Genomic DNA, 72,089 nt, shown 5'->3' on the forward strand with positions numbered 1-72,089 from the left:
TTTTTTAAAAAAGGTGGTGCAATTAAGAAATATTCATACAAATTAAAAGAGGAAATGAATTGTGGTGTTGAGTTAAATGGCAAAGCATTAATACATTCCTCACAGCAGAATGTCCTTGCATCTTTAGTACACTCAGGTCATAAGTATGCAGCTTAGGCCACCACTGAGCCATGATTCACCTCAGTGGATGAAGTGAATAGTGCCCTAAAACTGGCAAAGAATTCACTAACTCTAAATCAAACATGCAGTGTAAAATGATCACAATCGCTTAATCATAATAATAAAAATCAAGAAATTTTGCCTAGCTTGTGTCACCTACATACCTGTTACTGAAGGATTCTTTTGCATGATGCATCCAATGCAATAATAGGCTTACAGGAAATAATTCTTTTCCTCCCATGGATATTTTCAAGGATTCATGATTTTTCCCTGTTCAAGGTAACTGACAAAACTAAAAATGCCAAAATCTCAAAAATGCCTAAGAAAATACACTGCCCTTACTACAGCTACAGTAAAATTAGTAAAATTAATCAGTTCGTGTCAGTCAGTTATTCTAAATCCTTTCCTATCAGTATCTCATGCTTCTGTTCTCATGCTTATTCTGTGTTGTTTACCTCTGAGATAATGCCTAATCAATCTCTAGTGAGGATATACAGATTTTACAATCCTTAGGAATCCCTTAGCATGGAAATCACCACACTACACCAATAATTATTAGCTTGTAGGATTTATGTGCGTGCAACATCTTACAGTAAACTGTGTGAAGGAGGTGTCTTGCAGATGAAAGGACAAAGAGAAAACTGACACCCCAGGGAGACATTACACACAGAGTATGGGGGTCCTGTGGGCAGATTTCTCCTCATTGACAATAGGTCTTGAAACTCACTTAACAGTGTGTACCTTCAGTCTCAGAATTATTTCATGTTTGGCACAATGCCCAACCCCTTTACCAACTATTATGAACTTATCTATGCCTTTCTTGGTTCATGTCAGACTAAATGTTACAGGTGTGGTAGCTGAATGATCCTGAAGAGCTTTGAAGATGTATCTCCTCAGATCTCTCTGATATACACAGCACAGATGGTTATGCTGATTTATTTATTTATTCCCCTTCAAAATATGAATTAGCTTTTTTGTACTCAGATCAGCATATATTTTAGGCCACATCTAACGAATTGTTCACAGAGCAGTAATTGTGCTTTCATAGCTTCTACTTCCATCTTATTCTTATTGGTCATACAGGCATCGTTTCCACAAGGTTAATTGCTGAGACCAAACTCAGAAATAAGGGATCAGAAGCACGATGACTCCGTGAGATTTATGAACAACAAAAGATTATTATAATCAGTTCTGAGATGATGAATGTAAAATAGTATTTAATATTTTGGAGGGGGTGGGGTGGGTGGGGAGACCAGGGGCTAAATCATGAGAACTTTTTATAAACTCCATAGAAATTGCTGGGCTTTTACAGCACCCTGTATGTAGGTTTGCATGCAACGGATGTGCCTGTAAGCAGGGACTGCACAGTTTGTGTTTGGGGACTTCATCAGAACAATAGGATTGAAAGAAATAAATAAAGTCCCCGTTAATTGGGCATCGTTTAGATTTCAGTACTGCTGTTGTCTTCCTTTTTTTTTTTTTCCCTAGGAATATTTTGAATAAAGGACAGGAATATCCATATGATATTGGGAAGGGGTCCCGTATTTTAATCTGAGATTTATGCATCAGCCAGACACTTTAAGAAGTTTGCGAGGTCCAACCTACTGCATGGATGCCATGGAATTGTACTCCGACAAGCAATTGGGATATGTTGGCTGTAAGGCACATGCAGAACCTGACAGCACAATGAGTGTACAAAGAATCAAGAGCTTCCAGGATACATCACATTCCCTGTGTATGTGCTGCACAGTTGATAAATGGATTGGCAGAAAGCTTGACACATCTGGAAAGCCTTTGGACTTACAGCACCTGTGCACGCAATCTTGTAGCGTTTGTGTACTGAAGATAGGTGCCTTCAAGGTGCATCTGCATTGTGCAAGCTTCATAAAATTGATTAGGGTGTCCACAGTGATGTTTTGGCCAGCACTCCAGGTACCAAATAGCCTGTTCCAAACAATTACTCTGTCAGAACAAAGTCTTCATTTTTAGTCTGTTTGGTTTTTTGCTTCCTTGTTTCTTTCTTTCCCCCCCCGGAAATATGTCTGGGAAATTCAGTCAAATGGTAGCCCTACTTCAGGGGAATCTGACACCAAAGTCTGAATTTGCCATTGCTATAAAGATCTTGTATGACCTTGACTAAGTCACTACTTCTCTTTGTTCCTCAGCTTCTCTCTGTAAAATGGAGATAAATGCATTTCCATACCTCATGGGGGCCTGCTAAAATGCATTCATTACCAAGAAGTACATTTTATCTCCAATTTACACATTTTTTTTTCTGTTATCCTTGCTAGAAATCTGATTGTCCAACCAGTCCCAATATAAACCCTCTTGCTTCTGAGTGGGAGCCAGCATCCACCTATTAAACTTTTTAGAACTGCCTATTGCATATTTTTCCTGCCTGAAACCACTAATACTGTTCTTTTTATGTACAAAATTCTGGACTGAACATGATGCTTTTCTGACCTAGTCTGACTGTTCCTGTATTGCTCATTTTGTGTTGTGTACAGTTCAGGGAATAGTGTCAGTGTTTAAGAACAACTTCCCCTAAGTCATCAAAATGTATCCATTTACAGAGGAACTGGTGTTAATTAAATCAGAGAGACACAGATTGGAGCATTTATGGAGATCATCTGGTCTTATATTTTCAGATCACTAAAAAGACATGAAACAACTTCTGGACCAATACCCAACTGCATCAAAACCATCTTTTTATGATGTAATCACTTCTGGGAAACATTACCCTACTGCATTCTTCTAGATCACTGAATCTATCCTGAGTCTATTAAATGTAATCTAACATTTTGTATATAAATATATTTACACACATACTATATGTACATAAATATATATATGCATATATATACACACACACATAATTATAAAGCTAGAGGAAGAAGTGCTGGTGAAGCACTGTAAATGGATTATAAATTGTTTTGTTGAAAAAAAATGAAAATGTTAAGAGACGTCAAGCTGTCTTCAACTTCTACTCAGAGTGTTTTTATTTCTAATTTTTTCCTCTGGGCAAACAACTTTTTTCCCCTGAGTCCTTGTAGATTTTACAGCTGTATTATATGGAACAAGTCACTTGGCTGTTATTTCCAGCTTGGTTAATGGGGACTACATAAAAAACACATGTATAGTTGTGTCACAGATTCTGATAGATTCTACTGTCAAATTTCAGGTGAACTGATATTTTCAAAGGGAAAAAAAAACCAAACCAGATATAACTGAGTGGTCCAAAAAGCATTTGTATTTCTGCAGAGCAGTAGCTGGGACAAGAGGTTTTGATGCTTTGTAGTAAAAGGCCACCTTTGCCTTCAGCAGTAAGGTCAAATAGATCTGAGCAAAGTAAGGATCAAAACAAAATAACCTTTGCTGAGGAATCTGTGGCGAACATGCAGCTGGGATCTTGTCTGCTACTGAGCTCCTCTAAAAAAAGCTGAAAGGTAGCAAATGTTATTTTGAGCAGGGGTGAAGAGCTGAAGGGTAGAAGAGACACCAGGAGGAGGAGGAAGGCAATGGGGACAGTGTGCGGAGAACCTCTGAGAACCTGTTTTACACAGATTTATTTTACCAAGAGTAGCTGTATAGGCAAAGGAACAAACTGTAGATCACTACTGTCATCACTTCATTTGGACACCCTTTATGGTGAAGAAACTGACCTGTCCCAAAGGCGAACTGCCTACAGTTTGGATAGAGAACTGTTAGTAAAGTATAAATAACAAGGGAAATGGTAAGGTCAATTTTCTCATTTATGACTAAAAACCAAAGCAGGACTGGGTTTGAGACTGTGGTCCATAAACAGGCAGACAAAACATCACTTACAGTTTACTTATTGATCAGGTTTTCCTGAGCTGCTTGTTCATTCACTTTCATTTTTTATCCTTCAACTTGGTTCTGCCAGTTTAGTCCCTGTTTCATACTACTTACAACCGGGTAGCATTTTAGTTCATGATGAATGTTCATACAATGCAAATGAGTTTTACATTTTTAAGGGTGAAAGGATTTATACTACAAATTTTCACATTTTATTTTCTTTCTAATAAGAAACTACATATGACAAAACTTGGCTTCTTTTTAACTGCCACACAGTACCCAGTAACAAGTAAATTTCATGAAGTCCATATGATGTGTTTGTCCTGTTTTAGTCATCTACATACCATTTAAGGTACACAGCTTTGAGCCAGCACTTATTCAATTAAAAATGTGGAAATTTCAGTTGAGCAGAACCTCAAAACTATTAACTATATGAAAAATTATAATATAAAAGTCAAACATTTTAACACCATCTCAGTGTTTTAGTCTCAAAAACTCTGCCACACGTGGGATACTGTTTATTCATACCACTGAACTTGTCTACTAGTTAAGATAAATTGCAGTGGTAGTCAAAGCCTTACCATTGACAGAGTTCTGCAGCAATATATTGTGGCAAATACAGTATTATTTTAAGGCTCATGCCCATTGTATGGCAGTGTGTGTCTGCTGTTTTCTGTAACAATGAAATTATAGGGATCTGACTTATGGGGTCTGCAGCACTGTTTTTTATTCATTGATCATTCATTCTCAGTTTTGCAGGATCTTCAGTCTCATGAGTTTAAGTGGTCTTGGTCAGCAGATGCCAACTGTGGTTGGTTTGAATACATTGCACACAAACCTACAGAGCAGCCAAGAACTTTACATTGCACAGATGTTAAGCTTGAATAACATGGTGAAGTACTGGCCTAGCAATTAAAGAATTACATCAACACACTGTACAGAACTTGATATAGAAAACGCACTTGTATATTAAGCTTGTATGAAGACCTGGATAAATTCCGCCTAACTTTTTGGTGCACAACTCAGGCACTCAAGCTGGGAGGCTAGTGACCCTGTGTCTCTACAGCCACCTCCAAGGAAAGCTGCAGTTCATCCAGGATCTGAAAAACCTTCAGACACCATCAGTTCTCTCAGTTTTCTTGAAAAGGTAGCACTAGAATAGAATAGAATAGAATAGAATAGAATAGAATAGAATAGAATATTTAATTTGGAAGGGACCTACAGTTTAGTCTTTCTGCTTGGATATCTGGATATGTTAAAATGAAATGAGATGAGCCTAGACTGGAAAGTCACATCTGTCACAGTGTCACCCTCTATGATTCTGAGAGGCTTAAAGTCTGAAGCTTCAACCGTGTGTTTCCTGAAATGCCTTATTGGCCAGCAGTTTGTCAGTGCTTTAATAGAGACGTAAGATTTTATTAACATTTTTGCTTCATGGAAAATGGCTTTTTGCCAATAACACTATCTCATGAACTCCCAGTTGCAGGAATCCCACACTTACACTGTGGATATAGCATAGACAATTCTATAGGAAAGTCACAAACTTTGTATATGCAAACCTGAAGATTACTTTCCAAGGTCAAAACTTCTCTCCACTCCTTGAGGTTGCAAGGCCACTGTTCAAATATTCAGCCAAGCATCTGTTTCAAAACATATCTCCATCATGTTCCAGACAGAGAGCAACTTTGAATTGACTTGACTTTTATGAGACAACACTTGCCTTCAGCTCTGCCCTTTTGATGTATCATGGGTTCCTCTGTATTGTAGGCCTTCAGGTTCAAAGCCTGTCTCCACATGAGAAATTCACACTGTATCCCTTTTTCATGCAGTCAGAGAAGTGAAACTGCACGTCAGATGCTGATTAAACCATCTGTTCTGGGGCAGGTGCTTTCAAATCAGCACAAATATTTACTATTTTGTACAGTCCACTGTACTTGTCACCTGAGGAAGTCGTAGCATAATCTTAAAGACTTGGACCATATTTCTGTTGGATGTAGAAGAGAGAGGAAACAGAGAAAGTGGTACCAAATCTCAAAACGCAGGGCTGAATTGTTCCATGGCATCTTCTGAGCAAGGGCCACTCACTCATAGCTGCACCTCTGAAGTGAATGTGGCTAGAGGAAATAGGGAGTTTCTGGACTATGTAAGCAAAAATTACTTTTCATTGTCTTAGGTCTCCTAGCTACCCCTTTGGTAGCTCTCTCATTTTCAGCCACTTGCTGAATAGCTGTGACATATTTTTTTTTTACATAATGTTAGGACTCAGAACTGTACTTGAAAGCTGAACTTCCCGCATCAAGACAATTATTAATCTCTACAAAAGTACAGTTTGTACATGATTATCACTAGTAGGAATCCTCTTGATAGTAAAATAGTATAATCTATTAAAAAAAAGGTAATGTAACATACCATACTTTCATTTAAAAATGGTTGGCTGCTTAGTCAGGTTGGCTTTGTTATTATTTTGCTTTGGTTTCTAATTGGAACACTTCAAAAAGGGAAAGAGAGGATTTTTATGGGGAGGGAGCTTGTACAAGCATATAAGGAGAATAAAAGGATAATCTGGGAAAAATTTAAGTAACTTTTTTTCTTTATTTTCTGTTCTAAGAAAAACAAACAATATATTTCTCAAGCCATTAATAAAACTCCTCACAGTGTTAAAAGAAACATGCGCAAATATGCTGACAATTTGAGAAGGAAGAGGATAAAGTAGAGAGAGTCATGTTCTTTCTCTGAGCAGAGTCACAATCTCTGGGACATTATGCATTAAAACCTAAGGAAGACCTATTCAGCTGGTTACGTTCACGCTCAGCAGTTTTTATTCTCTATTATCTTACCTGACTTTTAACCCTCTAGTCTGCTATGAATAAGATACATTGAGGGATGATGAGATACAATGAGGGTGATGGGCAAGAGAGGAGACAATGGAAAAGCATGTTGTTTATTGCATAGTATAATGATTCCAGCTAGCCAACTGTTGCATCATTTTCCATTCAATGAGCACTTGAGTGTTAGCAGATTGCCTCCAGGTTGAGTGCACAAAATGCTGTAGGTGCTTTTTGTGGCTCACTGAAGGGAATGTAACTGACACTGACACTATCTGGAGCTGAGACGACATTAATACAATGAGACAGAAACAGAGTCAGGCCATGGAAAAAGTTTGGCCTGAATGCTAGCTACAGATTCCTCCCCTCTTTTTCTTTCAGGAGCTGGCTATGTTTTACCTCAGAGCTGACTGCAGTCCTCTGTTATCCTCAGCTCTAGTAGATTAGCTTCTGTTCTCAAATGTATCTACAGAATTTCCAGGGACTTAAAGGGGATTTTACTCTAGGAATAGCATTTTATTCTTGCTTGGTAAATGGCTTCAGAAGCATCTAGGGTGAAAGGCATATAGCAGCATGAGGCATCTGTATATCACACTGTAATAGTAAATCTATATTTTTATCAAGGATCCTGCAGCAATATCTGTACAAATAAATTGAACTTGTTTAGTGCCAGGGAATGTATCTGGACACAGGAACTTGATCAGCTACAGCTTATATATTTAGACCTTCCTGAGACAAATTTTTGACCTAAGCAATCTAGAACTCTTTGAATCACTTCTCAGACATGGATAAGGAATTAGCTTAATCCAGAGATTATTTCTAATGAGCAGTTCATATGCAATTACTTTGTTTCAGAGGATAAGTGAGTTAAGCCAATATAGGTCAGGGTCATTCTGCTGCTTTCAGTGCCAGAGAAGAATCCCAGGTGCTTTTAATTTATGAGGATAGATCTAGCCACCAGTGTCACAGAGACTTCGCACAGAGGTCTCACTGCACTATTGTAATGTCAGAAAAGGGCTTGGTCACTTCTGAATATTTCTTTTCCTTGGATGAAAATACTGAATGGCACACACAAGACCATGCCACATTTTCTCGTGTGTTTCTCCTGGCTGAGGGTCTGTTTGGGGGTTGGTGGTTTTTTTTCGGGGGGGGAAAGATGACGGCCATTATTGCACTGGAGTGATGTGGACTTCTTGCAAGGACATAACATTGTCCTGAGTGACAAAGTAGTGAATTGAAAGGCTTGTGCTGACAAAAAAGAACGGAAATAAATAAATAAATAAATAAATAAATAGATAGATAGATAGATAAATAAAAGAAAACAAACACAGAATGATCCTCCTGAAGACAGAAGCATAACAGCAAGACATCGTCTGAGACTTGGTTACAAAGATTAAGAGAAATGTAATCTATTAAACTTTAAGCTCCCTTTTTAGTAAAGGATACATATACATAATATTTAAGCAGCTCAAGACCCAAGATGAAGCCCAATAAAAGCTTTTAAAAGACATCTGAAATGAACCAAAAAGAGAGTCACATCATAAAATGATGTGGGTAAGAGACTGAGACTTGTGAAATGTCTGTCTCCATTACCCTGACAAAGGAACCACTGTTGTGGTAAAAAAGAAGAGAAACAAAGCATAGTTTTTACATAATTCTGCATTAACCAGTCGGAAGTGAAACTGGGCTTATCCTGTTGAACTATCAAAGCAGAAAAATACTAAAGACAAAAAAAAAAAAGTGCAGTAATATAATCATAAGCAGTAAAGCATCATACTTTTAAACTTCTCAAGGTCATGAAGTTCGCTTAAAACACTACGGGTGAGTTTAAGTAGTAAATATAAACATTAAATGTTCAATCAATTTGACCAGATTGAAACCTATAATTATATAGTATATAATAATTATATAGTGTAGAATCATTTTGGTCTGGACTCACTTGTTCCTGTTTCATGATCTACCATTGCACTTCCTAGGAGCCGTAGCATTTAGTCTCACATAACCTCCACGTTCTCCTTCTCAGGAGACATTCAGATTCATCATGACTGTGAGCTTCTTTGATACCTTCTAGAGTGCAAGACCCAGCAGAACAGTTTTGTGAAGTATTAAAACAAAGTGAAACAAAAAGTCTATTTTATTCCAGAGAAGTCAAAAAGGAAACAAGAAATATAAATAAAACTAACATTTCCAGAATTTTTAGAACCGTTAGAATTTTTAGCATTTGAATTTCCATTTCAGACTGACTTTAAAATTCGTTATTACCTTTCATATAAAAATTGCAAAATCTAATTAAAAAAAGAATACAGCATGATATATTTTGATTTTAGTAAAATGTTTCAGTTGATGACAAATATTCAATATTTTATTTCAAGCCAATGCCAAATTGTGTGTGCATGTGTTAGCTTGTTTTGTAGTTATTTTGGTTCAAATGTCATAGAAAAATATTTAAATAATGCAATCTAATGTAATTCCTTGTTAAGGGCCCCCCCAACAAACCACTAATTATCTGTCTAGAAAATGTTGTGTTACTTAGGTCCGACTGCACTGGACTATTGAGTTTTCAGCCGAAGAGATGATTTCTCAATTTGCAAGGACATATTAATTAAAATACATCTGAAAACTCTATGTTCAGTAATATTGATTTTCTAAATGAACACAGTGCAACAAGTTTTTTATGAAGCATTTATATATAAGTGGAATGGGTCATGTTACATTGTCACAAAGTTAAATTCTTTTCTGTACCATACCCAATGTTTTCAACCTCATTTCACACCTATATATTTTATTCTTTGTGGCTGCTGAGAGAAATAAAATGAAATAGCATCAAATAATTCGACACTAAGAACTGCTTCTGTTTTAATAGCAAGAATAACAATATCTTTAAAAGAATGCTTATAAGCAGGCAGGGTGGAAAAGTTAGAGTGAGAGAACCTGAAATTGGAAAACCAGGAGTGTTAAGAATGAAATGAAAATTTTAAGAAAAAATCTCCTTCTGACCTTATTTATTTTCTAGTGGAACTGATTTGTGATCACTAGAGTGTCATTGTGGTGTGATTTGTTTCACCTATATCTGTTTTAGTTTCATTATAACCATATATTCCCTTAAAATAATTTATATGGAAACTACAATATGATCAGTGTCATTCCACATATCTTTAACTCTTTATTTCCTATTAATGATTCTTTGTCCCATGAGTATATGTCTATATAGCTCTATCTGGAGTAAAAAAAAGAGTTAATTCTGAAATGCAAAATTTACGCAAAAATAGGAAATATTGGAATCGAGGTTATCTAAGCAATATGACTATAACTGCCTCATGTCCACACAGGGAAATATGTGGTCACAAGCTATTTGATTTCCACACTAACTAAAGTTGTGTGAGTAACCATAGTGTCTCAGCAGTCATAGTTCCAGTTCTTTCATGATCTTTTTCTGAGTCCTGACCTTAATCTGCCGGCATCAGGTGCGGTGCATTGATGTCTCTGTCTGTAGCTCTGGGACAGAACTCCTACAGCAAAACATTTCTGGTCTTCTGTCCTCTCCAAATCACTGCCCCAGATCCTCCCTCCCCTTCTGATTGTTCCTTCTCATAAGAGGTGCTGCAGGATTGCACATGTAAAGGGCTGGTGGAAGGCACCAAACAGTTTGTACAATTGTTTTGCTAAAGTCAGAACACTTATTGTTATTCTCAACAAATGAGCTAGAACATGTAATTTCTAAACACAGGTATTAGTATCTTAGAGACCAGAAAGGCCGACTCATGTTTTCCTTCAAATGACTTTGAGTATGATATCCCTAAGGGGCTTTAGGATGCCTTTTTTCATTGCCAGGACAGAGCAAATACCCATGGTGTTTCATGACAATGGAAGCCCTCTATGATAAGGCAAGTTTCTCCTTTTTTTGGTTTGAAATTTTTGAGTGGCAGGATTTTTCATCCATTAGATTTATGAAGGCCTGTTTCCTCTGTCATGGCAATAAGCTTTTCATGTGATAAGACTCTGTGTTAATATTATGTAGACCTAGGAAAAACGGCCAGTAAAGAATGGTCAACAAGACACCTCTGCAGGCTACATCTCTCTTTCATCAGAAAGGAAGCATCACTGGGGACATGAACAACTAGATTTCTCTGGTGACATTCCATACTCATTTATATAATTTAAGGAAAGAACTCTGATATTTCAAACTTAGTTTCTGTTGGGATAATTGTCCATATGAATCCTGAGCAACCCATATTGTAAATAATATGGATGATATATTTCTATAATTTTTGTTTTAATCCAAAAGTGGTAACATGTATTTTTATTAAAATTTATTTATTAAGTGTTTTTATGCTCTTAAATACGCAGTGTTAAAGCATTTGGAGGATAAAAACTGCATGAAGTAACAGTTTCAAACCTAACATTTGTTGTTAACTTTTCTGGTGGTTTTCCAGCGATGAGAGGAAGTGTGTGAGTGTGAAGGAACAGGAGAAGGAAGAAATAGTACCAGCTTTTCCTGCTTTTATTCAGGAAAAGTAGAATAACTTGAAAAAGGCATCTTGAAATGGGGGAACGTGAGAAATATTCTGTTCTTCTAACTAGCTGCATTTTAAAAGAAGCCCAAAGAAACCTGAGGAAAGCAGAATAATTTCACAAAGGAAACATTCTTTCTGTTTTCTATGCAGAAGCTACAGACTCTTTTACTAATCAAAGAACACAGAAAATTCAGTTTGAATGTTATTATGCCAAAGCAGGAGAGCAAATTCAATCTTTCAGCTGTAAAAAAAGAGATTTTAGTCCTATTTTAAATGCAAATCCCCAGCCACCGTTGCACAGTGTCTCTACTCACCCTTTATAATGAATGAATTCTTCACTGCTGAAATCTTGAAATCTTTATCAAAACTAAGCGCCTTTCACCAATGTATGTTCTAGTTCAATGACAGGTTTTAGGATTGGGTATAGGAACAGTGAAAGCCTATGCTGTGACTCGTGCAGGTCAGATTACTTATCTGCAAGGTCTTTTGTGGTTGTAAACCCAATTAATCTAATAATCATTTATAAAGGTGGAAAAGAACATAGGTGAGGAGGGAGGCAAAGCAGAAGAGGCATAATGCAACAGTTTTCTAAATTCCCAAAGGAAATACAAAATAATTAAAAGTACTTGGAAGGAAAAAATGCAAAAAATATTCTGATTTTCTTATGTATATGCATACACACATATCACATATTGGAGATGATCTTAATTTGGAAGCTCAGAGCTGCGTAGATTATTTTTGTAAGAAGTTGCTGCATTAATGCAATTTATATCTTATCTGCCACAGCAGTTGATGATCTGATTTAACCCTACCAAAACCTTGTTTTACTATGCAAAAAAATTGAAGAGGTAGTATAACCACATGCCAACAGTGACTGCTGATATCCTGGACACTCTGCAATTGCGAAGTGATTAATGAACCGTCACAAGATAGAGATACAGGATTCAACTCACAAGATACAAATCCACAGCCTAATGCTGCCTCACGTTTGTTAAGGTGATATTTCTTGTCCCAGTGGGTTATATGGGGACAAACAATAACGAACAAAAAATTTACCATATCTGAAAAGTCACAATTCACCAGCTGAGCTACAGTAATGGGACCTATACATGTTTCTAGCCTGTTGCAAATGAAAAGTAAAATGATTTACTTGAACCATTATGGTAACGCATTATGGGGAGTCTAGAACACAGGAAGTCCAGGGTGTGTCACTAGGTTTTCTTTGTGTCATCAATCATTCTGCCTACAGAAAAGATTTTTTGGAAAAGTTATTATACATTTATCATTGATTAACTTCTATGGAAAAGTGTCTTAGGAAGATATAAAGAACTAGGGTGATGCACATTGCTGATTATTACAGCCTGACTGACTTGTTAAAACCATGTTAATAATCATCCGCCAATGCTGTTGGTGTCTCTGCCACTGCATTTTATATAATTTATTGGGTTTAATGGAATTTAATTCCATTTTATAACTATATTCTATGAACAAGTACAGCGTTTTTGGAGCAGAGAAACAAAACAGTGAAAGAAATTACATTCATCCCTGAACAGATAATAATTTCAAGACTTAGATCGAGGCATGAAAAAAGGGGGCTTCATCCACCTCTGTGTCTGGGGGCAGAATTTTAGACATTAGTGTCTAGTCATGCAGTGTAAGAGACAGGAAACACTTGTTTCAGGTTTAATGATTTTTTTGTTTGTTTGTTTGTTTGTAAGTGTTTGGGGAAAGAGTAATATTACAATTCTTCTTGCTTTTTCCCTCATTTACTATTATATGTGGGTGAGTAGGGGATAGTGAGCAATAAATTACACTACTTAGAGATGTAGGCTAAGGCTTTTCTTGTCAGTTGTGTCAATAAAGTACACACATAACATCAGTTTCCCATTACACACATCATTCAGACTCATATATTACTCAGTATAATGGGAAAAGGGGCCACTGAAATCTAAAATGAAAAGAGAAATTGAAGTACAACCAGTAAGCAGCAGCTGAGCCAAAAAGCAGCTGTGGTAGTGAAACATTTAGTCACTGCTGCTGGAAAAAGAAGAGCTATCTGCATTGAGGGCATACAGTGCCACATGCCGGGAAGCTTTGTAGCAGATGGGTTTCTGTGGAACTGGAAGGTACTCATTTCTTAATCTTTTTCTTTCTTTTTTTTTTTTTCTTTCTAATACATTTGCAATTCATTTAAAATAATTGAATACAAGCACTAAACACAAACATACTATTGGCCAAGTATTGCCAGCTGCCTTTTACTTGTTTATACTAAAGGGCAGATGCCACAAGTTGTTCTTAGGCTCAATTCTTGTCTTACCAGTTGTGCTACTGGGTTACTTTGCAATAGTGTTGTAAAGCTTCATATCTGGATCACCTTATGTTCAGAGTTAGTGTTAAATCTTGGAGCAATATGGTTCACTCATATGACTCATAGGACCAATTTTCCTTTTTCAAGAAAATTCTGTCCTGTATGTTGTAGTGGTCAAACCAGTATTTTTCCATGTAGGCAGTATGTAATAATACACTTAGAAACATGTGATGAATAGCCACAGGTCATTGATAACATGTACAAAGTCTTTATTATAGATTATCATTTTCTGTAGAAGTACTTACAAGTAGTCTTTTAATATCTTTTAGCAATTGTTTTGTAACAGCCAACACACAGAGGGTATGTTATACACAGTTTAATGTTAAAACTGATAAATTGTCCCTTATTTCAACTAAAGCATTCTAACACTCACTGGGTGCTCCTGCGATGCTCTTCATTACTGTTGCCTGCACGGCATTGCTAGTGTTATCATAGAACCACAAAATCATAGAATGTTTTTGGTTGGAAGGGACCTGTAAGGATTATGCAGTCTGATCCCCCTGCTATAGGCAGGGACATCTTTCACTAGATTAGGTTGGTCAAAGCCCCATCCACCCTGACCTTGAACAATTCCAATGATGGGGCATTCACAACTTCTCTGTGCAACCTGTTCCAGTGTTTCACCACCTGTGGTTTTGTAGTAGGAAAAAAATAGGTGAAACTCACAGGATCAGTTATTCTATTTGGATAATTCATTACTTCTTCTCCTTACTTAGGAAGTGTCATAGCTTGTTCTGAAGGATCTATACAACAGAAAGCCCAAAAAAGGAAAAAGGTAAGGTGTTATCCCTATTTCACAGAAATGGGAGGACTAAAGGACAAGAAGTAGAGCCTGAACCCCAGGTGATTATTTTAATATTTGAGTTGTCCTTCCATAAAATTTATAAAGTGAACAGAAGATAGAAAGCAGCCTCAGTTCTGACTTAAAGCTGTGAAAAGCAAAACACTGAGGTTCATTATTAATTATACTAGAAAAGGAGGGAGATGGGTGGTGGAATTAAAGTCTATTTTCTGAACTAATACTTATAAAAACTGGATGGCATCATCTGTGATTTCATAAATGTTCTGGAAGAAAGTGTAGTGATTGCATAATAGCCCCATCAAAAGGGTGGTTGATTAGTTTAGTCAATTTGGCATACATTTCAGCTATTATTTTCATTTGTGAAGCAGAGGCTAAATAACACAGTTGCTTTTATCCTGTGCTCTTTGCAAATGAGCACCCTAAAGGCTGAAGTGGTTCATTCTTACTTCTTCACAACTTGGGGCATAACTGTGACAACAGTATTGGAAGATCACAGAGTCAAAAAAATATTCAATATTTCAGGCTTGAAGGGTATTATGGATGTCTTATTTTGCCACCATCGACACAAAACAGGGCCAAAACCCTACATAACTGATATTATCTCCAATGTGTGTTCCAAGTTATTTCTTGCATTACTAGATCACTGTAATATCTTTAAGAAGATCATCAGTACCAGCATGTAGTAATTCTCTGTGACATTTGTCAAACAGTAGGACATTTCCATCATCTCTATTCCTCTCAACCCCATGGTGCAGTATTTGATTAGAACTGGGTGCTCCCTAAAATATTTACCCACACCCAAAAGAACATTAGCTTCACAAGGGTGAAATTCACAGCTGACACTGTGCCGGAGAATATAGAGACCAGCTCAAATTATTAATTTTGTATGAAATAGTTATTTCATACAGATTTTTAATGACCATGAAATCTCTATTTCAGAAGTTCTGTTTCTCTTTTGATAAACTCTTCAGTTATGTCCTCCATCAGTATTTTAACCGAACCTGATCTCATCTGTTCATTCTTTTTTTTTTTTTTGCGGGGGGAGGTGGAGGGTGGGGGGGGAGATTCTGTTGGTTCTCAACTATAGCACAAAGCAACACCCTTCCTCACTCATCATATTTAGATGAGGATTCACTAGCTCAAATGTGCTGCTGTGTTAGTATGACTCTGTGGAAACCACATAGGTGTTCTGGACAGATTAAATTGTGAGAAAAGGAGCTTAATTCTGTTTTTCTACATCTAAGTATCCCTGTCCTGGATGAGACTAGATGAGACATAGGAACTGAAGCTACACTGTCTGTATCTAAATGGGGGGACCTTGGAGCTTTTTGAATTTTTGAATCTAAGGTATAAATCCAGTCATGGTCTAAAGCTTCATCAGCAGAAAAAAGGCCCTTTCACTGTGTGTATGTTTCCATAGTAAAAAATAAAACTGTGTGAACAAATCCAGCATCACTGACCATATTTACAACCAAATCTCATGTTAATCTCCTGTGGAGTGCAGGATCTTTGGGTGTGTTTTGCTACATGCCCCAGGCCAGTTGAGACATACCCACTGACCTGGGCTATTAACATTTTGAAAAGGTTATGATAAATTATTTTTATTAGCTCTCATGCACATACCTTCTCCCCCATTCCTTGCTAGAATTCTGAAATATTCTTCACTCTAGGGACATTTTGTAGATTTTTTAAGGCAGTGTCCAAGAAGTCTATGAAAGGATCAAAACCCCTTTAACCATCATTGTTCCTAATTGTACATATGCTTAGAGATACACCAAATTAAAGAGAATGTAGAGTCAAATATGCATGACATGGCTTTAGGAATCCCCCTTATTTCTTGCAGGGAATCTTGTGTTTTCTATAAATCCAGATAGAGAGTACCAGATGGAAAGCAGGAGCAAAACAACTCTGCCATCACACCTTTTTGGAGGAGGAAGGCAATGTGAATTCTTGCAGCCATCTTCTTTCATCCATTCTTATCTTGTTACGTCTCCCAGAACTTCCTTTGTATCAATCTCTTTTTCATCCTATTTCTCCTTTTTCTAGTCTGTAATTCACTTTCTTGGTTTGGTTTTTTTTTTTTTTGGGGTCTTATTTTTCCTCTTCTTTCTTTCCTCACAAACCACTCCTTTTTTTGTCAGTTTGTATCCATCTCCACCTCTGTAAAACAGAGCTTTCAAAGTTTATGTAGTTAGTGCATGTTGCTTGCTCTGAGAGAAAGAGGGACACAGAAAGTAGTGACTAATATCAGAATCATGAGTGAAGATATGTTTTATTCATAAACCCTGCATCTCCAGTGAAATTAAAAGCAAAGCAAAGGGTCGAAGCTCTGAACCCTCTTTCCTGGAGCCTGTAAACCAATAAAGGCTTTATATTAGCTATCGATATCTATCTCTGACTTGGCTTAATAACATCTTATTCCCTGTTTTCAGCAACCATCAATAATATTTCTGCCTGCCCGCTCAGGTCCCCATCTCTGCGTGCAATTGCATTATAAGGGTCTATAAGCCCAATTTGCTTCACATTCTTATTTTTGGAAAAGGCTGGCTGGCTTTTGTAATGAGAGCAGCTGCCAAGAAGGCTTGACAGAATTTGTGGCCCATCTGGCTTATAATCTTCATTCAATATCGCAGGAGCCTAAACTCCCAGACCAACTGATAAGTCAGAGCATATAGGCAAGCAGTGGCAGTAATCTTCCTTGTGATTTCTCATTAAGGACAGGGACATCTCAGTGAATCTCTCATATCCTGGATATCATATCATTTTTTTCCTCTTTTTTCTTCTTTTTTTTTTCTTTTTTTTCTTTATTTTACTAAGAAGACCAGTGTTTTTCCACTTTTTAAAATTATGACAAAAAACATGGCAGTTTAAAAAGTATTTGTGTTCCCTTGTTTCATGTTTAAGAAACTAGGAAACCAAGGGTCTGATTCTGCCTTTGAAATCAACTGCAGTTTTCCACTGTTCATACTTAAAGTGTGTGTGCTCATGTTGTCCTCTCAGAATCACAGAAAACAAGGCAACAAATGATCCTGAAAAGTCATCTACAAATTTAATTGCTAAAAAGTGGGATCAGTTGCATATCTAGGATCCTCAGGCCTCAGTCATCTTTGCAGTACCCCCAGACTGTCTCTTTTGTGCTTTAAATCCTCAGACTTCAAAGGTTTTTCCTGTTGTCTCAAGTTCTCCACAACTTGCATTTTCCACTGTGAACACAGGCACAAGTTGATTATTCTGCATGAGGCAGTGTCCCACACATCCCTCGCTTCTTGAACACAAATATCTCCAGTTCTTTTACTCTTTCTTAATAAGTCATGTTTGCTGGAGCTCTGCTTATCTCCACTGCTGCTTTCACACTCAGATCACTTTGTGGACTATTAAATGACATACAGAAATACTTGCACCCCAGATGCACCTCCCCTGTTAGGCAGGCCACTCAGCTTCTTCGGTTGGAGCCCTGTTGTCCTTTAACATTTCATCCAGTGTCAGCTGTCTGAAAGTTAAGCCTTTACTTCAAACTTACCACTTTAGCTTTTTCTAGGACCTTAGACATCCTTCAAATGGCAGAGATGGATAGTTCCAGAGTGCTAATCATCTCACCTAGTTTAGAGAATTATCTTCAGAAGGTTTCAGATGCCTTTTGAGATAACAGACTTTCTCTGTTGACCACAGTGGGGACAAGATATGAATAGAGGTGTGGCTTTTACAGGACTATCAAGATCAATTCCTTTATTAGCAGAGGAAATGAATAATGGATTTTTTACTTACAGCTCTGCATGTCACATCTAATTTTTAGTTTCTAATAAGATAAGTCCACATTTTTTGTTCCCCTCTGTTAAGGTGTTCATCACACTTGTGAAAAAAATTGAGCTCATACAGTGTTTATCTTTAGAATGTTGGGATTTTTTTATATACATACATTTCACAAAAGCCTCTGAGATCTCCTAGCCCTTTCACAAACCTGATCAGAAACAGTCCAGGAGATGTTGAAGGAAAGCACATCAGGCTTATTAGAGAAACACAGAAACAAACATACATTCATACAGTACTTTCACATATTCTTATGTTACATTTTTGTAATGTTGGAAACCTCTCTCAAAGCATAAATAAATAAATAATTAGATAAATAAATGTTTCATTGCATAAATAAATAATGCAATAAAATTAAAAAGGCAACATAAAATAAAATATGAAGGATCCTATCTTACCTGAAATGACAATTTCATGAATATGAAGATAAAGAACATTTGAAAGGTGTATGACCTGACACTGGCAAAGAGACCGGATAGTTTAGAAAATTTAGGAACCTATTTCTCCATTAATCTTTTTTTTTTTTTTTTGTCAGACCTAATTACAAACATGTTAAACACTGCCATAAAAGTAACAAATGGACATTTTGTTTTAAAACTGTTTCAACTCTATGGTCATCTTCTGTTTCATAGCATAAGCTTTTACGGGGATGAGGAAAGTAAAAGGCTGTTATGAAACTCTCCACAGCATGGCAAATCATTTACTTCACAGGTGGGTCTACTGATTTTTTTAGGGCGCATTGCAGTTTGGATAAGGAGGCTGTTTAAGTTCTATGACTACTTATTGTACTGCTACCATGTCATGAGAATTGCAGGATAAGTAAAATAGTTCAGGTTAAACAATTTTTACTTCTTTTTTTTGGATAAACTGTTCTCCACCCAAATAACTCCCCATGGTCTCAGTTACAGTGGATGGATATGGGAAAGATTTGCATACTAGTTTTCACATGGGTGACAAAAAGTTATTTTGCAGTAGAACATTTTGGGAAAAGTATAGCTAAAGTAGAAATAGGCAGCTAAAGGTAAGTCACAGCCTGGAAACTGCATATTACCTGATTGTAGCAGAGAACCTTAGATCATTAGACTGCTAACTCACAAACTCAGCTCTCTGCTCAGTAAGCACTTAGCTCCATTTTGTTCCCTGCTTGTTTTTCTGTTCAGCTCTCCCCTATTATTTGCTCTGTGCACCATATCTGACTCAGAGTTGATATAAGCAGCTCGTTTCAGTGAAACCCAACGAGGTTTAACTATAGAACTTGCTTCTGCCCCCAATTGTTTTTGAATCTGTATTGTATCAGATTTGTGTGATGAGAACAATGAAATAAAAGCAAGCCAAAAAAACAGTCATCAACATTTAGTATATTTGGAAAAAATAATGACAGAACAGATTTGTTTCCAAATTTAATCTTTGTGGTTTTCTTCATCAAACTTGAAATCTTTTTCCTGAAATCTTTAACACTACAAATAAGCTAGTGTGTGAAGGACTGATGCCTGTTCAGTTTAGGGGTGCATGCTTCTGATTTGTGAAAGAACTTCAGCTCTTGTTTATAACATTAAAAACACGAATATAGTCACTGCAGTCAAAAGGATTAGTCATGCACCAAAAGTGAAGCAGAGTATGCTGCAGAAAACTTAAAACTGAAAGGAAAATCACAAGCTGTCAAAAAAATGCTAAATTTAATTTGTTGAACTAGGATCAAAAACACCAAAAATGTCATAAACTTTGGCAACTTGTGGCCTGGAAAGATAACTTGTGTTTGTGAATCTTAACCAAAGTCAGATAGACTGAAATGTATTATCATTTGTGTTTCATGGCTTTCCAAGTAGCAGATGAGATTGATGCCCCACCATGCTGGATTTGTTAAAGGGCTTACTGCTCTGAAGGGCTGAAATTATAAAAAGTCAGGTAGGCAAATCATAGGACAGGCAAATTTCCCTATCTCAGAAGACTCCAAGGACCTGGGAGTTCTGGTGGTCAGCAAGTTGACCCTGAGCCAGCACTGTGCCCTGTGGCCAAGAAGGCCAACAGTATCCTGGGGGGCATAAAAATGAGTGTTTGCAGCAGGTTGAGGGAGGTTTTCCTCCACCTCTACTCTGCCTTACCGTCACAAATGCAGGTTTGTGGGTATGGCCAACTACACAAAATTGTCACAAATACAACCTTGTGTATCCTGCCCACTCTACCAAATTGCCTGGAATATGATTTGTTACACAGCTTTAGTTAGCAATTTAAGATTCATTAATATTTTGGAGATAGATCGTAATATTATATTGTATAATTCTTAACAGCATTAGCCAATTTAAAACAGCCATTTGATGGAATTTTTTACAGTCAATAGAGCAACTTAGTTAAAGATTTAAGAATGGCAAGGTTCACTCTACTACTTACAGAGAAGGAGTGCACAAAGGAAAATTGAGGTATACTTGAGTTAGAATGATTCAGAGGGACTGTGGATGCAGGGGATAAGAAGGATGCTCCTGTTGAGTAACAAGGTTCAGAATAGATCCCCTTGCTTTCTAAACTTCTTTTGGAGAGAAGTCTAGGTGTGGCTAGGTCCACTCTTAGACTTGGTCAAATGTTTATAAGAATAGGGATAATATATATCTATATAGTTGATGTGTGTGCACACAGACACACAAAGGTTAACCTCTGAATAACATTTCCCTTTCTGTGAGTTTCACAAATTACTCAGATTACACTGACATTCATCAGCATACAGCTGGCAAACCTTGCAAAATCAGGCCTTTGAGTCCTCACAAAATCATCAGCAGATGATCTTTCAACCCTTGTGAAATTTACCCTGAGAGGCGTCCCAGCCCAGGGGGAGGATACAGGGTCACACAGCCCACTGCTGTCCCAGAGAGCTCAAAGGATTTCACTCTTGGATCGCTAGTTATAGGATCAAGGTGATTGGCAAGACAGGTCTTGTCCTGAGATCTTAGGACAGTCCTGGTGTGTCATTCAGGCAGGAGATGGCCCAGGTGTGGACAGAGATTGCCTGATGCCCAAGTTGTTATGACTAATATAACAACACAGCAGGGCTCATTCTGGGATCCCAGAGTGATATGGGGGAGCTACACCACCACACTTAGTGAGGCCACATCTGGAGTGCTGTGTCCAGTTCTGGGGTCCCCAGGTTAAAGGAGGAAAGGGAACTGCTTGAGAAAGTCCAGCAGAGAGCCACAAAGATGATCAGGGGACTGGAGCATCTCCCTTATGAGGAAAGTCTGAGAGACCTGGAGAAGATAGAGTGGGGATCTCATCAATGCTTATGAATATCTGAGGAATGGGTCTCAACAGGATGGGGCTGGACTCTTTTAGTGGTGCCCAATGACAGGACAAGGGGCAATGGGCACAAGTTGAAACATGGGAAGTTCCACTTAAACATGAGAAAAAGCTTCTTTCCTGTGCGGGTGCCAGAGCAGGGGCACAGGCTGCCCAGAGAGGCTGTGGGGTCCCTTCCCTGGAAACATTCAAACCCCACCTGGACGCGGCCCTGTGACCCTGCTCTGGGTGTGCCTGCTCAAGCAGGGGGTTGGACGAGATGATCTCCGGAGGTCCCTTCCAACCCCCACCATTCTGTGATTCTGTGACTCCCGTTTAGAGTCTCCATTTCAGATTTCTGGAATAGAAAGTTTTGTTGCAGGCAGAGCAACCACCCACCAACCCCACAGTCTTATTCTCATGCTTTTGTTACAGAAACAACTTTTTCTGCGCAGCTTTTTCAAAAAATAAATGTATTTGGTCCCATTCACTTTAGGCTTAGTGGCGTAAAAGATTAGAAAAAACCTACTTGACTGTAGTTATGTGCTTGATAATTAATTTTAGGTACAACAGTTTGCTGGAGTGGTTACAGCTCCTCTTCAAGAGAAAAGTACCATATGGACACTGATGTTACTCAAACCAGGATTAGGCTCAAAACACTTTATTTTCTTCTGCCTGAGCCTCAAGCAAGGACATAATTATAACCTACAGAAGAGTCATGTTTCCATGTTTTTGGGTGATGAGAATTCAGATGTTGCAGTGTTCTGTTATATTTCCTAGAGTTGTTACTGCTGTTTATACTTGTCAACCAAATGGAAAAGTAGAAAATGGTGGCAAGGGCGAGAGAGAAATAAAAATAACACCAAATAAAATTATTTCCAAATCCTCCCTGCAAGGTCAATAGTAGTCTGTGTCCTTAACAATGTTAAGAAAGCAGAAAGAATTTGGGGGGAGAAAAGGGATGTGAGATGGGAAAAAAGAAGGCTTTATAAAAATTCAGCTTCATTAATGGAAGATACTGCAGGAGGGGAGTTCAGGGATTCATTATCTCAAAAACAGCAGTCCGAACTGACAGGAGTGGGTGAAAACTTCCTGACCCCATGGACTAGTGGATTTCATAGTTCCTTGTATTTGTCTTTTTAAAAGTTAGGAGGTGGGGGAAAGAAAAAGAAAAGGAATAGCCTGTTCTCTGAAGCCTTGGGGCTTTTCTGCTGCTATGAAAAGGAAGTAGAGAGAAAAAGAAGCATAAACTAGAGTTCCTTCCCACAAATAACCAACAGAGACTAAAAATACCATTACAGCTGTACAATGGTTTAAGGTCAATGTATTCCCTTTTCTAAGACTGTGAAAACCTGACCCACATAAGGTATTAAAATTCATAACACATGAAAATTAGGAACTCCTGGAAGCAGTTTCTCCTTCTGTAAGTACAAATTTTCACTGCCTATATCTAGCATTTAAAGGAAACCATCCAGATAATTAAAATGTCTATAAATGAAATGTCAAAGTTAAATGTTTTTCTTCTTTTCTTAGCTTTTTATTTTTTAAAAAAAAAGTCCTAATATTTAGGGAAAGTGAAACCTTTATTCTAAAATAACATGTCTTAAATATCAGTATCTTTGCAAAAGAACAGAATAATTAAGGTTTGCCCGACAAAATGGGTCTATAGGTCTAACCATTTCACTGCTCGGTATGTAACCTTTATGAAGAAGGGGAGGTTTACAATAAGCGTATATATTGTTTTAAATACTGCCATGGTTTCATTATTTTAAACATGAACCAGAGTGCATGTAACTGTCAGTCCAGTGTTCTAGGAGGAAATTAATAATATACACAGAAAAAATTAATTTAAAAAATCAGTATTTGGCAGCTTTCAGATTCCTTTTCATAACTCCCATTTTTCTCTGATAGATGGAGCTGATAAAAAAAGGAAATAAATCATGCACAATTAAAATGAGTAAAAGCTGAAAAGCCTGAATTAGTGATTATATTAAAGAAAATGGGAGGTGGAGGGAAGCTGTACCATTAAGAGAATTCAAACATGGGTTGGATTCCTTCATTTGTCATTCATTGACACTGATACCTGAATTTTAATTGAAACATTCCCATGTGGTTGGCATCTGTCAAGATGAAGTAGATCTTCAGCAGGAAGAGGGACAAACTTTGTTTTCAGCTGGATTTCAATAGTGACAGGAAGCAGTAAGAGCCCTTCTTATCAATTGCCATCATGGTAGCCTGGGAATGAGCCTTGAGGCTTAGGGGCTTCATCTTCTCTTTCCATCATGAATGGGACTTAAGTAACAGAGCATTTTGTGTCTCCTCACTTTGTCAGTTAAATGGGTATATTACTTTTTACATCATGGGAGCTGTAATCCATTCACAGAACCACAGCTATTATGAGGAATGCCAATGTAAGTCACCAGCCAAAATATCTCTGAGGTGTTGTGTTACCATTTGAACAAACTTATTAAGCTATGTTTTTAAATTATTATTTAAAAATTATGGGGTAAGGTGGGCAAATCAAAATACTGCTACAGATTTTTAACCACAGACCAATTCTTCTGCACTATTTTTCTGCTTATTTGTACAATAATTTAATTATTATTCATAAAGAATAAAAGGGTCTGTTTTTAAAGGAGTATCCTTCTTGTTGCTGATAAGAACAGGGGCACTGCTAGATTTGTCAATGGTACGGTCTTCCACATGGAAAAAACAAAACAAAATAAAGCACTGTAAGTTTTGCTAAAGAACTAAGCATCAGGTTAATAGAGTGTAACAGATGAATTACTTCTGTGAGTATAGAATGGCACTGATTGACCGGTTGGTTTCCTTTCTTTGGACTCTTGCTTTTCAGTTTGAAAACTCTCCAGCCATTCCTGCCTAATTTATTCTTACTTCTTCCCCTCTGCATGGTGTTGTAATACCATGTGGGAAGTAGGTAGGAACTTAATACTAATTCAGCTGGGATATCTTGCACTAGTGCCTTTGGGTAGCAAGAATCTAGTCAGGAAATCATTTAGCAGAATACTGTACTCTAACATTTTCTCATCTACTGAGTGATGGATGAGTTTTACTACCATTTCCCCCCTCTTATATCAGAAAGGAGGAAGGTTAAATGTGACAGTTATGGTTTTCACAGTATCAAAAGAAAACGCTATCACCTGAGTACAGTATAAAGGGAAAGAGTAATTTATCTGATGTTATGCTACAGGTGATACTGAAAGAAGTCTCAGGCTACACACAAGAAAACAGAGGGAGGGATTTCCAAGGTTGTCTACTGAGATATGAAAACTCAGTTCTCACCAGAAGCTTAAGGGAATTAAGCTTGAAAGCCAAACATATTCAACAGCTTCAGTAATCATCCATCATGTATAAAAGGAAAACTGACCTAGCTGTTGAGAAACTAAGCTGAAACTCAAAAAATTCAGTTTCCTTGTTAAACTGATACCACCAACTTCTTAAACATTTTCCAAGTTATTTAATCTCTTAGTTCTTCAGTATTCCAACTGTAAAATGGGGATAATCTTACTCATATCTCAAAATAATGCTGGGCGTATAAGTATTCTGCTTTTTGGGTTTTTTGTAAGTTCAGATTCTCTGGTAATGGAAGTCAGAAAAAAGGATAAGGTAAGCAATGCAAGTGAATATAAACGAAAAGACCTATGGTATGCTTTCACAATCTCAGCTGAGTCCATGAAACAGATGGGTCTTTCCCAGGTTCACATGTGACAAAGAGGGGATAGCTTTCAATCCACGCTTACTTTTTTTTCATTATTATTAGATGTCTTGACTGGGGAAACATTTTAATCCTCATCATTTTTCTCACAAGGAAATTTGGTACAAAGGAGAAAGAACTTTCCTGGGGTGATGAGCAATAAGAACAGCATACAGCATTTTGTTTGTGCTCTGAAGCTTATGGAGAAAGCAGCACTGAAAGGCTACACTGACAATAACATGTGATAACATAAAAAAGTATTGCAGTTCTGGGTGGAAAAATGATTGGAATTTTACATTCGTGATGAGCATCTCAGTATTTCCTTCTGTTCTTTTACCAGAGAAAGGGAGAAAAAAAACAGAAAAATGGAACATTTATAAATAAAAAGTGGGAGGGAGTAACCAGTCTAACATCAACAGAGGAACTGTGCATAAAGTATTAACTGATGTGCCACGCCGTAAGTAGAACTTGGTCTTCACAGACTTGGCCGGGTCCTGCATGTCAAATCATATATATTAGCATGGATCAGAACTCACTGCTTCCATCTATAAATCTCCATATCTGTAGGCTGGAGGATGCTTACCAGCATCTGGTCGTACAGTGCTTGAGAATCATGACTGATTCTGTTGGTTTTACAGTATCCTACAGCTGGACTTTGCACAATGGATACGCTTCACAAAGTCTGAGCATTGTACTTCATTTGAATTCAGATGCCTATGGATAGATTCACACAAAGAAGTCACTACAGGACTTCAAATTAAAAGTGATGATAGATGATAAATAGTGGTGTATTGAGTTGTGGAAGAGTCTAATGACGTGCCTTAAGGACTAGCGCTTGGTCCAGCTTTATCTTCACTAATGATCTGTAAATGAGAGTCAATAGCACAGATATTAAATTAATGGATGCAACTAAATTGGGAGGTGTCGCAAAGCTGAATGAGGTGAGAAGAGTAATGTAAAAGGATATATGAGGCATGGGGATAAAAGAACAATTCACAACTCAAAACAGTAATGCAGGCTGAAAAGCAGCTGGAGAATAAGTATATACTGGGGTATAAAGAGAGAAACACTTGGAAAGTAGTGCTGCAAAAGGAAAATAAAATAATAGAAATAACATTGTTTAGAGAATGGATGCTAGTTTGCAATGTGATATAATACTTAAAGCAGACAGAAAATAATAGATTCACTTCTGTTTACATACACAGAGATATTATTTCAGGGACAAGAATGTGGCAAATTACCTTTCTATTGCACTGTAAAGATAAAAGGTTTTGAGCTGTGCAGGTAAGAGACAAATTTTTACCCAGGTGAAAAGGTGTTAGTAAGCCTTACTTAAGTTCCTCTTTACTTGGTGAAATAGAAATGTTCTTTAGAGTATTCAGGTATTTAGATATGTGCCTAGTGAGGTTTTCAGAACCATCTATGCATTGATTTTGATGAGAATTAGGCATATGTGAACAGTTGGAATACTCATTTGATGTCTATTTGCCTCTTTATGCATGTTAATAGCTATATAAGTGTTTAAGCTACTTCTGAAAATGGATCTTAGCTATTTAAATGAATCGGGTCTTACGATGCTTAGGCTGAAATAGCTTTAAAAATCTAGGCATTAAAATCTGATTCTTGATATTTCACTTAAAGCTAAATGTAAGAGTCATCTCCCCTAACACTGGTTGCCTAAAATTTTAGCCTCCTGTCTAAGTTAGATGTCAAGGCTTTCTGTAATCAATGAAGGGAGTTAGATACCTCCAGAGGGTGATTCATCCTAAAATGGTGCCTAACAGAGGTCACCCGTTTCCACCTCTCTCCATTAACTACAGAGACAAGTTAGACAATGATCCTTGCCCAGAATTCAGCTTTTAGACAGCATAAATTATGATCCTCAAAGGTAAACTCCCCAAACATTGATTTCAGGTTCACGTCACCTATAAAAAAAGAATAAAGGTTTGATTTCAGCAGAGAGAGGTAGGACGTCTGTTACAAATATCCAGAATTATGAGGAAAAATTTCTGTCATAGATAATGGTGTAATATTCAGCTGAGAAGCACTAAGAGAAAAATTAAATAGCAAGTTTTATGTGTCCCAGGAAGTATAAAATAATGCTTATTTTAGATATTTATCCTTAATCTTTATTTAATTATTTTTTAAGTGGTCAATCCCATTTGTGGTCTTTTGGCAAGTATTAGCTCCTCTTCTAAGCTAATTTTTGGTTGAACTGAAAGTGTATTATTTCTTTTCATTGTCTTCGTAATGAATTTCAGAATAATAATGAGAAGTATTTGTTAGGTATGTCTCGCTTTATCATATGAAGTAATTAATACCCCTTTTTGTCCCAGACATTTGTTATTCAGCCTTCAATAGGTAATCCAGGCAAAACAGGATCTTGTTCCCAGATAAAAATAAGTTCCCCAGGCAGATTTTGGAAAGGTGAAAGAAGTGCATGTCACTGAAAGACAGTACTGCCAGCAAGATGCTGTGGGCTAGCAGACTGCCAAAAACAATAGTAGAAGCTTTTCCTTTTTTATTTTCTTTTTTAAGGAGGTGGTTACAGAGGACCTTCTATGTTTAAACAAGAAAAAAATCTATACTAAATTCTTTTTAAACTTTGCTGTTTTGTTGTATTTCTTTAAGTCTATGTCCACAGGGGGTGTAGTGCCTGTGGTTTATGGAAGATGGTAAAGATATGATTAAATTAGCCCTTGAAAAACAACATCAAGAAAAGTTGTCACAGCACAGTAAGGTCTTCCAATAGAATGTGGAGGGGTTTTATTGTTACTGTTTTCTTTTGCTTTGTTTTGTTTTGTAAATTATTGAAAATAATCTTTATTCATTAATAATACTTAATGCTTCCATACTAAAGGAGCATCAAAAAGCTCCAAAGAGCTCAAACTCTTATATAAAGATACTAGTGGCACCACTGTTTCCTTTTGTGGATATGAATATTGAGGCAGAAAAAGATTATGAGAGTTGTCCAACATTGCACAGAAATTCAGGAAGAGAAAAGGCTTGGCAGTGACATGAATGCACATTGGCTTCACAGGAGGCAAGACAGCAAAATTTAGCTTTTGATCTCTGAGAGCTAACTTACAGTTAGGCAAGTAAGTCACAGAGCACTTAAAAATGTAGCTGCAAGGCTATGTGAGGATTGAGGAGTTGCAAAGATAAATCTATGCAGCATGAAACTTCCTTTGGGAAGCTTCAACATTGGACTTGTGGTTCTAATCTGCATTAATTTTATGAATTACATTTTTAGCATAAATCTAAAGTCATAGATGGGTTGCAAACAAATAAATGATTGAACAGTGCTTGAATGCTAATAGCTCTGACGTCATAGCTAACTGGGCTTATCTGTGACCTAGAAGTGGAAATCTGATGTGTTCTGTAGCCCTTCTCTCATCCCTGGGGACAAACAGTCTTCTAAAGGTATATCTCTATTTATATCTATATCAGGAATATTAATCTGAGGATTATACCCGCAGGCCATCTAAATTACTTGTTGCTCAAAGAGATGATACTGTCAGATACATGCACAATTACTCAATCTGCATATGCAGATTCAGACTCTAAATAATGATCTTGACTAATTGAACCCTTATGGGTTAGTCCAATAGGATTTAACATACATGAATAATATCTATAGAGTTTTTTGAGCATCCTTTAATTTTTTTATCTACAGTTCAAGCTATTTATAGAAAATTAATTGCCTCTATATTTGAAGAAACTTCTCAGGTAACTATTTAAGAAGAAACACAGTGATTCCATCATACCGCTTCTGTTATGTACTTCCACAAGCAAGCTTTGCACTTAATTATCTTCTTATAATGGAAAGAATGCTGCATTTTGAGAAATGAAAGCCCAAAACAAGTAAACACTTATTGAAATGGGCAATTCACTTCAGATATGAAAAAACAATTCCCGTTCACTTAAGGTATTAAAGGCCACTCAATTATTATTATTCTACTTAGAATAAATGTGCTTATTTGTAGTAAAAATGAATAAATTTACTATTAGATTAAACCTTGTTTCCTCTGTCTGTATGTGCATGTGTTTTTATCAGAATATTATGTAGTCCTTTTTAATGTATAAGCAGCTTCTTTAATTGTTTGTTTGAGTCTTTCATGTCCTCACAACTGAAAGGAAAATAATGGAATCAAACAATGAGAACAAAGAGTAAGAATGCAGAAGGTAAAAGCTAGAATTGAATTGTTATGGTCACTTCTGAAATGGCTGCAGAATGTTTGATTATTATTATTATTATTATCGTCATGATCATCATCATCATCATCATCATCATTGACTCAAGTTTAAGTACGTGTCTTTAAATGACATATCTTTCCTTTGTCATTGTATGGACAGGATAATTTTAGCAAAGAAAGGGCATCTTTGGTTATTAGATACTCTCATGGATTTCAGCTGCAGTTTGGGGAAGTCTGTCTTTTGAAACTTGGGCTGAAAATTTAAAGTGAAATAAGTACCCTAAGAAGATGAAAAAAGATGAATCAGATATTATTATTGACAGGAAAGACTGGAGATGACTCTTCAAATGGGAACTTTCTTTAGGATCAGAAGATTTAATTCCTTTCACTGGATCTCAGTCTTTGAATTTTGGAGCTGTTTGAATATTAATGGAATAAGAGACTCTTAGTTACATAGGTTACAACTTCATGTAAAATTGAAAAAAGTGATTGAAGGAGGAAAGGGGGGGCACATATTTGACCTCTGATTATGGTGGCTTTACTTAACAAAGAGTTAGAGTGAAATAATAGAAGTGAGCAACTGAAGGTCCACCAGTCCTAGGTATCTGCCAACCTGGGAATAATTTAGGATCTCTGACAGTCTTTTACTGTGGTTATTACTCTGTGCTAGACTATACTACAATGTATTCACAGTTGTAATCTGAGCCAGCTAGACAGAAGCTCATCCAGTTATTTGACTCCAGTTTTAAATTAACATTCTTTTTGACAAGCATCACTTAAAATGCCTTTGAAAATCTCAATCTACATCATTAAATACTGCCTAAATCCAGTGCCCACTTGAGTTAAGTTTAATAGATATTGGATTAGGCCTTTAAAATGCAGCATTGCAGTCTCTACTTAGTTCATTAAGAGTATGATCCAATGCCCAGGAACATCAATAATAGCTTTTGTATTAACTGCACTAGTTTTTTGATCAGACCATAAATCCCCGATCCAAGCAAAGCTCTTAAGCCTGTGCTTAAATTCACTGCTGGATCCAGTCCTGATTCGTCACAGATAACGCTGTTATAGTTCTCTAGATTCTTTGTGCAGTTTGTCTTTTATTGCTGTGATTAAAATGGTGAATGGGGACAACATTTTCACAAACCCTCTGATGTGTGTACAGATGAAAGTTACTTTCCCAACTGTTTTACTGCAGGAAAGATCACAGGACGGGTCGTGGCAGATCTATGGACTCTCTAAGATCACAAAAATACATCACAAAATACTTCATTAGAGCTGAATGTTAGTTCATTTTGCCTGTTTTCATACCCCTAAACTGTTAAAAGAATTGAGGACTATATTGCTTTAACTGAAAGGTAAAAAGAAAATCACCACTAACACATAAGTTGTAAGAGAAGGAAGCTCAGGTAGAAAAAGCTTTAGATCTCAGTTACAACAGAGCTACAAATACCAACAGATGACAAAGTGTGGACTCTGAATAGTGTTAGACTCTTATAATGTTATAGATTTTAACATAATTATCAATGCTTTCATTTCAGCTATTATGCCATTTTAATTGCGTGCAGCTTATTTCTATGGTTTATAGAGCTATATTTGCAACAAGAAAATGAAAGCAGCAAAATGAAAATGGAAGAATTATGCTAAAGAATCTTCTGAGTTCTGAATCAGTGCTTTCTACTTTATATGTGATTCATTTTTTCTGTTTTGCCTTTATACTGGTGGTTATTATAGGTCAATGACTGTCTAGTTGTTTTTTTCTTGAAGAAGTCACTTTCCAAAATTGTCAAACTCCAAAACTTCTGAAATGTCACTTGTGAAAGTCACATCTTCCATTTCTTCATTTGGTTAATTCCTCTAAGTAACCAAGAGAACTTTTCCATTGTCTTCTGCGTGCCTTTCACTCATGTTGTGGTTTCTTTCCCACTCCTGCCTCTGGATACTTATTCAGCACTTAACCAGGAAACTGAGAAACATCTTAGGCCCTGTAGGAACTACAACGCCTAATGTATTTTTCTCTACTTTTCCTCCACCCAGTGATGTTGGTCCATTCCTTTATGGGAATGCATTTCAAGGCAACCGTGTCTATGCATTTTAAGCTTGATCTGATTGCCTTATTGGTTTCACTGGTGCTGGGGTTTACAGAGCTACCTGCTTAACTGGAATTGCTCCTTTCCTCTTGCCTTAACACAACCACGGAAGCAGCCGAGGAGTTTCATCATGATTAGTGTAATTACAAAGATGACCAAAGGAATTAATGATGATTAGATGCTTATTGCCAAGCCCTATGGGGTAAACCTGTCACCTACAATGTGTGTGCAAAAGCATCTAGCTCAGGAAGAGCTCACCTTTGTCTAGAGTCTTCCAACCACTACAGGGGGTATATTGAAAGTAATATTATCTATCCACAATATGTGTAAGAATTTGGCCTGCCCTTGCTCCAAGCCACGCAGTTGCTGTTGAGCTCTGAGCCAAAAATAATAAGCTCTAGTGGGAGGGAAACTAAATTATATTGGGCTGAACAGCACAGTAACTCTGCCACACAACTTCTAAATTGGAGCCGGCTTGTGTTTCACACTATGGTCAGAACTATCTCATATCTGCCCCAAATCAGTCAGGCAGATCGATCCTAACACATACATAACTGTTAGTAACAGTGGTCTGTTTCAGAGCTTTTATTACAACAACATTATATTTACCCTCCAGGAACTGATATCAGAATCTTGTCCTGTTTATATGTACATGTATAAATATACTAACTGCCAGCAGGTGTGCTGAAGAAAAATAAGAGGGTTAGAAAATGTCTTGCAGATAAGAATTTCTTTTTAAATGTTAATTTTTTAGTCCGTCCCCCCCATCACCCCCAGTATGTCTGACTGTAAACTTCATCTTTAAACTTTTTTTTATTATTATTACCGCCATCATAGCTAGAGCACATACAGGCAGAACATCGGTTTAGTGTGACCTTTCTGAAATCATAAGCAATTCTTTCTCTTTGTCATAGTGATAATAGAATGGATCAGATACTTCCTGAAGACATTATAATAGAGTTCAACTGTCTAAGCTGTACACTAATGAAAAATGTAAAATCCATCTCTCCTCTACAGTGGTCTCTAGTAGAACAGAGACGCTGTCTTGCAGAGAGCTTTCCATTCAGTACATTGGGATCTCTGATATTTCTTGTACTGTATGGCAGATTTCAGCATGGGCAGGCCATTTTTTTTCTTCCCCTTCTATGTGCCATTTCTACAAAGACATGAATGTATTAACTAATAAGCTTTTATCTACTGTTACCCCCACTTTCCTAACTTCCCTTGCAATAGCAAACTACAGTGTGATACGTTTTCTGTTTCAAAGACATGAGACAGTGGAAGAATGTGATAAATGCTTAACACCTTTGACTTTTTATACTGAATCTAATTCTTCAGCAGGTGTAAATCAGTGTAGCTCCACTTCAGTACTCTTTTGCAGCCACACCAGTTGAGCATCCAGCACATACTATTTAAGGAAATTATTGGTTTGCTTTTGTCTTTATGTGAAAAAATGAGGAAGTGTTTTAAACATTTTAGATGTAGTTTTTGATACAAATAGTAAACGTACAGACTGAAACTTCTGTAAACAGGATTCTTGTGTCCTTTTCTAGAACAAATACAACATTGCTAGTAGAGCTGTCTGATTTTCCTTTAATTCCTTTAAAAAAAAAAAGTCCTTTTTTTTTTTTTTTCTTTTTAGCAGAGATGTCATCAGTGTCATTTCTTTCCCTTCTTCTCCTGTTAACCTCTCAATTTGGTGGAGGAAAGGAAAGGAAGATGGTGAAAGATAATGCAACATACTGCTTGAATTGACAAATGTATGAAGTCAAATTTATCATTGAGCTGTTGCATTTGGATTGAAAATAGTGAATTTTGCATTGTGACCTTTCCAAACAGACAGATTTCAGAATTTTTTCTTCTGTAAAATGTTCATTAGTTTGACTTTTCTTTGTGTTTGAGAACAGAAACATATACTGAAATACCAGAGCTTTTTACTGAACAGGCACTCTATTTTCAGGACTGTTCTAATTTCGGTTCTTGGCCTCTCTGGTAAGACTGCCAATAAGACTGCTAATTAGTGTCCATTTTGATGGTGACATTTTTTATCTATATATCTATATATTAACTTTTAAAAAGGAGAGGACACTGTGTTCCTAGTACACTAGTATACATCCCTAATTTCTGGAATATCAGTTAAGTAATTATTTTGTACAGCTTTTCTTAGGATGTTCAGTAACTATATAAGGTGCAGTTTCAGCCAGGAATTTGGAGATTGGATGTTTTACCTCTGCCACTAGTTTTGTACATTATTTTTCATATTTCAGTTGGCTTCTGTTCCTTCTCATTTCTATTTTAAATTCAGCTAGGGTATCAAAAATATCAAATGAGCTATGATAACAGTGAAATTTAAACTTTTGTTTCAACAGCCTGAGGAAAGAGGTTGGGGGCTTATTTTTGTCTTTAGTTTTAGAAAGCAGAATGTGGGACATGTAACTGGCAGCTGTGATTTCCATCTGATTTTTCACTGTTGCTTCCTCTGAAGGCTCAGCTCTGGTCAGGCAGCATTTCTGTAATTTTGGCCTAATATTATGAGAAAGAAATATGATGGAGTTCTGGTTACTGACCTCTGCATGAGATAAAAGTGGTCAATCATTGATTCCAAAACGGTCAAATATTGTTTTGCATGGATAGGCAGAAAAATAACCATTGTTTTGCAAGTCCAAGGAGGTAAAATCAGGGTGGCTGTATGAAAAGATGTTGTTTTGTGAAAAATGCCAACCTTTAAGTGGTCTTAGTTCAGAGTGTCAGTGGCTGAGATTTTTCAAACTTTACACTAAATCCACAAAGGTCCCTCTAATGGCTTAGTAACTCTGCTTCATTTTTGCCAGGCATAAGAGACACACATTCAAAAAAACCCTACTAGGTCTGGAATAAGAACTTTTGTTACAATTTAATATAGCGGGTTAATGCCATGCTTTGACTATCACAATGAAGAATTGTCCTCTTTTTTTCTTCTGAGACTTCCTGAATATTTATAGATAGAAAAGTAGAGTGAGCTGAAAAGGCTCATAACTTAGTTCCACAATAACAAGTATTCTAGAAGTTAAAATAGTGAATTATGTCAATGGAGGCATCAGTTCACACTCTAAATCAAACAGTATGGACCTGAAAATTTATTTCATCAACCCAGTGAACTGCTAGAGAAACTGGACTACTGATCAAATGAGGAAAATTTGATAGAGTATTGATAATCTGTTTAGTCACACACCGAAAGTCAGTAATTCTCAATCAGCTTGAGTGAGACATGCCAACCAAAATCAAATATGTGATGAAAACATGGGAAAGATTCAACCCAACTGCAGTCTGAAGTGGCACATGGAGAAGATTGGTTTGTGTCCTTGCTCCTTTAATGTACATCACAAACACATTTACTTGTTTCACACCACCATGTCTTAGTAAGAAACAAACAAACAAACAGACAAAAACACCACCAGCAGTAAAATTCCTACATGGGTCATCATTAGTTTCATTTACAAAAATGACTATTTTCTGCAGGGATGCTGCTTCAGAAGAGGAAGGAAAGTCTGATTGTCTTTGCACCTGACAGACATTTTCTAGAAATGGAGCATGAGAAGAAAATCAAGAGCTCTCTTAATTGTCTCCAGCCAAAGGGAACAGAGCATTTCCTTACTAGCAATCTTTCAAAAGATAAGTTCTAGCTGATTTTGTCATTGCTACTCATAAATTGTAATAAATTCTAAGAGTTGCTGAAAAGCCTGTACTTCCAACTCTGAGAAAATAATTTTAGTACCATTTTCTGATCTTTCATATTCTTTTACTAGACGATGATGTAATTATAGGATCATTGATGATAGGGCTTAGAAGGATCCTCAGAGGGCATCTTGTCCTCCCCTCTGCCCCAAAAAGAGATCAAATGCAATGTTCTTCCTAACAGATGTCTGCTTAGCTTTGCACGTACTAACTTGCATGGAGCTTCTTCTAATGTCTAAGTAAAATCGCTCATGGTGCAATAAGTTTATAGTGCCAAACATTGAAAGAAGGTTTTATCTTACTTTTGCATCGACCCTTACTTTACATATTCAAAGTGTGTTTCTTCATTTTTTTGCTATCTTAAACAACAGGTTTTTTTCTTAATTCATATTTTATAGGCATCTGACAGCTCACCTTACCCTCCTCTGGGCTTTTGCAAGCTGATCCATGCATTCTTTCAATGTGAGACTTCAAACCAGCTGTGGTACTTTAGTTGAAAAATGGCCAATAGCAAGAAAAACAGAAATATTAGGTGTGTATCTTGCATGTGATATTTTTCCATATACGTGCCAATATTTTTGTGGGTTTTTTTTGCTTTTTTTTTTAATTTAATTTTATTTTTTTTAATTTAAGTCTGAAACTTTTGAGTCATATTAGGAATGTAACTCGCAAAAAGCGTCAGATCTACTTTATTCAGAAATTTTATTTGATCACTGATTCCTCATCTTGTATTTGTGCACTTAGTTATTTTTAAATGCATACGGCCTTTTTAAACTGCATCATATTTTTCCAGACCATTTCTCCAATTTGTCAAAATCATTTTACATTCTAATCCTGTACTCTAAAGTGCTTGCAGATCCTCCCTGCTCGGTATCCTCTGCGTATTTAATAACCATAATCTCTCTTCCATTATTCAACTCTTTAATGTTTCTTAAAGGACCAAGCACTGAAATTACTCTAAAGTATGTCTCAAAACTACAATATCTCCAGAACCTGCCCATATTTGTCAAAACATACATAGGACAACAACTTTCCATTAACCCTGTGGCAGTTTAAAGAAATATTATATGCCAATCAGACTGCCAAAATTGCTGTTTGTCTAAAACAGACAAAGAAGTGTGATTACTAATATTAACTACTGGTGCAATTACTATATGTGCCGAAGGAAAAGTGTTGAAGTTTGGAGAATTTGAATGGCTGAATAATTCCAGCCCATATTTTTTCTCAATGGCAAAATCACATGATAGGTTAATAATATTGTGGCAAGGGATGACCAGCCGTGGGCCAAGATGCTCTGAATGGTGTCCAGAAAGCATAGAAGTGATTTGTTTATTTATTTATTTATTTATTGTTAAGATTATAGTCTTCATTTTGAATCTAATAAGCACCAAAATAAAGTTTCAGAAATGCAGCTAACAGGGCTTACTATTATGTATATTGTGCAGTTCCACATTTGCCAAGTTCCTGTTGTATACTTGAAGTAATGACCTTCAGTTACTTTTACAGCTCAGGTACCTTTCAGTTGGCTTTAGATATTGAGCAGCCAACTAACCCTAACCCTACAGTACAGTAGTTCTGGCACTGGTGCTCTCTGGTTGATATTTTTTTAACCTTGAAAGTCTCTCAATGTATTTTTTGCTACAGACAAAAAAAGTTCACCAAGTATGAGGCTATATTAATTTTATTTATTTCTTCAGGGTTTTTTCCCCCAGATGGTATTTTTTCCCTCTTAAAATGTAGAAAAAGAAAACCGTAGCAAGCGATCTTTCACACTTAAAAAATAAATAAACCAATCTATACTTCTTTATGTAGGAGAGAAAAATAAACTCTATGTCCGTGAGCAGTGTGAAATTCTCTTGCCCCTAGAAAAGGATGTTTCTTGGGTTTTTTAGGGTCTTTTTTATTTCATAGGCAAAACTTCATCATTTCTCTGTTTTTTTTAAATGCAGTTGTTATGATTTCAAGAAGAATAAACAATGAATAGGTTTGGACTTTTTATAGTGGAGCTGTGGAAAAAATCTGAAAAGATAAGCTACTGTGATAAGGCAATTGATGTACCTGTTTTTATTTCTCAGATAGTAAATGCCAGATAAAATAAAATAATAAATACCATATCAGCCATTGCTGAAATCTTTTACATTAGATTTCACCAAGTTTACTTCAGACAGATAGGCACCATGCAACGGCACAGGCTGAGGGCTAGACAGATAGAAAGCAGCTTGGCAGCAAAGATTGCATGTTCTTGGGGAATAACAAGTTGAACATGAGTCAGCAATGTGTCCTCACAGCGAAGGGGTCAGACACATCCTGGGCTACATGGGCAACGACATCGCCAGCAGCTCCTGGGAAATGTTCATTCTCCTCTATTTGACCCACCTGAGACTGCATCAAGAGCAGCTTTGGGGTCTCCAGGCAAGAAAGACACTGAGAGACTGGGGCAAGTCCAGGGGAGACCACCAAGGTGAGCAGGGGGCTGGAGCACACCATGGAAAGGAGAGAAATAGAGAGCTAGGTTTATTCAGCATTCAGCAGAGAATGGGTTTGGGAGACCTAGCAGGAGGGAAAGACAGAGGTCAGAGCAAGCCTCTTCTAGAAGATGCACAACACATGGCAAAAAAAGTAACATAAGTTACAATACAGGAAATTCCAGCAAGGTACAAGGCCTTTTTTTAATGATTTTTTTTCCCCCTCACCTGGAGGTGGTGAAACACTCGAACAGGAGGGCTCACAGAAGGTGTGAGAACTCTAATCTTGAGACACTTTCAGAAGTCAGCTGGATCATGCCTGAAAAACCTGCTCTGACTGGTTCAGGTTTGAGCAGGATTTAGGGCTAGAGGACCTCCTTACAAAAGTATATGATTCTATGATTTTATACATTCTTTTAAATTTCAGGACTTTGTGTTACAAGGAAGAAAGTCAACACAAAGTTGGGAGAGCTGACAATCTTAAGAAATCCCAGAGACAATTGCAAGATTTTTCTTACAGATCTGAGCAAGAATGCTGGAAAAAATTGCTTGAAGCAGTGCTATAGAAAGAAAAAGTAGTTCCTATGAGTGGGAAAGAAGGTTTTATTTAATTAATCTTTTTTAATAGATATTGTTCCTCCTGCACAATGTCTGACAATTTCTGGGCTATGGACTGGCTATGACAGATAAGAAAAGTGTTATGTTTCAAAAACTAAAGCTCTGTTTGGGCTGGCAGGGTGTGGGGTGTGGGGTGTGGGGTGTGGAAATCTTCCTTTCCTGTGGTTTTTGTTCCTTGTTTTTATTGTGATGGTGGCAGGGCAAGATCCCCACAGTGATTCATTCCTGGGAGAAAGAAAATTTCCTCATGAGTTGTGGCTCCCTAGTGCATCTCTTCTTAGAAAGTGGTTCAGTCTGAAAATGTTAGCCTCTGACTAAGGTTTTCAAGAGCGTTTAATTGACCTTGATGTCAGAGCATATATTCCAAGGCAATTCTTCCTTATAATAGTTGTAATCCACCTATAGTTCCAATAAGAACTAAGCCTCTAACTGCCTTCCTAATTTAAAAAAAAAAAAAAGAAAGAAAAGGGACCTTGGAATCCCAAATCAATAAATGTTACTCAAAGAGCTCCAAAGTCCTGCAGACTGTAATGATCAAAAGTATTTAGGCACCATGCAGAGAGGCCCCTTTGGACTTGGCCTGAGGCACTTCAGCAAATGGTATCCAATTCCCTGACACATTTTATACTAGGGCCCCACCTATAAACAGTTTAGAAAGAACTAAAACATGATTGCTAGAAGCTACAGACATAAGAAATCTGTGTTATGGATGGCTGGAGGGACAGGAGTGAAATGTGTTATAGATTGTTATAAGCCAACTATTGACCTTTTAGCCTCCAAAACCTACTCTATCCATTTATCAAAACCTCTATTAATCATTTATTAACCATTTAGAAGTTATAAAAGAAACCATAATACAAAGTGTGGCTTTTGTGTTTCTACATCTCCAGCCAGGGGGGACACTGTGGCAACAAAAAAGACAGATTGAATATGGCAAGGGTTCCTGTTTCCTGAAAAATAAAGATGTATTCTGAGCCTTTAGTGGGATTTAGGAGCAAAAATAAATTTGTCTTCCTCTTGTTGCTCTTTAGTCAGAAGCCCATCCTGTCCTCAGCTGCAATTTGAAACTGTATGTGGGACAGTTTTCTATATCTGAGGGTGGTAGAAGGGGACCAAAAATGATATCACATTAACATTAAAATCAGAAAAAATCACGCAATCCTCACACAAGCTGCTTGGAGGACAGGATTTCTGCAGTGACTTGTATATCCAGCCAGAAACTGAAGCCACAACAATAATAGTGTGCTGTGGTTTTGCTCTTCTTGCTTGGAAAGGGTCTCTATTTTCATGGCTGCAATAAGGATGCCAGGTGCCAGCAGTCTCAGGAGGGCTGTCACAGGCAATTGGCTCTCTTGTGTAGCCGAAAGTGATCAGGTGGGATCTCAATGAGCTGAAACCCCAACTAAAGTAGAGTCTGTGTTCTCACAACATGTGAATATATCATAAATATCAGTATGTTTAAGCTGAGAACCCTGCCAAGTAAGGGATTGCTCACTTCCTGTATTTCAGATTTTGAAGCTGATATTAAAAACAATAATAACAAGAAAAATCAAAACCACTTGCAAGACACGTGTGACAGATTTATGTAACAAGTATGAAACCTAGTGGTTTTGCCAAGTGTTGTACTGTCAATGACTATGCATGACAAGGTAATACATCTTAGATAAATGTGAACATATTTGCTTAACTAGATACGGTTAATTTTAATTCTGCATCACTTACCTTGCCTTTGAACTTAGTTACAAGTGATGAACATAAGGAGTCTGATATAACAGTTTTACCAGTCTCCAGGTTAGCCATCAGACCATCCTTCCTCTTGTCATACACAGGAGCAGTGAGGAAACTGTGCTGTCAAACCAGCATTGGGATATTTTAGTCTCTTAGAGTTCCTCTTGGTTACAACTTTTACATCTGGAGTAGTTCTTCTGCAGTCAGATGAAATTGGTGCCGCTCTGTGGCTGTTGACTGAAGTCACGATGCAGAAAATGGGAGAGAAAAAAAATTTAAAGAAACTCTGGTCAAGTTCAAGGATTATGATAAGGATCCCATAAACACCCAAAGATGTCCTCATTTTGTTTCTATGGAATAATATCTTAGATTAACTATATTACTTTTTAAAGTCTTAGGAACTGGTATACAATTAAAAAAGTGACCAATAAAAAATAGAACACGAGCTAAGATCTTAGTAAAAAATAATCCCATATTATAGCTCAAAATTTATAACAATATAGCTGTTTGATTTGAACTAACTATAAATTCCACATTTTTATTGTGTTGGTCATTTAAGATCCATTGCATTTCTAATGATCCCAAGGGATAGAGCTAATGTCACTTAGGAGTTACCTCTTATCACATGAGATGCAAAAACTAATTAGTGTCCATTAGAAATACATATTAAAAGTGGATTAGTTTAAACCACCTCAAACTATCTGTTTAAGTCTTCATAAGAAAAAACAGAGCAAATTGATTTCTTCTGCTTTGTAATCATAGTGGACTAGCTTCACACACATGCAGTTGTTGTGCTTCTGCTGAAAGTTTGTAACTTTTACATTATATTTGATTTCATGACTTCTATCATATTGCCAGATACTCAGACTTTGCTTTCTCCTACTTCCAGCTGTAACAGGTACAATACAAGAGACCTATGAAATAGATAGTGGAAAGAAATCTTTATCCAAAGAGTCAACTCTTGGGTATGAAAAGGTAGAAAACTTGGATGAAGATACGATTCAAAATAGAACAACTGTGCAACAAAGTTGAGAACAGAACCTAGATAATCCAAATCCCCAGTCAATATCATTCCCACAGGATGATATTTCCTATGAAAATAATTTCTATTCAGGTTTTCCATCTGGAAAAAGAAGTCTTTTCTGAGAGCAAAGATCTGAAGTGAAAGGATGAGAGAAGCAAACAAATCATAAAAGTTACATTAGTTTATACTAATGAATTAAATACTATGCCTTATTTACCTTTTCTCTAACAACTTTAAAGGCTTCAGAACATCTCTTCTAAATTATATCTGAGGCCCTGATAGCCCTGCAATCGATTTAAATATTCCCTGTTATGCCAAACTAAAAATACATTAATTTTTAAACAAAACTAAACTAAACTAAACCCTGACCCTAACTTCTGCTAAAATTTGTTATTCTCAACCCTACATGTCTTAGGGTACTCCCGATGAAGGTGCAAATTCATATATGCCTGTTAGAAAAGATGAAGAAGGTGCTCCTTAAACTGCCGTGTCACTGAAAGTGTTTGGAGCAAATCTTTAAATCTGAAATCTATAAAATTTGTATCTCTGCATGACTCTCTATGAGCTGAACATTTGGGAGTTCTCCATTTTAAATTTAGTCACTCCTTCTCCTACACATGTTTGTAAGACTGGAAGGTTCTTCCTGGACCATTAAAATCAAGCCGCCTCCTCCTGTAGGCAACCATGGTATATAATCTCATTTTTAAATTCATCAAGCTCCATTTTTAAACTGGTTATGTTGTTTAATCTCACTACTCCTATTGAAGGACCGTTCCAGAATTCCACTCCTCTAATGGTAAAAACCTCCTTCTAATTTCAAGGCTAAATATATTCATGGTCTGTTTATACCCATTTGTTCTTGTGCCAATATTGGCCTTTAGTTTAAAAAGCTCTTCTCTCTCCCTGATGTATATTGAGCTGTTAAAATATCTGTTAAGCTGGAAATACATTAGGCACTGGGTGAAAATCCACCCTTTCAAAGATTAATAAATGTCAAAGACAAAGGAATTGCAATTCATAGTTGTATCTTTAGCCTATAAGCTCTTTTACTATGGGGACCAATGAAGCTTGTTTATTTTATGCTTCTCTTCTGGACCAAACCTATGCACCATATAGTGCTGTGTCCTTGCAGAGCCATATTAATAATAAATAGCAATGGTACGTCAGTTTTTGTCATGAGAATCAAGAGATCCTGGTAATTCCTTTCGTTAGCCCTATGAATCCAGATGTAAAATTTAGATCTTACAGTTGTGCTTTAATAAAAATGTAATCATGAATACTTCCCTGATGTGCGGGTACTTATTGTCTTCAATGGGAATTGGCTCAGGCCCTTATTCAGTTTTAATCAGAGTGATTTTCTCTACGCAGATTTCTGGAACTGAAACTCATTAACTGATATAGGAAATAAGTTCCCATTCTCCTCTTTTTCGTTTCCTTTTTTCTTCCTTTTTTTTGGTAATAGGAGCTATTGCATTGTGTTCCCTTAATTACACCATGTCATGTCATGTTGCAATGTAAAATGACACGGTGTAACACTTTGTGACATGTGATAAGTGTGATGAATTACATTCAGAACAAAAACCTGCTTTGAAAGGGTATATCAAGCACTCGCACAAGCAGGTATTTCAAGCACTCCATGGATATTTTGGATTAACGGATAATTCCCCATCACATATCACAAATGTTTAATAATAAGATTATGAACATGCTGGCAGAGGATTTTTCCTGACTTTTATCCTAACGTATCAATTTTTTTTTTATTGTAGCAAATTAATAACTTTTATGCTTACAGTGTTTATATATATATAGATATAAAGCTAACTACTTTCAAAGAGATAAGCTTCCTATTTGATTTCTTGGAATAATCATGTTAAACGATGAAATTAATGTCAGAAAGGAGAGAGGTGTTCACCCAAGCAGCAGCGGTCCCTTATTATTAGAAAAAAAAAACAACAAAACCAACTAGTAATAACATTTTATTAAACAATAATGGAAAAAAAATTTAAAAAAAGAAAAAAAAACCATCAGTGGTAATTTTATCAGATGTCATAGAAAGTTTAAGCATGACTTCTCTTAAACTGTGGTTTTAAACTAAAAAAAAAGGTATCTGAAAAGTATCTAGAAAATACCATTTTTAGACTCTCATGGTGACTTTCTGATCAAATGTGCCTGATTCTTGTCAAAACACAATTTTTTTCCCCCTTAACTGCCAGTAGTACAGCTGCAAGTTGGGATATGAAAATCAAGCCGTGTTCTCCTGTCATTGCACCATTGCCAGCAATGAGGATCTTGCAAAGAGAGCTTAGCTGCTGACAATTTTGTTGATGATGCATGAGGCAGAGAAGAATCCAGCACTCTTGTACAGACTTGTATTGATTCTGCAATAGGAAGTTTATAAAAAAAGGTTTTTCTTTTTTTTTTTTTCCCCATGAGTGAAGTTGGCAGATAAAACTGGAAAACAAACAGGGAACAGGGCTAGAGAATTAGTAGTTAAGTTTAGGTCTTTAAGTCCAGAGGTTTTTCAGTTCTTGTATTAAAAATTATTAAATAAAGCAGGTTGTAATACTTTTATTTCTTTATTGAACTTACTATGTATTAACGGTGAACTATTTTAATGAATCTCTCAATTTCATGGGAACTGCCCTGTTCAAATTGAAACAAACCTGGCAACACCCTCCAATTTACTAGAAGTTTAAGACCAGCATAAGGCAGGATCATCAAAACCTATTTAAAGGGATTTAAAAATGTCCTTGTACAAACTGATGAAAATAAAATGTGTAACTGAATGAATAAACTGAATACAAAAAATAATAAAACTATGAGGAAATTAGTCTCCTATTAGTTTAGATGAAGCTGAAATCTCCTGTTTACGTTTGAGACCCACTTTTCGTTTGAAAGTATCACAGACCATCGTGGAAAACATGTGGCTGAACAGCCCCTCTCCTTCTCAGGTCCTTCTTCCCCCTTGGCATTTCTACCAGACTTTGTATCTATATAAAATCTATATGCTTTGTCAGGCTGAAATTTGCTGTGCCTCTGGGGAAACATTTCAGTACTCTGGTATTTGGTATTTCAGATGTGGGACTGCAGCCCTAGCATTTTAGATAAGCTGCTTCTTAGAAGGGGTTTTTGGGCTTGGCTTGGTTTGTGTGTTTTTTCCTGACTTGTTTGAAACTCAGAATGATGGCTTCATTTCTGTTACTTTTCCATTGATCTCACCTGGAGTATAGCTCCTCCTACTCCTAGGAAGAAAAAAAATATTGGAGAAGTTATCAGAAGATATGTTCAGTTCTCTGTGAAAGCATATATAGCAATAGCAAGACTAATTAGCTTACAGTTTGTGGTGGCAACCATTTGGTGATTGCAACAGGCGAGGTGATATAAATGAAACAAAATCATATTCACACACTCTAGCAGAGGAAACACAGCTGGGAAACTGTTTTCTTGTACTGCTCCTTGCAGTTTATTGTCCAGGACAAATCTCTGCTTTGCTTAAGCCCCAAGGTGATCTTATATGCTAAAATTTTGACCCTGTTACCAGGGAAAAGTCTAGGAACCACCTATAGGCATGTTAGGATAAGACTGAAGGCGAACACATGAAGTCATCCTTCTCCTCCACAAAGCAAAGTCACCTCTAAGTCATTCCTCACATCCATTTCTCTTAGCTGCTCTTAAAGTGCTCTTAGAGACCTCTAGAGATGAACATCTTATCCCCTTGATCTTGGCTGTCCTACAGGAGCTGGGTTCTTTAAATAAACAATTTAAAAAAACATAATTAAATAAACAACAACAATAACAAAAACTTCTGGAAAGTTGTAAAACTAATTCAGAAGGGTCTCTAACCATTTTTGAAAGATAATAAATTGCACATTCTTGAGTCAGATATATTAGAAAGGCTGCTGGACATGTTGCTCCTTTTCCACATGGGGAATTATTATAGCAGAGTGCCAGCTCTGATTAACTAGAGGGTATGATGAAAGACAGTGAGGATAATATAATAGTGTTTGCTGAACAGTGGACCCGAATACGCTTAAGGTCAAGCGTTGCTAATATGAAGTTGCTTTATAGGAAAAACTCACAACATTTTTGGACAAAGTAACATCGTCTTTACACCGGTTATGGTTCGATAAATTAAAGGTAGGCAGAAGCATTGCCATAAAGTTAAAGAAGAGAGTTTCCAGGGTGGGGAGTGGGAAAGAGGAGGAAGAAAAGATGTAGGCCAAAGCCAGTGCAACACAACTGCAGTTCCTGGGTGCTGTTAACAGCCCCTGGGAATTATCTGTTTTCCAGCTGAATTCAGTAAAGCTGTATTAAGTGGAGGAGAGATTAGTTGGAGAAGCAAAGCAGATTTACTTTTGTAGTCTAGGGATCTGTGAGTCCCAGCTTTTCCTATACCCCATGAGTATGCTAAATGTCTACTTGAAAGGATGTGGTCTGCTGAGTCATGCCACAGTCAAAAAATCCAAGTCTTTCCTTCCTGCAGGGAAAGTCAGCAGTGAAAGGGGAAACTGGATTCATGCAGAGGTTTCATGAAGGCCATATAGACACACCATGTCGGACACAAGCACAAAGTTAATGTATCCTGGGGGGCTGTGCAGCTTAGGGTAGAGCAAGTGGAAAGAACTTGTTTTCGGTTCTTACATAGAACTGCCAGTTTTTCACAGCAGAAATGTTTCATACCCCATCCTCCCCTCTGCACACCCTGTTCCCTGAAAGTTCTGCTCTAACCAAAAAGGCAGAGAGTAAGTCTGTGTATTATGAGTGTATTGGGTCATCGCTCAAGGAGGGAAGAATTAAGGTTGGATTGGCGTGTACCTTAACGCTTCATTACTTGGTTTTCAGAAGATTAATTTTAGGCAGTCTCTACATTCTGGAAGGCCATTAGGTACCACTGGGCCACCTTAGCTCTATAATAATGAAGTCTGGGTCACTTTTTTTTTTCCCCACCAAGAAGCAGAATAACAGTTGTGACTTCCATGGTGTTCCTTTGGTTTTACAGTGATGTAATGGGGAGCAGAATAGGATCCAGTACAAGGAGTAGATGAAAACACACCACCGTTAAATACTCACAGTTTAAATTGGTTCAGGATTTAATTCAATGAACCTTATCCTGTGGGGTCCCTACTTATTGATGCCTGATAAAATACCTTTAAAGATAAAGGAAATTTTTTCATTGTATTTAAAAGCATTTGGTTTAATGCATCTAGCGTTAAACATTTCCAGCTGCAATTGATATTACAAAAGACTAACCCTACTGAAAGTCAAATTCTTTCTTGATGAAATTTTTCATTAACATCATGCAGATCAGTAGGAATTATAGGCCTAAAACAGGTGTGCAACATTCCTTACATCCACGTATTTACTTACAGTGGGAAAAACAGGGTTGAAGGCTATGAATTAATTCAAAATATGTAACTCTTTCACAGAGTAATTCTGCTGTTACAGGCATAAATTAATTGCCTCTCTATAGGAGAATGTCCTATGTCAGTTTCTTTAATGGTGTAAGTAGAAGGCATATGTATAGTTCATGTTGTACACAATTATCTACTTCACATCCCTAATGATTCATGGAAGGTATATATATTAATGTACAACTACATACACAGTTCCTGAAGAAATTGATACATCTGAAAGATAGGAAGTAGGAGAAATTCAGAAGACTCCCTTTAAAAGGAGAGAAAAAATACCCTCTAGAAAGGTATAAAATGGTTATGTTAATATCTGGAATATAGCAAAGATCTTTAAAACCTCAAAGTTTTGTTGTTGTTTTTTTTTTTTTTTAAACAAATGTCTTTGCTTTAAATAAAATGTGCAGCTGTTCCTTTAACATTTTATAATTATAAGACTGGCAGAAGGTGTTGGAACAGGGAAGTGTGTGTGAATGGGGGTTAGCATGCTGAGACATTGTATTTCAGCTGTGAAAATCAATACATGCTCCAGAGATAGGGCACTTGATCAGAAAGGATATTGCAAGATACAAAAGAGCAGATATGAAATACCATTCCTGTGAAGTTCATTTCTTGCTCTTATTACATCAGTTCAGCAGAAAACACGGTGTGCATGAAACTATGGCAGTGCCAGCAATTTATTATTGCTCTTCCAAGATTTTTAGATGATTTGCATGAGATTTTTAACAGAATTGTACTTTGTGCTCCTTCTTTACCAATAATTCAAAATACAGAGGCCTAGATGATGTGTTTGTGAAGGGATTTTTTTTGTACAAGTCTCTTTTTCTCCTGTTGCTAATTAACACAAGACTGCAGTTCTGTATGACTGCCCAGAAAACAAGATCATTATTTCATTAAAGGAGAAGAAGATAAGAAGATATCAGGATTTTTCATTTATTCTCTTATTTCTACTTTTGAAAATACCTTTTTTTTTTTTTTATGGTGAGAGCAAGTAGGAAAAGAGAGGAGATGCAGAGGAGGAAATTGACTCTGGGAATACATTAGCTTGGGAGACTGTTTTCACACTGTGTTATTGCAAATGGATGTTTGCCGTTTATCTTTCTTACTTTCCTATTTCTGGAGAGCAATTGTATCCTGGGTCTGACAAAATTTCACAAAATCGCCATTACACACAGATTAAAAAAAAAAGTGTTGATTTGAGATACTGGTGTTTCTTCTTTCACCAAAGAAGATGCTTGCTGTAGAAGAATCATGGCCTGTTCTCACTGGTCACTCTGCAACCCAGAATGACCTTTCTCTGTCATTAGCTACATAAACTCATTCAAGGCATTTCACATTTCTGGGTTGTTTTTTTTTTTTTTCATTTTTCATGTTGATAAAAGACTTACCAAACTATGTGGAATAACTTGAATTCTGTGAGGAAAGTAACTCTGTGAACTTGTAAGTTCTCCTATTTATTAGTTGTTGCCTTTCCTAAAAAAAAAAAAAAAAAAAGTAGTAGTAACCAAGCTTAATTTCATTTTGAAGCTCCTGAAAAAAATTGTGTCCTTAATGTTGTATCAGTAAAAGAGAAATTTTAGACAGGTTGTATTGGGTTTGGGTTGGGGTTTTGTTGTTGTTGCTGTTGTGGGTTTTTTTGTTTATGGGTGTGTTTTGTTTTTTTTTTAGTGGTTTTCACCATAATCTTTGTTAGACACCTGATGTTAAACTGGAGTTCTTAATAGAAATAAATGAAGGTTTGTTGATGGTCCGATACATTCAGTGCCTCTTCAGACCAACTCAGTGATACCTGCAACATGAATGCACCAGAGACTTATGCACCATATTGGCCTTTCCTAGGAAGGAATTAGTCACTGCGAACTTCATCACAGGAGTGGAGCAAATTTTGAGAGGACTCAAAAGCCCCTGTTTCAGCTTGTGACTTCCTAACTATGCCACAGCTGGGGTATTTTCCTTGCCTAATGTTTGACTGGCCGAGTTTAGATATAGCCCTGCTCGTGAAGCTGGTCCTTGCAGTAATGCAAGAGGATGCAGCCTCAGGGGTGAAATGCTTTATACTCATAAAAACGTATTTTCCCTCCCTTTCCCCCTTTCCTAGTGAAACAGCACCTCTCACACTCCTTCACTGACGGAGCTGTGCTGGCAGAAGGCTGTGTCATCGGCAGCTTTCAAATTGCAGCTGATTGCTAGTCCATTCTTGCAGCAGAGCCGTGATACTGCCCCTTCCACACGGCTCATAGCAAAAGATATATTTAACTTAGAATAATATCCCAGCGAGAAGGTGGAAAAGACAAGTGAAATGGCCTATTCTGGCAATCATTCCAAAGCTGGTGTTAACGTCTTTGGATTGCAAAGTGGAGAAAAATAAATAGCTGAAGTGCTTTACCGATTAATGCAAAGCAAATAACTCTCAACAACCAGGGTCAATGACTGTCACTGTTGCAGCTGCGATCATCACGCAAACTGTCCTCACTTCATTCGTGTAATGTCCTACACCTGCATGATGGCTGTAAAGAGTCCCAAAGTGCCTGCTGAGTAACAACAAATGGCACTGGAATGGGAGGAGACATATCAGTTTAACTGCCCAGATAGCAATGTTTGTTGGGGCACATTTGGTTCTCATCCGAGGGCACCGAAAAAAGTTTTTCACCACCAATGCCATCCTCACAGCTTCTCCCTTCTCACACACCCCTGATTTCTCTAAGAGGGAAAATAAATAGCTGACTAAATTAAATCTAGCAAATGGGACATTTGGGTTTTTTTAAATGCTTGTCAATAACAATATACTTATTTCATGTTTCTGTTTGAACACGATCCTAGAGATTAACAATTAGGAAGAAATAATAGGGCCTGATCTTATGCGATAGGGAAAGCATTATTATTCCTCCTACACAGATGGAGAGAAAATTGGAAAGGGTTCAGAAAAAGGGCTAAAAGGATAAGTCATGCCTTCTAAACATGGCTTATAGGCAGCTCTGTCTACCTAGCTTATTAAAGAGAAGGCTAAGAGGTGATTTGATTGTAGTCAATACATATGGAAAATTTCTCACAGAGGCTGCTGTAAGCTAGAAATCATAGCATAACAAGTTTCAGGGGCTGGAAGACCTCCCTAGTATAAAGCACATTTGTAACAGTAAAGCTAGAATAACTTTGAGTCATAATGGACTCACAATTACCTAGTGTCATTTCATCAAGATTTAATTTTCCCCCACCCTAAAAAGGACATGCTATAATTCATCCACCAGATAAGTATTTGCTGTACAAGCTAATGAATGAAATTCATTGGTTAAACTAGATCATGATAATACCATCTTCTGTTCTTACAAATACATCTGCATGTCACAAATGAGTTTTGATTCTCTTTTTGCTTCTACGCTATTGATGCAGAATGCATCCTAAGCTCATATACTGCTATTTAAGAATTTAAAAATCCTAATTTTTATAGCAGTCGCCTTCAAAGATTTACATGAGTTCCTGGCCACTATCAGGGAGAACTGGGGAATCTTCTGTTACATCCAGTCATAGTTAAGTCTCCTAACAGTGATTTTCTGTAGTAAGAAGTTCTGCAGTGTTTTCTGCTGTAGTCTAATATGATTTTTAGATGATACTCAAGTTGAAATGCTTGTGAAATTCAGATGAAACACAGATAAACTTGAACTTATTGGCATTTAATTTTGGAGGTGTCTGCCACCCTGCAGTGTGTTACAAGACAAAGTATAGGGAAAAAAAAGAGAGTTTTTTTGCTTAAGCTGCAACATCTTGTGCTTTTATTGGGAACTGGAAGTTCCTAGTTCAGACCTCAGTGTCTTGGTCAAGATAGCATCTATCACGTTTAGATACAGAGGCTTAATTCAGTGCATGGTCAGTCAACCATGAAGTTCATATTTGGTTCTGGATATTAAGTTCCCAGGCATTCAAGAAGGCTTGTGTCTGTGGAGTTGCTTTAGGCCCATGTTTAGTGCAATCCAAAAGAGAATGAAGTACATTCATGCACGGTAGGATCCTTTGATTTGTAAGTGTGGCCCTTGCTGTACACAAATGGGTAGCCCAAACCAAAAAGGCTGCTAAACCATAAGCACCCAAATAAAATGACAGCAAGAAATGTGGCTAGCACAAAAATACTATGAATTTTCACAGAAAACCAACATCATGTTATTTAGCACAGGTTTTCTGTAATTGTGATATGGTGGGAAAAATCACAGTGTTCAATGGCCCTTGAACTCTCCCTTCCATCTCTGTGATGGGGTCATCTTGCTGTTGATACGTAGGGTGCAGGGGTCCGTAATACAAAACATGCAGAAATAATGGATGACTCAGGATCTGTTAAAGACCCTTTTTGTTTCCAACACTGTTAGTGCTGCAATTGTTTGTCTGTGTCTTTACCTCAGTATTTATAGAAAGGTTCACAGTTCCTTTGCCACTCCTGCTGTGTTACCATCAACCATTAACTTTCCTTTGAAATCTCTGAAACATGGGGATGTACCTGGTTCATTCAGCACTGCAGGAGGCTGCAATGCACTGGGGCATTTTCAACCCAGTCAGTAGACAATCATATGCTGGTTACCTAGGCAAATCATTAAACCTCTATGAAAAGTTTGAAAAATTTTGCATTAGCTTCAGCTATACCTGAAGAGATGAGAATAAGATTGATAGATGCTAACTGGGAAAAGAAAAATACCCCACGTTTTCTACTAGGCAATTTGCAGAAGTCATGGGGAAAAAAAAAGTAGTTAAGAATGTGAAAATTTAGGTCAAAGTGAGCTATGAAAATGGGAGAAAAGTTCTTGGCAGCCCATTTTACTGCCAAGAGGAAATAGGACTATAAAATACAGTAAGAAAAGTGGTCAATGTCTGCTGAATGAACTCAATATCTGAAAAGAGTCAGAGACCTAAGTTGTGAGTACAGGTAATAACAGGCAAAGCTGGGTAGTATTTTAGTGAAAATCAGAGGGCAACAGTGCAGTCATAAAGGGCAGATAGAAATGGAAAATGCCAAACTATGTCAATTTCTACATAAACAAGAAAAGATAATGAGCTTTAGCCAAGAGAGGTTCACTGTAAGGGAGCTATTTTGCATCTGAGCCACACCTGAAACCTCATTCCCTAAACACAGCAACTCCGGACCCAGCACAAATTCAAACCACCAGCAAGCCCTTTAGCACCTTACTTGTGTTGACCAAAGCGCTGGAAAGGCTTGCACTAGGAACATGCACAGGTGTTTCTAAAATGTATATTACCCTTGACTATTCACATCTAATACAAGATATACAACCATGAGGCATCACCATCTATCATTGCTGCTCACGTTTGAAACATCAGCATCTGTCCTCATTCTTGGCTGAGAGATGGATTTTTCTAGCTTTGGTCTTTCTTAAGACATGTTGGATCTATATTCACTGTCCTGTTCCTCCCGCAGAAGTCTGGAAATCCATCTGATTTATTTCAGCTGTCCTCTGAGTGGTTTTGCTTCTTTAAAACATGCTACGGGGTGTTCACAGAATGTTTCATGGCCACAGGACAAAATTTTGGATGTCTTCTCTGAAAAGTAGTTAAAGAATGCCACACTGAAACTATACTAGTCAACTCAGAGAATTCAGCTGTCAGTCTGAAAACACCCCACTCTGATGAACAGCTAGAGGTTACAGGTATGTATCCACTTGAGGGTATTGTTGTGGCCTAGTTAAACTGAAATAGATTGCACACTTTCAGACTTGCAGGTTTTCTAGTGGGAATATTTCAGTGTGGAAACATGTTCTCAATACTGGCCTAAATGGGAGGGTAGGACCCACCTGAAAATTGTTAATCAGCTTTAGAATGGAACATTGTTCTTTAAATATGAATTTGTTTACAAATGAGAATTCTACAATGTGGATCACCTTTTTTTTATTAAAATTTTCATAATAAGCAGGCAAACAAAAAAACTTACTGAGCGTGGTAATTGGAATATACTTCATCCTGATCTGCAAATTAATCAGAATAAGGTACAAGACATTGAATGGGGAAGTACATTTATCATTTAAAGAGACATCTACAAATTCTTTAGCAATCTTAAACTCAAGTGCTACAGCCCATAACAGGTGAAAGAAAGCAGCGTGCATAGATGCCCATAAACAGCTACAGGTTATACAGACATAGCTATTGGTATTTTAGTTAATAACATATTTTCTGTGATAAAAAAAAATTGGTTTAATCTATGTTTTTTTTTTCCAGAACTGTAAAGGGAAGAGAAAAGGTGAAATTTTCCATTTTGGAATTAAAGAACTTGTTTTAAACTGCACTTTCCCCTCCCCTCTTTTAGTTTTCAGCTGAGTTTTGCTTGGGATTGGAGAAGTGCAGGAGGAAGAAGTTATTTAATTTTTTCATTTAACTCTTAGTATTTTCTACCAAAACCACTGATACAATCTATTAAAAACTATATCAAATGATCTCTCTTCTCATTCTTTCATTGTTAATCTTTTACACACACACTGATACAAACCACAAGAATTATATGAGTAGACTGTATATGAACAGTACTTTTATTTTACTATTCAACCTGTCTAGAGCTAGGGGTCTAAATAACAGAGATTTGCTGATAATTGAAACCATTCAGTTTAGAGATTTTACATAGGGTGATAAATAACTGATCTTTCAGTGTTGAACACTGAAAAAATGAAGTCACAGGAACATATTAGTTCAGCCATGCACACCTACTTATGAAGGGAGAAGTAATATCCCACTCCTTACACTTGGACACATGAATGAACAAAGAGGTAAAGCATTGCATTGTAAATAAAAAAGCAGCAGAATGTTTAATAGCCATCTGAAATTTGGAATAGCTTCCTTCAATTTCATTCTCTGGCTATTAAGTTTTGTGATTTATTTTCTTGCTTTTGGAGAAAACCAGCTGCTAACAGGTTAATCTCTGAGCACAGCATCATACCTGCAATTGCCTTGCCTTTCTGGGTTCCCAGAGACAGTCTGCAGCTCCGCTGATGTAATGTTGTTTGGCTACACTTTAACTTCCCTCTTTGTGCTGTGTGTATGTACTCATTTTATTACAAGGGAGAAAGATAACCCATTTCCAGTCCATCTATCCCAATACCATAAGAAGCTGAGGCAATAACAATTATCTCTATCCTTACATTTTCTCTCTTCTCTGGATAGTTCTTGTACAGTAATGAATTGTAACAGCTCCTTCACACAGACTTCTCTCCCATATAATTAATGTCCTAAGATATTCTATTTACTGGTGAAGCAGTTTGAATCAAGAAGTGATTACTTTTGAAGTAAACAGAGCTGCTAACCACATTCCACAAAGACGAAAGCAGTTTCCCTTAAAAAAAGAAAAAAAAAAAAACAAGAAAAAACAAACCCACACACAGAGAAAAGAAGAAAAAATCTTTGCAAAACTAGACTCTGCACTGGGATATTTTCCCTTCATACACACTCCTCCCAACACCCACCACCACTTTTTCTGTCATGTTTTCTGTTCTATAAGGTGAACAGGGAGTGTCTTAATCAGCAAGCTGATTGTAAACTCTGGATACTAACAGGATTAATTAGAATATGTTACTTTTCTGCAAATTAAAAATGTAGTCAGATCCACAAACGAGCAGAAAGTGCTCTTTTTTCTGAAAGACAGCTTCCCAAGGAAACTTCAGAGTGAAATATTTTCAGTCATGAATATGTGTAATGATATTCTTAATATTCTTATGGAGTGGTAGATATAAAATGAGCATGCACACAAAATGAAATAACTGGTGCTAACTGGCACTGGATTGATAGCCCAGATGATCTCTTATAACTTAGCCCCTACAGTCTGAGCAAGGGCAAGGGAGACTTTCCATTACTTAGATGAGAAATTTCTTCCAGAAGCATTGCTTATTTTCCCACACAACCTGCTTCCTATCTCCTGGTTTTCAGTCTTACAGAAAGAGAATTTAATGTGTGTGAAAGAAAATGTTAGGGAAGGGGTGGCTGACAATTCCTGTTACAAGGTAAACATAAAAACCTCCTGTTTAATTCCACATATTTACAGCACTATATATAACTATGCTGCATTGTGCTTTAAGTCCTATCCAGCTCTTTGAGAAGTTAAACGCAGTGCTTCTTCACAGGCCGACCTATGGTAATGGTATTTTCCTGGAAAATGGGAGCTGATCATGTGTGATTCTCCCCACCCCTTTTCAGGAATTGAGGTATTTCATATTTTAGCATAAGCTGTAGCCACAATGCTGTTGCAGTCATAACCACTGCACTATTCGCCTGAACAATTGTATCTGATCTGAATCCTGAAATTATTGCTGTGAATCTACAAACTAGGAGTCTCTTTCCCTGTCCCTGTGCCTAAATTCCTCCTACCAATTTTTTTGGCAGCTCAACTTAGGAAAATACAGTCAACCAACAGGAATGCTTAGGCTCCTACCCAGATAATGAAAAGGAAGACGTTTCACTAGTACACTATGAATCACTGTTCAAAGACACTGAACGTTCCTCTGTTCATTGTCCAAAGAGACTGTGTATCTAAATTGCACCCCTAGAAGCACTCTCGTGGTGCCAGGCATCTACATTACAGATGCTGAGAAATCTGAACTAGGCTCCTGAAATAAACCATCAAGGTGTAGTGTGGTTGTGCTATCAGGATTACTGCTTGCTTTCTTAGGCATTATGAAGACCAAAACTGGTGCCTGTATTAACTTCTAAAAACATAGCCTGAGGTCAAAATAAGGAAGTGAATCTGAATTTCCCATATTGTCTTTAAGTGTATTTGCTCTCTGTTTTGAACTCTTTCCATTTTCTAGGTCATATTCAATCGTTTACAACTCACCGATGGATCTCCTTAGTAAGGACATGCCTGTGCTTGTAACAGAGGACATCATTTCACATTCATGAGAAACAAAGCACCTAGTGAGTCTTATAACATTAATAGGCACTTGCAGCACTGTATCTTCCTAATCTCCTTCCCACCTCATACCCTTCACTGTCTTTTTCTACCTTGTTTGCCTTTGAGATGTTTGGAAATTCTTGGCACTCACATTTTAATATTAATCTCCATAGTTTAGTGGAGGATATCCTTACTTGAGTAGCTGATTTATTAGGGGCAGACAACTAAAAGGAATAACTAATGAACTGGATGTACCTACAGAGAAAAAGAAATTATCTTCCAGCAATGTTTTTAGTAAAGGCTTTCTAATAGCAAATGATTATTTCTGAAATAATATTATACAGCAGAATTATACTTGTACATGGTGGTCTGTAGATCTGTTCTGGGTTTTCAGCTGAGAAGACTCAACAAATGCAAGGTAGAACAAGCCCTCACAAGGTCCAGTTTTGGACTAATGGAGGGATATGACCTCATGGTTTCGTAAGACACTTCTGCTTTCCAAGAACTTGGTCTGGACATCATCTAGTCTATGGAAATGTTCATAAACACAGAACTATCATCCGGGATCTGCAGAGGGACTTTCAAAATTGAGGTTATGCAGTGCTGCAGCTTAAGTTAAACACAGTGCAAGTTCCACAAGTGGTAGTGATAGGAGACCCATATGTTCCCTTGCTCACACCCAGGTGGAATGTGTAATAGACACTGAACAGCTGAAGATCTTGTACAAATGATTGCAGTTCTAGTGGCAAAAACTGCAGTGGTAATGTGGACCTAGCCTTCATCAAAGTATAAATACTAATTCTGTCCCCTATCTAACAGGAAAATCAACCTATTATTATAACACCAGTTATCTACCCATAGAGTATCTGTGCAGTCTCAATAAAATATATATCTTCTTTTCTGAAGAGAATTATGATTTCCTCTTTCTGATGTATATGTAAAGCTTCAGTATATAACTGTTTCTGCTATGTTGTTTAGCATTGCATTGCTCCTCACTGATAAGATTAAGTAATATGACAATGAAACCCTCTCATTATTTTACATCAATATGACCTATTTATATTTTTTAAAAGAATAGTGTACAACTACATATTTGCTTAATCATATATAAATGCCATTATTTTGGAAACAATTCTATTTCCCCACACAAAAGTATTCTCAATGGCTTTTCCAGCATAAGTCTCTATGGAATGTGGAACCTTTTTAAATTATGGTTTGTACAAGGTATTATAAAGCTGTACTTGGTCTGCAATTATCCCTATGTACAGACCCTGCTTGAGTACTGCTCTTATTATCTTTGATATTCATGAACTACTGGATGGATGGATCACTGTTTATTCCAAGTGCCTCTAAATAGTTTGGTACATCAAATGTAATCTCGGGTTAAACAAAAAAAACCAACCTTTTAAACACAGTTTTAAAATTCAGGTCATATACCTTATTGTTAATTTCAAAGTGTGTGGAGTAATTTTTTTCCCCTTTAACAACATGGAGATTTAGATTCTCTTAGTACATGTAATGTACTATTCTCTGCTGTAAAATAGAGGAGAACTCGGTTCTTGGTAGTTACAAGGTATGAAAAATAAGATACAAAATATCTCAAACCCTTTGAATTCAAGCATAAGGCAAGATTTTTTTTCAGTATCTAGCAATGTAGATATATTTTTTCCTTTTCAGGTGATAGAGCACTCAGTTTTTGTAGCAGGATTTGATTGTTAATAAATGCAAAAGCCTAGTATGGAATCATTATTCTGTTCTGTTATTTACTTGTTTCCATTTGAAGAGCATTGTAGTTCAAAGTTCAGACAAGAGATGAGAAAGCAGCACATCTGTGTACTTTAATTTATAATTCAATTCCTCCATGTGGGTTTTTTTGTGTTCTTTTTTTTTTATCACAATCTTAAATGAATCATGAGCAAATAAGTATGGAATGAAATGGAACAATGTAAGCAATGCTTAATGCTGGAGGTCTTTGTTTAACTGCATGAAGAAAATGTCCTATTAAAGAATTAGCAGTTTGAATCCTATTGTTCTGCCTATTTACCAAAAGGTATTGTATTAAGTGTCCACAAAACAGAAGTGCTTGCAAATCTTTGCACTGCATAAACTCAGCGGACAGTTTGGGTTAAATACTTGATAGTTATAAAATATTGGTTTCTCTAACTTCTGTGTGAGGAATGCAGACCTCTGAGGAAGGACTGTTGTGCAGTGAAGCTGATGAGTTGAGAAACAGAACTTCCCTCATTCCCTGCCCTTAGGAAGCCTCTCATGCAACTTCACCACAGCAGCTATTTACTGTCTGACCTTGAGTTTCCCTCTTACAAATAAATTAAAGTATCCTTTCCTTTTCATTTCCGTCATTACATTGAGAAATTTTTCAGACATGGACTGTCTCAATAAAGGTTTACGTGATGCTTAAGAATTTGGGACTATGGTGTTCCTTGGACAGTTATTTCTGCTGCAAAACAAATAAAGAGTAAACTGCAAAACCTACTTTCAAACTTGGTGTGGCTAAGGAAAACCTTCTCTGCACACTCTTGCCAATGTAGAATGGAACCGTAAATTCTCTACCAACCTGTCCAGAGATCCATGCACTGGTCTGAGCAACATATTAACTGAAAACTTTGCATAATTTTAAGCAACTTTATTAACATCTCTCATTTATGATTCATGTTTTAATCTGATCTGTGGAAAAGTGTGCTTGAAAAAAACTTTTATTTTTTTAATATGGTATGGTGTTCTTTTTTTGATTTTGGGGGACAAAGTCTGTTTTATAACTTATATGTCTAAGTATGTTGCTGTTCCAGGTTTATGCTAGAAACTGTACTGCATTTGGGTGCCAAACTAGCTGATGCCCTTAATTCTTTAAATTTCTTTTTTTTATTAATTATTTTTTTAATTATCTGAGTCCAGACTCTGCAAATCCTCTCTCTAACACAATCAACCTTTAAACACATTATTCTGACAGACAAGAAAACCAACTGAGTCTTCATTCTTATGCTCTTTGTCTACTCATTCAGATTATGTTGAGTTCATTGAGTCACATACAGAAGATCTTTAAGGGCCTAAATTTGTTTCCCAAGGAAAACAAGGTAGAAAAAGAGGACAATTCTTATATTTTCGTAGCAGCTAGTGGAGCTAGTTCTGAGTAAGTACTGTGGATTTTTTTGTGCTATTGGGGCTTTCTTGCAAACAAACAAATCCCTGTCTAGATAAGAGGCATTTATTTTTATAAACCAGAGTGGAGGCAGCAGTTACTTGAAGTGAGGCTAAATCTACCAGTTTGGATGTTTTTTAGCCAACCATCAGCTGAATTCTTCAGATTTACTTATATATACGAATTTCACCTCCAAGAGAAGCCCAACAGCAGTCTTAGACTCCAGTTGACTAGTAAGTGCTCCACAACATCTGCTAGAAATCTGTAGGTAAGACTGGGATATAAGATCTTACCTGCAGATCTTGCAGACTGTCTTCGCTACAGCTGTTTCCTGAGAAATACTAGTGTGAATTTTCCAAAAGGAGGAATTCTCCCTAAGCATGGCCTATGTCACATTAAAATGGATTCTATTCCTTCACAGGAAGGAAGCAGCATAAATGCCTTGGTAGAAACACTGCACATAAGCTAGAGCTATAAAGGGGTTTGATTGTTGTAATTTAATGTTCCATATTAGGTTTCATCTGGCAAATTGGCATATAGACACTGGAGCAAATCCACTGAATTAGGAGAATCCTCTGTCTGATGACTTCCTGGTCCAGTTCAATCAACATGACAGGTAAATATCAATTTAATAGGAGCTTTATCCAAAACATAGGCATACGTACATGCATCTATATTCGGATTTCTGCACATTGCTACAGACAAACATTCAGCCCAGATCCCTGTCTTTCCAAAGGGCTCTTCAAGCCATGCCAAATGAGACCCTTCTTGTGGTTGTGCCAGTAAGCACCATGCTGAGACTGTCTCAGCTGGAAGCCACCCTCAGCATCTATTACAATACTGCAGCTGTGTTAATAATATTTGGTGACTCCTTTGTTTCCAATTTGAAGCTGAAATGTGCAATCTGTACAGGATATGAGCTTATTTCTAAATCCCTATGGATGAATGTTCTGTATCTTAATAAATTATTTGTGGAATATAAAACCTAGTTGTAAATTAAGGCGTCTGTTCTGATGTGAGTTTATCTTAGATAATGCTGACACTTGCTGGAGGGCTCAGATAGTTTGTAAGCTGTATTGGATTTGTCCTTTCCCTCCCCCAAGCAGAACAGTCAAAAACTGGCAAGTTTGATTTTGGGCAGTCTGAAAGGATCACTAAAATGCTTGATATTGGGATGGGGAAGAAAAAAAAGAATTTTTAGTCTTCTAAAATTTTTTTTCCTAAATATTACCTGAAGTACATATATCTCAGGGAAGCAGAGATCCTTCTTGTTTGTGAAATATGGTAGCAAAAGGAACAGTTCAAAGGTATATAATTTCATTTTATTATTGTTCCATAAGTATAGGAGCTGTAGCAAGAATTAGCCTAGGTCGTACAGTCTGATTCAAAACTTACTGAAGTTCAAAGAGGTTTTTCTTATCACTTGAAAGTGTTCTAGATTGGACTACCTTTGGACAAAAGGGTTTGTCTACACATCAGGTGAAGAAAATAAGATCATAGGATGAGCCTCTTAGAGGAAGAGATAGGAACACCATCACAGCAGTCATTGAAGTTAAAAAAAAAAATAAAAATTGAAAATCTACTGTAGCATTCACTAATTGCATAATGGTTAAAGCCATCTCTGTGCCCTGTAGGATTTTGCTAACGTTTGAGTTGGGTTGGAGCAACAAAGTATGGAGACAAACTGTGATTTCAAACACTCCAGAAGTTGTGTTTTTGCCAATGACATGAGGGAAAGGATGCAATATGATAGGTACTTCTTGGATGATGATTCTTGGGATTGGAAAGCTTATGAAGGCAATCTCCTCTTTCCCCTCTCCCTTTTCCTGTGGTCAGTACTTTCATCAAGAGGTATTACTGTAAGACTAATGAAAGAAAGCCACTCACATTTCTCTTTGGCAGAAAATGGCTCCTTCATGTCCTATCCCACCACCCCTGCCCTGCTCTGAAAAGCAAACACTTCCTGCAGATTCTTTATTTTACATTAGTTTGACTCTTAAATTATTTCAACTTAAGCTTGAAATGGTTTCATTAAATAGTTTTTTTCACATATCCTGCCTCAGTACATCTGGGGAACTCATGTCTTAGTCTATGTTATAGTTCAAAACTCAGAGTTGTTCTGTTCCCTTACAAAGAGCAATGGCCAGGGTACAAATAACATTACAAGAATGGTGGGTCATCTTGTGTACTAGAAAGTGTCAGCTGAAATTTTGGTCTAGAAAGAAGTGGAATATTTACAACCTTAACCATAACAACTTTTCTTAAAGCATCTTCTGGTAACATTTGGTTGTTAAAAAGGAAAAGAAAATAAAATATTTTTCAATTGTTGCAGGATTTCCTGTGGGAACGGAGGGGGTGGGAGGGTAGGAAGAACACCACCCCTTTTTATTACTATTATTTTTGGTAGCAATTCTAATGTTCAACACCCTTTCTCACAGGATTTGGGAGTTTCCCATTCTGTCCTGGCTGAGATCTTAAAGTACAAATATAGTCTATAAAATGGGCAAAAAACAATAAAGCACACATTACAGCAAGCTTTTAGCGTACTAAAATGAGATATTGATAGTACAGTTTATATGCAAATGTCCTTATTGGCATCTGAAATACAACATCTGACCAGGCTCAGCAACCTATATTTAGGCTTCAAATCTTCCCACCTTCTGGTGTTTACAAGTGCAACTGGAAACTTAGCTATAAATATTGAACAGCATCTAAATGTTCAGAAAAATAAAAGACTCAGGGGAGAGCTTTAAGTGTTCGTACTTCATGGGAAAGATGATTTTATCAATAGAATTAGAGGTTACTGTAAGAACTAGATGTAGGATATGTTTAACGCTTACTTTAATATTATTCAAGTGGCAATATCTAGGGATGAATTTTAAAGTGGTGAATCTCAAAGGGCTGGGATTCATCCCATGTAGCTTCTGCTGCCCCATAAAGAGACAGTTGTCTATGCTGTCTCTACAGATAATAAAGAAAATTAGACACCTCTGAAAATCAATTCACCCTATATTCAACTGATTTAGAGTAGACAGGCACATTTGAGATGGCTGAAGTTAGGCAAAATATGTATTGTTTCAAAGGGTAAAATGCTTATAAATAAACATAAATGTTTTAATTTATAATTAGATATTATATAGGAGAAGGGTTAAAGTCAACTGAAGAGCCTCTCAACAGGCTTCTATCCTGTTCCCTAGTTATGATTACAGGCAATATTTAATAAAGCCTTCTCTGCTGAGTTTCTGGGCTCCAAAGATCTCTCCTCCTACCCCCACAGAGGACAGACATTGGCAGATCAGTTCTTTCAGGGTCTTACTACAGCTTGCAATTAACACAACTGACACCGAGTAACTTTTAGTGCTAGTATTGCTCTCGAGACAGTGGTGGGGAGGAAAAGTGTTTTTTCACAGAGATCCTAAGTCCTCCTTTGGTGTAGACAGAGTCTGCCCCACACAGTGCCCAGCACTACCTCAATCTCCCTTCAGGCAGCCCAGCTGTTAATACAAATTTAGAAGTCCAAGATTTCGCTGTCATAAGCAATGACCCTTCCGCAGCTCCTTCCTTCTCAGCTTGACCTGCAAGAAAGAAAGGGCTATGCCCCTGCCTCCTGCTTTTGCCATAGTTACTTGACCAACTTGTCTTCTAGGTGACCAGAGATGCCTACCAGGTGATGCTGTTGCCAGAGCAACTACTTCCCTGACAGCCTAACTGTTCTCATTAGGAGAAAGCTTAAAGTCTTTAATAGTAAGAACAGTTTTCTCCGAGTACCCAGCCCCCTGAGCTGGAAGACAGGGACAGGGAGTAGAATGAAGCCCCCATAATCCAAGGGGAAAAGGTTAGTGACCTGTTTCACCACTTAGACACACACAAGTATATGGGGTCAGATGGGATCCACCCAAGGGGTCTGAGGGAGCTGGCAGATGTGTTCACCAAGCCACTTTCAATCCTTTGTCAGCAGTCCTGGCTAACCATGGAGGTCCTGGTTGTCTGGAGTTTAGCAAATGTGATGACCATCTAAAAGAAGGGCCAGAAGGAGGATTCAGAGAACTACAGGCCTGTCAGCCTCACCTCAGTGCCAGAGAGGTTATGAGCAGATTGTCTTGAGTGCCATCACGTGTGATATACAAGGCTACCAGGTGATCAGGCCCAGTCATCATGAGTTTATGAAAGGCAGGTCCTGCCTGACTAACCTCATCTCCTTCACATGAAGGTGACACATTTAGTGGATGAGGGAAAAGCGGTGCATGTTGTCTACTTAGATTTAGTAAAGCCTTTGACAATGTTTCCAGCATTATCCTGGAGAAACTGGGTGCTCATACCTTTAGTGAGTGGGTAAAATAAAACCTGCCTGGATGGCAGGACCCAAAGCATTGTGGTGAACAGAGTTAAATCCTTTTGGCATCTGGTCACAAGTGCTCAGTGCTGGGCCAGTTCTATGTAATATCTTTATCAACGATCTGGATGAGGAGATTGAGTGCACCCCCAGTATGTTGGCAGATGACACCAAGTTGGACAGGAGTGTTGATCTGTTTGAGGGTAGGAAGGATCTGCAGAGGGATCTGGACAGGCTGCATGGATGGGGTGAGGCCAAAAGTATGAAGTTTAACAAGGGCAAATGCTGGGTCCTGCACTTGGGCCACAACAACCCCATGCAAAGCTACAGGCTTGGGGAGGAGTGGCTGGAGAGCTGCCTGGAGGAAAAGGACATGGGTGTGTCAGTTGACAGCCAGCTGAACACGAGCCAGCAGTGTGCTCAGGCTGCAAAGAAGGCCAATGCCATCCTGGCTTGTATCAGCAATAGTGTGGCCAGCAGGAGCCGGGCAGGGATGGGGCCCCTGTGCTCAGCACTAGTGAGGCCACACCTCGAATGCTGGGCTCAGTTTTGGGCCCCTCGGGACAAGAAGGACATTGAGGTGCTGGAGCGTGTCCAGAGAAGGTCAATGAAGCTGGTGAAGGGTCTGGTGAACAAGTTTTATGAGGAGTGGCTGAGGTAGCTGGTGTTGTTTAGTCTGGAGAAGAGGAGGCTGAGGGGAGACCTTCTCGCTCTCTGCAACTGCCTGAAAGGAGGTTATAGTGAGGTGTGTGTTGGTCTCTTCTCCCAAATAACAAGTGATAGGAGAAGAGGAAATGGCCTCAGGTTGCACCAGGGGAGGTTTACATTGTATATTAGGAAAAACCTCTTCATAAAAAGGGTTGTCAAACATTGGAATAGGCTGCCCAGAGAAGTGGCTGAGTCACCATCCCTGGAGGTATTTAAAGGACATGTAGATGTGGTGCTTAGTGACGGACTTGGCAGTTCTAAGCTAATGGTTGGACTTAATGATATTAAGGGTCTTTTCCAATCTAAATGATTCAATGATTCTATGATTTTATTAGATACTTTTGTTTGAATGGAGGAACATCTCCACTTAATGATCCTCAGGTATTAAGTTCACACTTCCTCCTCTCCCAGTCTCAGTCCAACATGAAAAAGTGGAGGGGGCAGGGCATTTACAGAAGTAGAAGGCTCTGCATTCACATGGTGCTGTCATTTTAAGATCCGTAACAGAGCTCATACATACAGGCAGTATTCTTAGCTTATACAGATGTGTAGCAGAAATTACAACCTTGCTCCAGTCAAAGGTAACCCACCAAAATTTATTAAAAGAATATATACACTGCAGAATTATTCTGCATAGCTCATTGCCAAATGATTTCTTTGCATAGATAAGTTCAGGACCATTCAACTCAAGTTTTTATTTAATTAAGGCCTTTATTTATGTAATAATATATTATATATTATAAATAATAATACATAATATATTAGTTAATATATGATATGCAATGTAAATAATACATAATATGAAATCTATAATATAATATCATTTATTATCTATATATAGAAACACAGACATAATGAAAGATATTAAAGAAACATGGTTATAATTAGCTTGCAGGCAACTGAGAGGTGACTAGGAAGTAAGTTTCCATGTGGGAAAGCTGTCTTTATCTGGCTTATTACAGCTTTTCTGTCTTTGTCTGAAGCCTCTGGTATTTGCCAGTTTTAGACTAACAACTATGGAAAAGGAAGACCCTGAAAAACATAATTGTGGTCCTTATGTTCCCATAACAAATCAACACAAGAATTTCTCATTTCCTTCAAATAAATTGTATCTCAGTGGGGACAAAACACCCAATCAGTGAAGGAGCAACTATGTGGCTCCATGCTACTTTCTCTTTTACTGAAGACATAGATGTTGATTTTCTATCCAGTTTCTTTATCTTTACTGCTACTTGTCCTGTTGCCTGTTTGCCTCTTGCAGGAGGCAGAAAAATGTGTAGTGTTTTCTTCTGCACTCCCCTGAAGAAATAAAATTAGGTTTAAAAGTAAACTCTTTTATAGGCAAAATAAATTACAAGCAAGTGTTGTGGAGAGTTGCAAGGTAAATTGATTTCTGTGTACAAAACTTCCTTTTTGTGATTTGTTGATAAAATTTTAATGTTATACATGTTAGAACTGTTAAACACATCATCAGGACATGGAAAATGTATTCCTTTAACTATTTTTTCCTTTTATCACTTCATTTTAAAAAGCAGTTTCTGGCATAATATTGGAAACTGCACTTCAGGTAAGCAGCAAATGGAATCCTTAACCATTATGAAAAGTACATTACAGCTCAGTGCAAACTTTCATATCTCAGCTCTTGCATGCTTGGATATCTGGTTATCGTACAATCAGGAGGAAGGAAAGCAGAAGTTTAAATTAGTACTAAAGCTGGGAGAAAACACCAATAGCAAAAAAACAGTCCTTTAAGTATTGCTTTGAAACTACTTAACAAAAAACAAATTAACTCTTAAATTTAGAATTTTAAAAGTCCCAACAGATGGACCATATTAAAATTTGTAAACATATATGCACAAAGGTGGAGTAGGAATTGGGAATGCTGTGTCAGCATATGGAATGGAAAACTTCCAGGAAAGATGAGTTAGAGTTTTCTGGAAAGTAGAAGAGAGAGTCCAATTCCACATCAGAGACTACTTGTGGGAATAAGGAATACTCAAAATCTAAACTTACATAATAAGAGATTTTGGGGATAAGCCACTGAGCACTTGAAAAGAGGAAGCCTTCTGTGCTTGTTTCTCAATTTGAACTAAAATAGCACCACACAGTCTGAAAAAAGTTTTGAGATCCAATATACAAAACACCGTACAGTGGCATCTTTATTTTTTCAGCTCGTGGAATCAAGGCAGCTGAAGCATGGGAGAAAAGAAAGTTATAAAGCTCCTGCATAAAAAAAAAGAAATGGAGGGCTAATAATCCTGCAAAGGTTATAAAAGTTTTGACAGTTCTAGTCAGGTTGATGATCACATGGAACTTCTTCCACTTTTCAGAATGTATTCTGTCAAAACCTTGAGTAAAGCCGAAGTCTTTCAACTGTCTTTCTCTCTTTTTCTTTCTTTCTCTTCTTCCTTTCTTCCTTTTTTAACTTTCTTTCTCCCTTTTTTTATCTTTCTCCCTTCTTCATTTTATCTCCCTCCTTTTCTCTCTCTCTCCCTCTCCCTCTTCTGCTTCCTCTTTGTTTTTCTTTCTTTCTAATTCATTCCTTCATTAATAAGTTGGGGAAGAACTCACTCTGGATGTGGTAATTCCTGTATTGACTGACAGGTGGACAAAAGGAAGTACATCAGCACTAAACTTTCCTTCTGGAAATGAATAATCACCAGTGTATTTTTCTAACAATTTTTAAACAGTTAGAGGTTCCACCTTTGCCTTTGGGTTGACTGTTGAACAAGGCAGAATATATCCCTGTCATAAATGTTTCTGTGGCATTCAGCCAAACTTTTTATTTTATTTCATTACTTGAACTGAACACTAGTAATACTCTTCTAACCTTAGTGATTGTCCCACTAAAAGGTCCATGGTCTGTCACGTCCTTCTATCAGGGACACTTAGCTCAGATTTACTTTTTCAAACCTCCCCCCTCAAATTTGCTCCTTTAACCCAAAGACAGGCTGAAGAGCACTGTTCCAAAGCCAATGAAGTCAATAGGACCCTTTCCAACATCTTCTGAATTTTTCAAAAGTGGATGCTGAGAAAGAAAAGAACAGTGCCTATAAGAAGAGGGATACATAGTTAACAAGTGAAAGAAGGGGGAGTAGAGAAAATACATTAGAGAAGGAAGACAAGAAAAGCAGAGACGTAAAAAGTGATTCCTTCCACCATTTTAACATCTTCCAGAGACATACAGGATTGGTTTCATGTCTACTGATAAATCCCTAATGTTTTGCTGAATCTTATTTTAAATCACTGAAGCAACAGGGCTTTCACTTTTTCCCGTGTTCAATTTCATCCTATTGTTTTTAATTGTATTCCCTTGAACCACCCTAAAGTATTTCTGTCTCTTTTTGCTCCACCTTTCAAATGTCCTTGGTTATGTATCTTGTTTTCCCATTCCTAGGTCCTTGTTTACTCAGGTTAAACAAATTCTGCTCTTTACAACTAATAATGTCTGAATGTGAAAGAAGGAGATGGTGACTCTGGAATGATTTCATTCAGAGAACAAGGTTAAAAATATATTTCTGGCTGAGTATCCTGTTTTATTAACGGTGCTTAATTGATCATGGTGGAAAGGCTGTTATAGTCAAGTGGAGGAGGGTGTTACCTTCCAAAGCATTTTCCAGCAAATTTACTTAATTGTTTCTGTTTACTGCATACCCATTAGTGCTCTATCGCGCATTAAAAGCAATGGGCAAGATTAATAACAGCCTGCTCACCCCCAAAATATCAGAGCCACTTTATGTATTGATGGCAAGTGACTCATAAAGTTTAAATGGGTATAAGCTATAATTTTCATCACACTCCTGTCTTTTTTTTTTTCTTCCTGAAACTCAACGTAACTCTAATGATTTAGTACTTTATAGAAACAGGGAAGATCAGAAGATTTGCCAGCTCCAATCATGAGGAAGGATAAATACTTGGTAATATTAATGCATAACGAAACAACAGGTAATTAACATCTTTAGCATGTTTGATGAAGTCCTTATTTACAGATTATAGGGCACTTTTTGAAAGGAGTAAGTACTGTCTAACAGAGACTGTAAGAACAGCATTCTCTGCTGCTTTGGAGGCCTTGCAGAGCACAGAAAATTGCATCTGCTCTGGAAAATGTACCTGCTGCTTTAGACTTAAGGTAAATGGGTTCCTACAAATTTATGAGGAAAATGAAGGACTTGGGCTCAAAAAAGTCTGTAACAATCTGTACATTGAATATCATACATGTTTTTTAATAAGGTAACAAGCAAATTCCACATGTCTGCCCAACTATTGTTCTAATTTAATGGAGAAAATAAAGTACAGCAAAACCAGTTTATGCCCCAATCTCCATGGTTCTCCCTGGTCGTATGACCAAAACCAACAGAACCGCATTGTTACAAAGAAGTATTCCAGTTTGTCTGGATTCTTTTTTTTTTTTGACACATAGAGAAATTAAGATAACTGTGTCTTCCTTTCCCTGGAACTGGTCTCAGGCTACACTGCCTGAATCTGCCCTGGAGTGTGAAATCCCCAGGCACTTGTCAGGATGTGAAACCTTGGTTTTACTGGTTTACAGATCTTGGAATTAGATTCAGGTTAATACTCAGCTACTTTGAAAATAACTGGAGACTTGATGTAAGCTCCTTCCAGCACTGCAGTCAATGTGGTGTACTCCTAAAATAAGAGATTAGAAAATGAGACTTTCCACACATATGAATCTAGTGACTAGTTCATCACTGTTTTTGTAAGAATCACCAATATTGCTTACTTAAAATGTGGGAGTAGCATGTAGAAAAACAATAAACAAAAACCACCAGAGTGATTATTTGTACCTGTGATCTGTGCGCTCATCAAGTGAGCCCTATTTTCTTCCTGTGTCACAGATTAAGGGAGGAAAGAAACCACAACACTTTCTCCCCGTCCTTCATTCATTGATAGCTCTACATATCTATTTCTGCTTAGATGCTCAGCAGCATCTTTCAACACTTTTAGTGTAAAAACACAATTGGAAATCATCCTGCATTCTTCATTCTTCCTGCCCTCTTATTCACACTATGCCTTTGTCCCTAATGCAAGACCGCAAAATGTATTTGCACACAGTGAAAGCAGCGGATTTCTATTTATCATCTGCTTAAATCAGATAAGAACCTCCTTGTGTATGTAATTTCTCTTTATCTGAAGACTCCTTGTGCCTCTCACTTTTTCTTTCATTTTAATGACTTTATTTTCAGCTTTGATTTCATTCTCAGTATCTTTCTTAGTTACTGGATATTTGTGACTGTTTACCCCTTGGAAAGCCAGCTGATTAATTTTAAGACTCACAGAGACAGATTCTCAAATTATTTTTGTTATGGTCACCATTCTTCAAGTTTTATGTTTTCAACAATACTGATAACAGAATAAGTAGCAACAGTACCAAAACAATGATATCTTTTAGAGTTTAATGAAATACCCAGTGAAGCTCCTGAAACTCTTCCCAGTAATTTGAAGAGAAGTCATTCAGCAGACTCAAAAAAGAAAAAGATAAACCTTTTGTTGGTTTGTTTGTTTTTTTGCTAGGGGTGTGCTAAAAGTCTAATTACAGGACCTTGTATTGCAAATATTTAATAAAAAATCTTTGTTGAAGAGGTTAAACTAATTGGAGTGTTAAACTTTATTCTTAGTAACAAGCATCTGTACAAGGGAACTGTACCCCTTGAATTGTTTATCATGACAGTTAATTCACAGGAAATGCTGCCTTTTAAAGCCTGTATCCTTTACGTGTGTCCCTCTAGGTTTATAACCATGCATTTGTACTTGCAGACTGAGTAGATGTGCTGCTTGATAGCATAAAAATTGCCCTTTGCACAAAGCAGGTGCATGTGTGAATACAGCTGATTGAATCGTTGATCCAGAATTTTGTTCAGTTTTATACCATCCTCTTTGTTGAAAGAATCTTTTATTTTATACCTCTGATAAAATATGCATACATGCCTCAATGTCGGTGCAACTTCAACAAATGCTCAAGGGTAAAATTCAAAGCAACTTATCTAACAAAACAAACAACACACCAATATTTCATTGTAATTAGTACAGCTTGTGCTTTGACTGGTGTGTAAGTTTAAAAAAATAAAAAAAAAAACCCAAAAAACCCCACCAAAAATAAAAACCCCACACCAAAACCAAAAAAGAAGCCAGTTTCTGGAAGGTTTATGTGACAGCAGGTCTTCTTGGATAATAAACCTCGTTTTGTGTACTTAGTGACTTCTTTCTGGAGCTGTGGTGACCAGCTGGATAATCTCCAGAGTTTTGCAACTGGTGACTACTACAGCTTCTCTTCTAGGAGTTATTGGAAAGAGTGTTCTATAGCACACAACATCTGGTAGCTTTGTGAACTTCCTACAACATCCATTTGGCATAGCACAAGCTCTGATTTACATCCCTTATATATTCCTCTCTATCTACCTTTCTGATGCAATGACTTACTCTGTAATACCATCTGTCTGAAAAGAATGGTTAACAGCACTTAACTTGGAGTGAAGCAATTTTTTTCATTACCTAAAGAAATCTTTCATTTACCTTAGCACTGGAAACCAGTTGTCAGTAGCCCATACTTTTACATCAATACCTTTCTGGAGTTTGTATAACGGGCTTATTGGGATGCATTGATATCAGGGGTTTTAACGCTCTGCGTTTAAGAAGAGTTGTATCACTCTTTATTTCATAAGTCCTTTTAAAAAGTTATGAGCAATTACACCCAGAGCTTTATAGCATAAACTGATTTACTATCCAAACTATAACTTTCCCCTAATGTGATAACTAAATTATTCTTTAACTGATGAAACAATGTGAAAGGGACAGATTTATGGAGATTATCACCAAACAGAATAGTTCTTCATCTATGTTGTGAACGATTTCTTTTAATTAATCTGCTAGTCTAAATTTTCAGAAGCAACTCGTGATTTTCTTGTGTAACACAGCTAAATCTATACTTCTAAAAATGAGTTAAAATTTTCCAAAACTATTTTTTATTAAAAATCTGTCCATATATGATATGCATATATTATTATAGATATTTTCCCATGATTTCTTGATATACTTAGGTCTTCTATACTGTTCTTCAGAAATATGGGCTAAAATAATCTTTATAAAAATTGAATTTATTTTTTTTTATTAGTCCTACCTGAGAGTTGGTGCTTTAATAACATTGTGAATGCTGTAAAAAAATATAATGCTGTGAGATAGAAAGAATTGAAGAATGTAAGGAAGATTAGAGAACAGAAGGACTTTTTGAGATGCCGCCCTTAAACATGATAGTGACCTGTCTTCAGTCAGAGTTAGTCATTACTTCCCATTGCTTCTGAACACTCTTTTCTCCATTGCATTCTGAATTTGGCCATCCAAGTATTGTAACAACTAACATTAAAAGTTACTTTTGAACAAGAAAAAGTAGTACTGTAAGGTCTTCTTAAAACAGAATGAGAGAAATTGATTTTGACTCTTATAAATTAAGCTTCCTTACTATAGTAATTTATTAATCATGGAATTAAATTTATCTAACCAATGTTAATCTTGCTTCAGATAATTTTGAAGGTTCTTTTCTGACCCAATACATAATTAAAAATCAAAATAATAAGATTTATGTTCATTTGTTTATTCATTTTGTAAATATATAGACCATTTTGCTGGCAAAGTCTGGAGTAGAAAGATCCAAGAAATATTGATTTTCTTCTTCTTCATGACTATTTAATTGGTTAAAGTGTGCACCATTCGCACAAGCCAGCGAGTTGATGCTGGTTACATTTTAATAAATGTACTCCTCACCAGATCAATACATCCCTGGGAAAAAAATGCTGCTCTATCATATGTTAATGGGAAGAAAATCTTTTTACTATAGTCAGTCATCATGACAAACAAGAATATGAAAAGTGTTAATGAAATGACCAGCTGTCTATAAAATGAAAGACTCACAAGACAGTTTCTTTTCTTCCTTTAATTCAATGAAACAAAATGGAAAATTACACTGGAGCCTGTCGAACAGGAGGTAATGTTCACAGTCAGAAATCAAATGCCATAAAGAAAGTCAGAACTGGACTTAATATGCTTATGAGCCAGAAACTGGAATTCACTATAGCTGTGTCAACATAAAATATATTCAAATGTCCATAATAGGGCAATTCAGGACCAATTCCAAAGATGGATTTAGAGTTCAGACTCCTATTTGGGTTTCAAGGAAATTAATTTGAGGTTTAGAGAGTCCTAAGCAGAATCTGAGGGCCTAAATATGTTGACAGGTGTAACATTTACAGCCATATTTTCCCCTTTATCCTATCTCCTTAATATTTCCAATGGAGGCAGTGGGACTACCTTAACCATGACATCACTTGCTTATGTAACTCATTACGAGTCTAACCTAAATAAATCAGATGTCATCTGCTGGATTTCACAGATTAAAATATTTTAACACCTGTAGAACCATTCGATTATCCAGTCTGATATCACATACTCCTGGTATTTATTAGTTAATCCTGTCGAGTTACATTTGCTTAATCAAGACTTC

This window comes from Phalacrocorax aristotelis, chromosome Z (genome assembly GCF_949628215.1).
Source record: "Phalacrocorax aristotelis chromosome Z, bGulAri2.1, whole genome shotgun sequence".
In the NCBI taxonomy this organism is placed as follows: domain Eukaryota; kingdom Metazoa; phylum Chordata; class Aves; order Suliformes; family Phalacrocoracidae; genus Phalacrocorax; species Phalacrocorax aristotelis.